This window comes from Lucilia cuprina, chromosome 4 (genome assembly GCF_022045245.1).
Source record: "Lucilia cuprina isolate Lc7/37 chromosome 4, ASM2204524v1, whole genome shotgun sequence".
NCBI classification, from domain to species: Eukaryota; Metazoa; Arthropoda; class Insecta; order Diptera; family Calliphoridae; genus Lucilia; species Lucilia cuprina.
The window spans coordinates 2,246,561-2,315,136 of NC_060952.1; the positions used below are offsets into that span (position 1 = coordinate 2,246,561).

General features: G+C 28.4%; 14 protein-coding genes across 15 annotated transcripts; 7 read left to right on the forward strand and 7 right to left on the reverse strand.

Annotated features, from left to right (window-relative positions):
* The first annotated feature begins 7,798 nt into the window (after positions 1–7,798).
* Positions 7,799–13,743, forward strand: LOC111690614. The gene is made up of 2 exons (XM_046950582.1): positions 7,799–7,867; positions 13,376–13,743. The coding sequence occupies exons 1-2, from the start codon at positions 7,826–7,828 to the stop codon at positions 13,727–13,729; spliced, it is 396 nt and encodes a 131-aa protein (XP_046806538.1). The 5' UTR covers positions 7,799–7,825; the 3' UTR covers positions 13,730–13,743.
* A 2,350-nt stretch (positions 13,744–16,093) lies between these two features.
* On the forward strand, positions 16,094–16,704 carry LOC111690613. Its single transcript, XM_023453119.2, has 2 exons — positions 16,094–16,142; positions 16,211–16,704. Exons 1-2 carry the CDS (start codon positions 16,101–16,103, stop codon positions 16,577–16,579), a joined length of 411 nt encoding a protein of 136 aa, XP_023308887.2. The 5' UTR covers positions 16,094–16,100; the 3' UTR covers positions 16,580–16,704.
* A 1,014-nt stretch (positions 16,705–17,718) lies between these two features.
* Positions 17,719–18,407, reverse strand: LOC111690597. The gene is made up of 2 exons (XM_023453101.2): positions 18,330–18,407; positions 17,719–18,263 (listed from the first exon to the last, which is right to left on the reverse strand). Exons 1-2 carry the CDS (start codon positions 18,369–18,371, stop codon positions 17,874–17,876), a joined length of 432 nt encoding a protein of 143 aa, XP_023308869.2. The 5' UTR covers positions 18,372–18,407; the 3' UTR covers positions 17,719–17,873.
* Positions 18,408–19,681: 1,274 nt separating this feature from the next.
* On the forward strand, positions 19,682–20,315 carry LOC111690591. Its single transcript, XM_023453096.2, has 2 exons — positions 19,682–19,788; positions 19,850–20,315. Exons 1-2 carry the CDS (start codon positions 19,747–19,749, stop codon positions 20,243–20,245), a joined length of 438 nt encoding a protein of 145 aa, XP_023308864.2. The 5' UTR covers positions 19,682–19,746; the 3' UTR covers positions 20,246–20,315.
* Positions 20,316–20,617: 302 nt separating this feature from the next.
* Positions 20,618–21,593, forward strand: LOC111690579. The gene is made up of 2 exons (XM_046949778.1): positions 20,618–20,669; positions 21,276–21,593. The coding sequence occupies exons 1-2, from the start codon at positions 20,618–20,620 to the stop codon at positions 21,548–21,550; spliced, it is 327 nt and encodes a 108-aa protein (XP_046805734.1). The 3' UTR covers positions 21,551–21,593.
* Positions 21,594–22,335: 742 nt separating this feature from the next.
* On the forward strand, positions 22,336–24,557 carry LOC111690490. 2 transcript variants are annotated; one of them, XR_006940625.1, is made up of 3 exons: positions 22,336–22,495; positions 22,570–24,008; positions 24,075–24,114. XR_006940625.1 is itself a non-coding variant. In XM_023452977.2 (2 exons), the coding sequence occupies exons 1-2, from the start codon at positions 23,970–23,972 to the stop codon at positions 24,495–24,497; spliced, it is 462 nt and encodes a 153-aa protein (XP_023308745.2). In that variant the 5' UTR covers positions 23,849–23,969; the 3' UTR covers positions 24,498–24,557. The 2 variants fall into 2 exon arrangements, 1 of the variants encoding a protein (XP_023308745.2); XM_023452977.2 differs by lacking the exon at positions 22,336–22,495 and having other exon boundaries at positions 23,849–24,008; positions 24,075–24,557.
* Positions 24,558–24,700: 143 nt separating this feature from the next.
* Positions 24,701–27,058, forward strand: LOC111690488. Its single transcript, XM_023452975.2, has 5 exons — positions 24,701–26,025; positions 26,088–26,255; positions 26,317–26,514; positions 26,585–26,767; positions 26,843–27,058. The coding sequence occupies exons 1-5, from the start codon at positions 25,936–25,938 to the stop codon at positions 27,053–27,055; spliced, it is 852 nt and encodes a 283-aa protein (XP_023308743.2). The 5' UTR covers positions 24,701–25,935; the 3' UTR covers positions 27,056–27,058.
* A 47-nt stretch (positions 27,059–27,105) lies between these two features.
* On the reverse strand, positions 27,106–31,613 carry LOC111690487 (head-specific guanylate cyclase). Its single transcript, XM_023452974.2, has 8 exons — positions 31,479–31,613; positions 30,658–30,901; positions 30,527–30,600; positions 29,129–29,369; positions 28,702–29,068; positions 28,454–28,638; positions 27,608–28,392; positions 27,106–27,530 (listed from the first exon to the last, which is right to left on the reverse strand). Exons 2-8 carry the CDS (start codon positions 30,817–30,819, stop codon positions 27,341–27,343), a joined length of 2,004 nt encoding a protein of 667 aa, XP_023308742.1. The 5' UTR covers positions 30,820–30,901; positions 31,479–31,613; the 3' UTR covers positions 27,106–27,340.
* Positions 31,614–32,260: 647 nt separating this feature from the next.
* On the forward strand, positions 32,261–34,962 carry LOC111690489 (lysoplasmalogenase-like protein TMEM86A). Its single transcript, XM_023452976.2, has 6 exons — positions 32,261–32,315; positions 32,398–32,488; positions 33,765–33,931; positions 33,993–34,183; positions 34,242–34,459; positions 34,524–34,962. Exons 2-6 carry the CDS (start codon positions 32,468–32,470, stop codon positions 34,659–34,661), a joined length of 735 nt encoding a protein of 244 aa, XP_023308744.1. The 5' UTR covers positions 32,261–32,315; positions 32,398–32,467; the 3' UTR covers positions 34,662–34,962.
* A 1,004-nt stretch (positions 34,963–35,966) lies between these two features.
* Positions 35,967–37,918, reverse strand: LOC111690595 (pickpocket protein 19). The gene is made up of 7 exons (XM_023453099.2): positions 37,196–37,918; positions 37,018–37,140; positions 36,803–36,955; positions 36,601–36,733; positions 36,491–36,541; positions 36,297–36,432; positions 35,967–36,237 (listed from the first exon to the last, which is right to left on the reverse strand). The coding sequence occupies exons 1-7, from the start codon at positions 37,916–37,918 to the stop codon at positions 35,967–35,969; spliced, it is 1,590 nt and encodes a 529-aa protein (XP_023308867.2).
* A 1,931-nt stretch (positions 37,919–39,849) lies between these two features.
* LOC111690570 (general odorant-binding protein 99a) lies at positions 39,850–41,088 on the reverse strand. The gene is made up of 2 exons (XM_023453075.2): positions 40,972–41,088; positions 39,850–40,905 (listed from the first exon to the last, which is right to left on the reverse strand). The coding sequence occupies exons 1-2, from the start codon at positions 41,008–41,010 to the stop codon at positions 40,513–40,515; spliced, it is 432 nt and encodes a 143-aa protein (XP_023308843.1). The 5' UTR covers positions 41,011–41,088; the 3' UTR covers positions 39,850–40,512.
* A 596-nt stretch (positions 41,089–41,684) lies between these two features.
* On the reverse strand, positions 41,685–44,682 carry LOC111690593 (pickpocket protein 19). The gene is made up of 7 exons (XM_023453098.2): positions 44,413–44,682; positions 43,699–44,308; positions 43,507–43,614; positions 43,197–43,346; positions 42,953–43,133; positions 42,147–42,383; positions 41,685–42,070 (listed from the first exon to the last, which is right to left on the reverse strand). The coding sequence occupies exons 1-7, from the start codon at positions 44,619–44,621 to the stop codon at positions 41,862–41,864; spliced, it is 1,704 nt and encodes a 567-aa protein (XP_023308866.2). The 5' UTR covers positions 44,622–44,682; the 3' UTR covers positions 41,685–41,861.
* A 2,184-nt stretch (positions 44,683–46,866) lies between these two features.
* Positions 46,867–49,559, reverse strand: LOC111690592 (pickpocket protein 19). Its single transcript, XM_023453097.2, has 8 exons — positions 49,336–49,559; positions 48,719–49,241; positions 48,534–48,662; positions 48,174–48,468; positions 48,036–48,083; positions 47,785–47,926; positions 47,351–47,457; positions 46,867–47,152 (listed from the first exon to the last, which is right to left on the reverse strand). The coding sequence occupies exons 1-8, from the start codon at positions 49,557–49,559 to the stop codon at positions 46,890–46,892; spliced, it is 1,731 nt and encodes a 576-aa protein (XP_023308865.2). The 3' UTR covers positions 46,867–46,889.
* Positions 49,560–50,671: 1,112 nt separating this feature from the next.
* LOC111690590 (pickpocket protein 19) lies at positions 50,672–53,575 on the reverse strand. The gene is made up of 9 exons (XM_046949796.1): positions 53,307–53,575; positions 52,690–53,224; positions 52,503–52,625; positions 52,231–52,380; positions 52,007–52,148; positions 51,566–51,619; positions 51,268–51,406; positions 51,036–51,145; positions 50,672–50,939 (listed from the first exon to the last, which is right to left on the reverse strand). The coding sequence occupies exons 1-9, from the start codon at positions 53,573–53,575 to the stop codon at positions 50,725–50,727; spliced, it is 1,737 nt and encodes a 578-aa protein (XP_046805752.1). The 3' UTR covers positions 50,672–50,724.
* Between the last annotated feature and the right edge of the window lie 15,001 nt (positions 53,576–68,576).

The following is a 68,576-nucleotide window of genomic DNA, read 5'->3' on the forward strand; positions in this document are numbered from 1 at the left end:
CATTTTCTCATATAAATTCGAGTTTTAGGTTATATTAAGACGCAGTTATTATAAAAAGTAGAGGATTTTGGCATAAATATCTATTATGACCTATAGTAGCATCTTTAGGTCCAAAAACAAAGTATTTCTCGCACAATCTGCGTAAATATGACAAAAGCGAACATCCATAATATTGATGTATACTTGAGTTACCCTACAAGAGGTCGATATTTTATAAAATAGCTTAATCGATTTTGATAAAGACAAAATAAGAAACATTTTAATTGCCAACAACAATTTGTTCTTCCACAAACATAAAATACAATTTTTAAATTTCGGGACCAATAAAATAAGAATTTCGGAATTAAAATAAGATTTAAGCAAAACCATACAATAAAATTAGTGATATTTTTTTAAACTATTATTTTACTCATATTATGTATAATGCTCAATAGTCGTCGATTTCTTCATTTTACCAAAATAAAATCATTCTACTCTGGTTTTATTTATTCATTTATATATTGTACACATTTTCTTTTTGTTTCTTAAACAAAAAAAAAAAAAAAAAATAAGAAATCCGACAATGTACTTGAATATTTTTAAACGTGTTTTTTTTTCATTTGTTGATTTTTACTGTATTTTTTTTAAATTGTTTATTTCTTCTTTAGCTGTGTATAAGTGTTAGAGTGCGTGTCTTTTAAAAATTGTCGTTTTTTTCATAAAAATAATTTACCGCCCATTTCATTAGTTGTTGTTATTTTTAAAATATCAAAAATAAACAATTAATAAATGAAATAACGTACTTTCTTGTTTAAAGAATTGATTGACTGACTGGACCACCATATACTTCTCGTTGTATCTGAGTCGAATAGTATTCAATACAAATAAAAACAAAACCAAACTATACTTTTTTCATGTTTTTTTAATGATTTATTGACTTATAGTCAATATTGGTTAAGGGAAAAAGTAATTTGTTGGATTTAGTATGAAGCAAATTGCTGGCTTTAAAGTATTTAAAATTTTGTCATTTAGACGGAAATGTCATTTTCCCTTCACCAATATTAATTGACTATTATTTACTTCTTGTTTGTTGCTTATAGTCGTCAGTCATCACATAAACATTGAATATTTTTTCAAAGTTAAATTGTCACTTTAACTAATTTGCATAAATTGCTACCATGTTGCAGCAAGAATTTACTCTAAGTACATGTGTGCGTGAGTTTATAAATTTTTTACTTACTTTAAGTGGGTATGTTGTTTCCTAGTGCTTAATGGTGGCGTGGCTACTTGTTTACACACACTCCAACGATATAGTATGAAAGGAGCCACTAAACATTGTTCCGAAAAAAAATTCTGTTGTTTTCTTATGGTTTCTCAAGTGGTTGACTGTGTGTTCAGTAGTATTGATTAGTAGTTTTGGGTTTTAGTACAAGACCACCAAGCTAGAATCTTGATCAGTTATACATGACAATTATTTCTACATATTGTTAGACTTTGCAAGAGTTTCATCACATTAAAATATTACAAAAATTGAACTAAGTAATTATTATGAAATTGATTTGAAAGTAATTTTTTTAAAGCAGAAATTTAAAACTCGTATATTTCTGACACAAAATTCTATTTTTTTATTTATGGATTTATAGCTGATATCAAATTGACACCAAAGTGTATATAATTTTTTAATAACATCCGTTGTCAAAGTAAACATGGAATATATGAGTTATTTTCTTAATATCTCTGTTATTTAAAAAACTATAGTAGATTTTAAGTTGAAATGAGGTTGAATCAAATCCGAAAACATCTTGGTACTGTTAGGTTAATTTTAATTTAAAATATTGGTGGCAAATTCTTTCTTTTTGATTTATAAAGAAAATTATTACCTAATTTTCAGAAACTCAATTTCATGGATGTAATATTTCCTTAAAAATTTCCTATTTGTGCTTCTGACATTAGACTTATTTAATCTAGTCATATCTTGTGTTGCCAAACTTCTTGTAAATCTGTTTCGTTTTCATGCCATGGGTGGCCGCAAAATAGAAGTAACATCCAATTACGATTTGATAAACACGATTGATTCTTCGGACTATATCAGAAATTTAAAAATATATAATAATTGTAATACTTACCATAATCAAATTTGACATTTTATTTAAATACAAATGTGTAAGTATGTTGATTATTTTATCATTATTCGAAACTATTCCTTAAGATTGTTATATTTGGCTGTATATATGTTTTCATGTATGTATGTTTATATATATTTGTTTTAGAATATTTAGTCCTTAAATAAACAGAATAAAGTCAAATGATTCCCACGGTACTAGAATTGTGTAAAAACACTAGCTGTGAAAACAACGCAACAACTATAGAAACAACATAATACACAATTCTGATGCGATATTTTCTGTTTCTGATTGTAAAATCAGAGGGTTTTGCTAATGACGATGTTGAAGCAGGTTTCGTAAAGAAAAGGAGCAAATAAACCAACAAATAAGCAGGTGGTTTTGCTGCAACTCAATGGTTTGATTATTAATAAAACAATCACACACAGCTAAATAGACAAATACACAAATAGATCGACAGCGCCGCCAAATGTTGAAAGTACATTTGATATTTATCTTTGAACCGCAGAAAAATAAACAAATTTTATTAAACCTTAAAAATAGAAGAGAGCTAAGCAGAATTCGACTGCAAAGAAAACAAACACTGTGCAAATAAAAAGTAATTTTTAATTTTATTGTCTTCATTTAGAAAAACTCCACATAAAATAGAAAAGAAGAAGAGAAGCCACTTCAATCTCTAAATAAATAAAATCATTCATCATTATACTTATCATTCTCAGCAAGGTTCAACCTGTACGATGATTACAATGGTAACAGATACTTGTAATTTTTATTACAAAATTGAAATAAAAAAAAACAACAAAAAAAGTATCAATTACGCGTTGTTGCAAATAATGAAAAAATCAAAAAATAAAAAGCAATGCCTGAGAAAGTCTTTGTGTGGCGGATTTTTTTGGTTGTTTTCTTTTTTTTTTCATGAAACAATAAAAATGATATTGCAACATGGGAGTTATGACGCAATAAAATAATAAGTAATACAGAAAAGGTATCTAAACCAACTAGTCAACAAGTGCGTTGCCATTATTATATTATTGGATTGATTGCGGTGGACTTTGTTTTAGAAATTTCCCACGATTCCTGGGTTATTTTTAGTGGCAATAGCGAAATTTTGGTTAAGAATGTTTCCTCAGTAAAATCGTTATACCCGATCATTCCAGGGTGGGCTTGATTTCATTAAATCAAAATTACTAAATTAAAATCATGAAAAATTTTATTAAAATCGGTCTTGAACATTTTGAAATTAAAATCCATTTCCCTCTTTTAGGAAATTCTCTTTTTAATAGGTTGGAATTTGAAACACAAAATTTATACTTATTTACTTATCTTATTGAAACCATTACTTAAGTCATAATAATTAACATTTACTTAGCTATGGCTACTTTGCTTTTTTTTAACCTTGATTCAAATAAACATATTTTGGTTCCTACCTACAAATGAATAATATTAATAGAAATTAAAAACAAAATGGCTTCATTTAATTAAATGAAAAAAAGCCAAAAATAAAATTTAAATTTTTTTATTATGTTATCAGCAGTCTTCCTCTTATGATGTCTACCCAAACTCTGCAACCCTTAGTTGCAAATAATAAAAAACTAATAAAAATCAAATAAAATTCACAGCTGGATCATGGTTGGAATCATTATGAATGTATTTAATATAAATGAATACAAATACACATAAATAATAAGTGAAGGTATGAAATTTGTGTGTGTGTTCGTGTTTGTGTTATTTCGAAAGCCTTTAGGCTAAAGGTCAACAATTTACTTTTTCAGCCATATGGAATTAACAACAGAGTAAATAAGTACAAAATTATATAATTTTTTAACTCTACACGTTTATTTGCTTTTCTTCCACATCTCACTGTCAAATGACACAAATGTGGAAAATATCAACTGTTTGTTTGTAATTGTACCCCAATATTATTATTTTTTTTGCTTTTGTTATAAAATTATATTAAACTATATAACTGTAACCTCCTTATAGTGGAAATATATAATAACATTTTGTCTTGACGCCTAATGAAATAGTGTATTCAATATGAACCCAATTCTCATAACAGCGATACATGGATGATAGAAAGATAGAAAGATAGATAGATAGATAGATAGATAGATAGATAGATAGATAGATAGATAGATAGATAGATAGATAGATAGATAGATAGATAGAAAAAAAGATAGATAGACATATAGAGAGATAGATAGATAGATAGATAGATAGATAGATAGATAGATAGATAGATAAATAGATAGATAGATAGATAGATAGATAGATAGATAGATAGATAGATAGATAGATAGATAGATAGATAGATAGATAGATAGATAAATAGATAGATAAATAGATAGATACATAGATAGATAGATAGATAGATAGATAGATAGATAGATAGATAGATAGACAGATAGATAGATAGATAGATAGATAGATAGATAGATAGATAGATAGATAGATAGATAGATAGATAGATAGATAGATAGATAGATAGATAGATAGATAGATAAATAGATAGATAGATAGATAGATAGATAGATAGATAGATAGATAGATAGATAGATAGATAGATAGATAGATAGATAGATAGATAGATAGATAGATAGATAGATAGATAGATAGATAGATAGATAGATACTAGACTAAGTTTTTGGCCAATATTTTTAAACAGTTTTCAAAAACATGTAAAATATCCCCACCGTATTCCACAACTTTTCTGCTTGATGGGTTATTGCATTAATTGGATCCTTTATACTTCCTCCTTTTCACACTCTTGACAAGCATCAAAAAAATTATAATATTTATCGGAAACAATGTTTATACTTAAGCAGCAACAACAATAACACAAGATGTACAATAACAAAAAAAAAAAAACATATTTTGTTCTTTTATTACAAATTTGAATTTGTATATAATTAACAAAACATCTCAATTGCAACAAACAAAAAAAACTACTAATAATATTACAATGAATAAGTACTACTTCAGCTCACTTCACGTACTACATTGTAATTGGAAACTGTTATTTGCCAAAATTTTTGACACTCTTATTTATTCATAATGAAAAAAAACTAAACTATATTTGTTATAAATAACAGAAATTATGACATAAGTACCCGATAATATGTTCAAAAGAGGCAAATTACAAAGAAATTACACCCCTCTTTTTTTTAAAAATGGAACAGGAGCAAAAAATAAAAAAAAAAACAAATCACTTGGTCACATTGTTGTTTTGTACTTTATCCTTTTTTTTGTTTGTAGCCTTAAAAAAAAACACATTCCGTATCCTGGTTGTGTTTGTATACATCGCTTTGTGGGTTTCATATTACAACAGCAGAGAAATGCATACATATTTTGCCGATTATGTTGCCAAAGTTTTTTTTTTCTTTTTTTTACACACACTGTTGACTTGTTTCAAGAGTTTTAGTTTAAATACTGTAATTTTTAATAACGTATTCACTTTTCAAGAAGGCGTTTGTAATATGAGTTTCTTTCTTTTTGTTGTATCTAGAGTCTTTTAATTTGTTTTTGAAGTTATGTACAATATATCTTAAAGGATTTTATTTAGAGTACTAATACTAATATTAATCTGATATTGGAATCAATAATTGATACAATTTTGTTTTCTTGTTTCAGTTATTTCGTTTTTATTAAAGTCTCAACTTTCTTAATTTTATTTGCAGGTGTTTTACGTTTTCTAAAGCATCCTGGTTGTTATAGGTAAGCGATTTTTTTTTTCATAAATTTTTAAAACATAAACATTACCTACACTTATTACAGTTTCAAATTATAAAAACAAATTCGTGATGTTAATTTATTAACTTTAATTACAAAAATTAACTAAAATTAGAAATTATTAAAATTTATTATTTATAGTTTATATTTAACAAAATTAAGATTTTTGAAACCAATCATTTTTAAAACCAATTCAAAAGATTTAAATGTATTTTTGCTGCTGAAACCGAATGTGATATCTGTTTTTTCTATCATTTACCATTTTCTTGCGAAATAGTAGACAATTTTTAATTTAAAATGAGAAGATGACCTTTTCTTTTCAGTGTATTTTTTTATTTTTTTAAATTTTGTTGAAGACTTTATTGACTACTCATAAATCGTTACCGTTGCCTTCAAACCGTTATGATTTTTTGTTAAATTTCATAAATAGTCAACATATTGTTTGGCAATTCCAACTCAATTTAGCAAATACAACAACCTATTATTAGGAATTCATAGCTTCACAACCAGATGTCGCCATAAAAAATGAACGCTTTTTTTACATTTTTAAATAAATGTCCGATTTTAATGAGACTTCGTATATATATTATATTTTCTGGGCTATAATACTCGCCAAATACTTAATTTAAAATGTACGACAATAAAGAATTAATTTTCCCGAAATCCTCTGAGTTCATATCGCAGGTACAGCTAATCTGTAACAAAGTTTCAATAAAACTGAAATTGAAGATTTGAAACGGCCATTGAAAAAATTCAAATTCAAAACCATAGCTTAGAAAAAGTTTGTGTTATCTTATAAAGACAAAAACTAATATAGATATATTTTAAGTAACAAAATGTTTTTTAGAATATATCCGAAAAAATGTAAATTTTTTAAGTTAATGGTCTGGGGAATTTGCAAAAACTTTTAAAATTTTCAAGCAATTTTTATGTTTTATATCTTTCTGAAATGCTTATTCTGTACACAATACAAAAAGACATTGAAAAATTTAATACTAAATTGCAAGATTTTAGCAAAAACTGAAAAAATAGGTATTTTTCCCATGTAAATGCACTTGGAAACTTCAGAGCCTTTGCGGAACCTGTTAACGTTATCCTTTCAGCTTAATTTTTTGCATGACATAGTACACTCCAATGTACATATCAAATAGAACTTTAAAAATATACACTATTTTAATTACATTTGTACTAAATCAATTTATTATTATGAAGCAAAACTATCTGAAACCGTCTATATTAGTCAGTAAACTAATCAATAGATAAACTGTTAGGATTTTTAAAATTGTTTGATCCCATTTAAAAGTACCCAATTTCATCCTTAGATAATTTTTTTTGGAAAGTGGAGTTAGAGTAATCTATAAACTACACAATATTATATTCTATAGAAAACAGTAATCTGATGACTTATCTAGACAATATACATAAATATATACAATGAGCTAAAATTAAGCCCAGTTTATGATCAATTTAACTTTTGCATTCTTAAATCATTCTTATTTTCATCTCAAATCATATAGATTTTGCAAACCTAAAATTCTCAAAATCGATCTATTATAAAGCTGTATCATATCACATTTTCGGAAATACCCGAATTTTTTACATGATTTTAATTTCCTTGATTTTGTTTTTTTTTTAAATGTAATATTAATCTTATACAACATAAATCGTAAGCAATGGTTAAAGCGTTTGTATCTTTGCAATAGTTCGTCAATTTACGTATTTCACTTTTTAGCGTTTGTTTCGGTTCGACAGTATAAATTTTATTTAGAAAATTTAACAACGGGACATAGGACTCATAGGAATTATCGTAGTATATATTTTCTTTAGAAAATACATATAAATTTCTTATCAGCTAATTCAAATTTTAGTTTTTCCATTATAAAATAGAAACCTATTTATTGAGTTTTTTTTACCATGGTAAATAGTTTAATTTAGTTTAAGACTGTGTTCAGTTTACAGTAAAAATTTTGAAATTTTTATTTAAATTTAAAATCATGAATAAATTAATATTCTTAATTCTTTGTTCGGCTGCGGTGGTAAGTTAAATTAATATTAAAACATAATGATAGATGTTTTCTAATTTAATTGAAACTACTTACAGATTACTATCATTCCCACGACAATTGGATCTTCGCTCCGGAACGAGCGAAGATCCAAATATTCCCGATTTTCGCCATTTCTTTTTTTATTCGCTTAACAACAAGTCTATATATCAAGCAGTGAAAGAATTATGTAAAAATCATGACTGAGTCCAAAGTTATAGGCATTTTAATTTAAAAAATTAAAAAAAGGCGATTTTTTGCCATTTTTTGGGGAAAAAGTATCTTTTTCTTTTTAAGTTATCTAAAAAGTTTCTAAGAAGATGTATATAGAATTTATACTTTTTGAAAAGCTGACTTTACATAAAATACGATAAATGAAACAAAACCTAAAAATTTTTGATACCGAGGGGACCAGATCCATCCAAAAAAACCCTATTTTTTATATAAAATTCAATTTTGAGCAAAAATTCTCAAATAGCATAGTCGATATCAAATTATAGTGACCTGTTTTATATGACCCAATATGTTCTTAATCATTTTGTAACGGGTTTCGATAACCCCGCCCCTGGTATGGATATAATAGGCAAAAAACCAAAAAATCCCATTTTTGGGATTTTTTAAAACTTTTTTGGGAATTCCGGGATTTCTAATAAGAAAATTCGAAATTTTTATTTAATTTTGGATTTTGAGTAAAAAAAATCTACCTAACTGTAAAATTTCATCAAAAAATATTCATAAATAAAATTTTTATTGCAATTTGAAAAATTTGTATCTTCGCAAAAACTGAATAAAAAACATTTTTTAATTTTTTTAAAAAAAAGTATTCCGCGAATTTTTAATTTTCAAAAATTATATACAGTTTTGAAAAATAGACAAAATTACCTTTCCATTGATATATAACATGCCTACCTAATGTTTTTTAAGTGACAAATTAATTAGGGAAAACTCAACATCTTTTAGAGAATTTACCTAGTACTATTATTTTCATCCATACATTTGTTAGGCATGTTTTACTACCTAAATTTTTATGAATTTTTACAGCCACTTTTTATGATTAATCTTTTATTCTTTATCCCTAAAAAAAATTAACAAGTATTTATTTTATATAAAAATAGTCTTTATTTATTTTTTTTTATAAATTAATATAATTTTGTAAAATAATCGGATTTACATATCTAAAAGATAAAGTAAATCTTTAAATTCATGAATATTTTCAAATGCTAACGTTTTGTAGCAAATCCTTATAGTAGATAAAACAGGATCAGAAGATAGAATCAGATTATTAAAAATATCTTCATTTTGAGACTGCCTAGAACACTTCCTTCAGCTAAACTGATGAATATGCTTAAAGTCTCTATTCCTCGATTCTTGGGGTTCTTCTGTAAGCTCTCCTAAAGGCAGAATATTATGTTCTATGATGACCTTTCCAGGACATAATATCTTGTGAACTGTAGGTGTCATTTCTTTCCAGGGATATAATTCCAAAAGTAATTTAGAAACTTTTGTAGAATACTCTCCAAATTTTGTTGCGTTCACTTTATGCTTGCTATTTATCGCCATTAGAATAATATTGACCTTTTGCAGTAAATCCATACTAATTCCGGTTATTTCGGAAGTAGTTTCAAAATGTTTAAAAAAACGTCTAGCGGTATTACCATCGTTTGTGCTTCCATATCCTGTGAGTGGTTTATCAATATTTAATCCCATCCGCTTTTTAAATTCCTCTTGAATTCTTCGTTTCTCACTGGCTCTCATTTCCATTAACTCCTTATTGTTATTTGCACTTTTGTTTGCATTTTCCGGTATTAAATCATATGCTAAATGTAGAAAATGTTCCAGAAATCGTATGCGTGCATGTAGGGGGGATATTCCAAATTGTAATGTTTCCTCATTTATTGATCTTTGCTTGGAAATATTCGAAAATTCTGATTTTTTATCACCACATATGTAGCAGTACCAAGTAGATGATGTTCCTGTAATGGCATTTCCAACTTTCCCATCAATCATTGTAAGTTTTAAATCATAGGACATGTTAAACGAATAATTTTCTATTTCGATTGTTATACACAGAAAAAACTGAAAATGAGTTTTAATTATCAAAATAATTGTATCAAGCAAGTTTTGCACCTATAACCAAAATGATGATATCAATTACCAAATTTGTAAAAAAGTAAAAATATATATTTTTTTTTCCAAATAATGAATTAATCAGAACAATTAATGTCAATAATTGAGACAAGATTTAAAATTGATTAATTCATTAATTGTATAAATTAAATATTTAATAAATATAAAATTGATTTTTTATTAAATTATTAATCAAATAAATTAAACTGTTTGATAGAGAATTTTTTATAAATCAATTAAGATGGTGATTCAAACAATCAAATTATTAATCGATTACACACAACGTTAAAGGAATACTAGACCTTTAACAATGCGTTCAGCATTTTCAAAAATTATCACTTTATTGACACAATTTAACATATAAAGTGTTTCATAAATTGTAAAGAAACTTGAATATTATATGCCTAAAATTTTATGGACTATTTAAGAATTATAAATATTGCTAGCACAAAAATTAAAAATAAAATATTTAAAAAAAATCTAAAATGGAAAAGAAGGCCAGAAAAAATTTTTCAATCAATTAAAAAATTAATTGAATTAATTAAAAATTTAATCAAAATTTTACACTTTAGTTTCAAACAGTTTCAAAAAACGAGATAATTAAGACAAATAAAAATTTGTTTAAATAAAAAATAAAGAAAATTAAAACATGTTTATTGAAAATAAACTACCGATAATTTTTTCTGTGTAGGTTCCAAGTTTTTAATTTCTGCTTCAATACGATTTATCAAATCTTGCGTTGTTGTTTTGGATTCCTTTATATACTCAAAGCTTATTGGCCTACAAAAAGCTTTGGATCCTGGAGTCGAATTCTTCCAAATATCATCGAAACTGGTTGATGGAGAATCGCTGTCAGCATACTTTCGAATTCTTAATGGAACTAGCGATGCCATAAATACACTTTTATACTCGGAAGATGATTCACTTGTGTTGATTTGTTTATATTCCGAGAGTGCTGATAATCCATCACATCCCCACTTACAAATGAGTTGAAGATCACAAGAATTTATTTTTTTTAGTTGGTCTGAAGAAAAGTCAGAAGCAATCCTTAAAGCAGTATTTTCGAGTAGAGCGCCGAGTCTAATAACAGCCTTCCGATCAGTTATTTCAATAGGAGGTGGTATAATGCTTTTCTTCTTTTCATTTATTTTGTCATATGATGGTAAAACATCCACTCCTTTTTCAGATAGCGCCTTTCTTAACGTTATGTAGTTATCACGACTTAATCCCAGCTGCAACATAAGCGCAATAGCTTCTTCCTCAGTGAACGTTGTATCAGATGATGGTGTGGGTATACTCTTTACAATTCTTTTCAGTCGTCTTGGTGATGCGGTTGGAAGAATATTTGCAATTTTTATGGCATCCAAAGGCTGTTTTTCTTTTCTTAACATTGCTTTAAAAGTGTCCGAAACTTCTTCGTTAGATAAGGTTTCTAGTGAAGTTGATAACCTTTTCCTCTTAGATTTTGAGCTCAAATCCTCATACTGCTTACAGGGAGCACCAACAGTTGATACGCAAATAGCAACTTCTACACATTCATCCAGCCAATCAGAAAATTTCGATCGAAATTTAGCAATGGAATACCGAACACTCTTCAGTTTTATATCAACTGATTTTATAAAATTTTCAATTTTACATATATCAGTTTTATCCACTTTATTTTTATGTGCAGTTTCAATATATTTCAATAAGAAGTTCACTTTATCTTGAAAAGGAGCTGAAGAGTGTTCAAATAAAATGGAGCACAAATCATTTTTTTTAGTACGATTAGAAAATTACAAATAATTACAAACAGATATAAACCTGTCTTATATATTAATTACAGGTACTTAAATTAAATTATTTTTTAAAGGGTTATGATATTCTACCTAATATGTCTAACGTATCCTTATGTAATGAATTTTTCCTCAATAGGTCACTTTAATAAGCTACCTATTAAAGTGACCTATAGGGGTAAAAATCATTACAGTTTAAAAAATAATACCTGAAAATTTTTTAATATATGTAACAAATTTAAGAGTTAACGTTATGGATGAAAATAATAGTACTAGGTAAATTTTCTAAAAGATGTTGAGTTTTCCCTAATTAATTTGTCACTTAAAAAACATTAGGTAGGCATGTTATATATCAATGGAAAGGTAATTTTGTCTATTTTTCAAAACTGTATATAATTTTTGAAAATTAAAAAATTCGCGCAATACTTTTTTTAAAAAAATTAAAAAATGTTTTTTATTCAGTTTTTGCGAAGATACAAATTTTTCAAATTGCAATAAAAATTTTATTTATGAATATTTTTTGATGAAATTTTACAGTTAGGTAGATTTTTTTACTCAAAATCTAAAATTAAATAAAAAGTTCGAATTTTCTTATTAGAAATCCCGGAATTCCCAAAAAAGTTTTAAAAAATCCCAAAAATGGGATTTTTTGGTTTTTTGCCTATTATATCCATACCAGGGGCGGGGTTATCGAAACCCGTTACAAAATGATTAAGAACATATTGGGTCATATAAAACAGGTCACTATAATTTGACATCAACTATGCGATTTGAGAATTTTTGCTCAAAATTGAATTTTCTATAAAAAAATAGGGTTTTTTGGATGGACCTGGTCCCCTCGGTATCAAAAATTTTTAGGTTTTGTTTCATTTATCGTATTTTATGTAAAGTCAGCTTTTCAAAAAGTATAAATTCTATATACATCTTCTTAGAAACTTTTTAGATAACTTAAAAAGAAAAAGATACTTTTTTCCCAAAAAAATGGCAAAAAATCGCCTTTTTTTAATTTTTTAAATTAAAATGCCTATAACTTTGGACTCAGTCATGATTTTTACATAATTCTTTCACTGCTTGATATATAGACTTGTTGTTAAGCGAATAAAAAAAGAAATGGCGAAAATCGGGAATATTTGGACCCGCTATTATCAAAAAACTAAAGTAAGAACGGTAAAAATTTTAAAATTTTAATTTTCAAATGCGAATATCTCCTAAACTATAAGAGATAATTTACTGCTATGACGACATTTTTTATAGTGCTCGATGAGGAAATTCTATATACGAAATTTTTTTTAAATCGGAACTCAAATGAAGAAATAGGATCGTTTTAAAAATTTAACATAGCCGAGGTGTCCTAATTTGAGGACCCCCCGCCGGGCCCCTGGTTGGCCTATAAGGCCCAAATTCAAAACCTAAACTCGACAACACCTCCTCTTTGTGCATACCAAATTTAATTAAAATCGGATTAACCGTTTAGAAGTTACCGAATTATTTCCCTCTTTTTTTTTTCCTATACCACTGTGCGACAGCGGTATCAACCGAAAGTTTTTTCCCCAGGATAGAACTATCGGCCACAGTCGAGCTGTTACAACAACAACAACAGATTACTATTGCTGAAAATCTCAGTTGGTATCCCGATAATTATGAAGAGATAATTAAAAAATGTATGAAAGATAGCAATTATACACCAGGTCTTTCGCTAATTGATAGCCCTGAATTACATGCTTTTTATCTGTGCTCTGCCAAAGGTCTAAATATTTACAGTGAGGAATTGGGTTTAAATATAGAGCGATTGTCTTATACATTTTTTCCATCAACCTATAAAATGTATTGCAAGAAAACTTTGGTTCAGAATTGTGCTGAAGAAAACAAGGATTTAACCTCTAAGGGAGAATTGATTTTTAAAGTGGCCAAATGCATATCGAATAAGAAAAATGAACACAATGACAATTGTTAAGGTCGATATGAGTTAGTGTTAATATGGATTCAATGTGTATAACTAAAACTCTTTCCAAAAAAAATATTATTTCTTGCTTAAGACTAGAAAAGTAATTGAATAATTATTTATTAAAATAAAAACAATAAATGACAATACCTGGTAAAATAGAAAATTAGAAATATTTTGCTTAAAATGTGTAGATAAAATAAAATTTTGTTTTGCAAACTAATCCAAAAATCATTTATATTCATAATGGATTTCCAAAGTTGCTAATATAAGTACAGTGGACGTCCATTAGTACGAATTATATAATGTCAGGCCCTTTCGTAGTACCGAAAAATTCGTATTATTGAACAAGACATTTTGTATGTTTAAATTCAAATAATACACATAAAATATTGGATTATATTTATTTTTGTTTTATTTTTCATTAAAAATTACATAACGAAACAAAATATAATAAATGTGTATTATTTCAAATAAATTTCTTGTACATAAACAGGCATAAAAGGGACATATTTACGTATATTTTGTTAATTTTGAGTCAAATGGTTGAAGTGAGATATAGAAGGTTTTAAAAATTTGTGTGCCAATGACAATTTGCATGTACATATCTGTTCTAAAATGTATTAAACATGTTCAGATTACATAAAACTTTTAAAATAAACTTGAATGGAATATACCACTTTCAAAAACAATTCTCTAAATTATAATTTTCTCTTAAAAACTTGGAATAGTTAAAGGATCACATATAGTTATGATTAAACCCATTTGAATGTAGAGTCATACTACTTTCAAAATTGACAGTTCATACATATATATCAATAACATTTTACTTATTAGAAAATCCATAACTTAACATTGATGTTTATTACTTTGTGAAATGATTCCTACGGACTTTTCAATAACATCGCTTTTGAGGCTCCAATATTGTTATCATCCAATTTAATTTCTTCTCTTGGGTCATCGAAATTCCAAGAAAATAAATTAATAACACATAATTACTGAAGGTGAATGATACCGAAATAATAAAATAAAAACTTCATTCATAAATAAAACCAAAATTCCCATAAAAATAAGTTATTCGTACTATCGAACTGAAAAATTGGGACTTTATTCGTACTATAGAGTAGACAATGCAACAACTTTGCAATATCAGTGATAACCCATTAACGGAATGATTTTATTTGTTCGCCATATTTCAGCAATATTTAAATGGATTTTGTTAATTTTAGTAACAAACATTCACAAATTTATGTGAGTGATATTGGTCTAAGGTTTGGGTCTTTAGGAAACTGAGATTTTCAATGAAAGTGTCCACTTTGACTTTATTATTTTTATACCCTACACCACTTTAGTGGGAAAAGTACATTGGGTTTGTGCAGATGTATGTAACTCATTGAAATATTGATTAAAGTAACCCAATCGGCTCAGAATCATTTTCTAAATCGACTGGATTTGACCGTAGACCCCATACAAAGTCCCCTTCAGAAAATTATTTGAAAATCAATAAACACAAGTATGAATAAGAGCAAAAAACTATTTAAAGGCATTATTATTAAAAAAATAACCTACTGATGTAGGGTATCATATGGTCGGCCAGGCACGACTATATATTCTTACTTGTTTTGTTTTGGTAAATTTTAAGAAATAGCTAAAGCATTGGGAAAATTTTGCTAGCACTATTAGGTAAAAAGTTTCGCTCATAACAGAAAACTAATGTATGACCTACTATACAAAAGTACTAACATTGGAAAATCCTGAGACTGATTAAATATATTTTATATATATATCGATATATTAAAATCGATGTTTTCCGATTTGCATAAAGTTTATAGCAATGTTAGTACTGTTAGTTAGTAGACCAGAAACAAAATTTTTAGCTCTATAGGGCAAGAACTACCGGACTTAAAGGTAAGAAATAACTATCTGAACTCCTTTGGACAATTTTAGCTAGGACGAATAGTTAAAAAGTTTCACTCATTTGAATGAAGTATGTACCTCTAAATCTGGCAGTTCTTGACCGATAGAGCTGAACATTTGTGTCTGGCCTATTATCCAACCTTGGTGCAAATTTTATCCTAATCGATTTTTTTGGATGAAATTGCCCATATGTATATGATTTTTATTTAACTTTTTTTAATGGAATGAAAACTATTAGAAGTGATTACTTAAATCAAATCAGAATCAAAAAACCAATTGATAGGGTTTTTTTGTTTTTCCCCTGACGTTATATTATTTAATACATATTTGTATTTACTTTTAATCTTTAAATCTGTTGTCGTTTAAAATCTATTATAGATTTAATTTCCTCTATAAATTGTTAAAACCCTTTATTATAGTGATCAGTCTACAGTAAAAAGTTGATAGATAAACATTTATAATTAAAATGCACAAAATAATTTTGCTTATATTTTGCGGCATATATATGGTAAGTAAATAAACCCAATTACTTAAACCCATATTCTCATTTTAAATTAATTTATTTTTTAAAACAAGGCCAAATGTGCTGAGCACCCAAGCTGGTATCCCGAAAACGTCAATGAAATAAAAAAACAGTGCGCTGAAGAAAATAATTTAACACCCGACTTTGGAAATATTTTAACATATGAACAGTTAGCAAATAATACTAATGTACATGCAGCTTACTTGTGTGCAGCCAAAGGTTTCCATTTTTATAGCGATGACGAGGGTTTAAATGTGGATCGAATGATTTATTTTTTCTTTAAAACAAGTACGAAATGTATTAGACGCAAGGCAAAGGAATGTGTGGAAACACATAAAGAAGTGATCTCAACCGGTGAAATGATCTTTAAATTACATTATTGCATTTTAGAACTTTTCAAAGCACCGGAAACCGAAAATTAAAAAAAGTTAAAAATTTGTTAAAATATGTTAAAATATTATGCATACAAAATTTCCAATGTTGGATAATGCCTTATTAATAAAATATTTTTATAAGTTTTTTATAATTCACATTGTTGCTTATTTTATTAATTATTAAAATTCCCAAATACCTGTATGTATACATTAGAAATCTGGTCAAACAACAATTACTAAAATATGGGGACTGTCACAGAATTCCATTCTTATCTAAAGAGTAATAATTTCTCAAAAAGGAAAATAACAACTTCGGAATAAAAGCACATACTATTTTCGAAGTGAGTTTGAAATTTATTTGAAGTTATTGTTTTTATACCCATCGTCAAAATATTGATTTTGTCATTCCGTTTGTATAATCCGTTTATAAAATTCATGTCCATAGGTCTGTATGTTGAAAGCACAATAGAGTCCGAACGAACAAATATTTTCTATTGCTGCAGTTTGCTTGGTTTTGACATCGGCCGATGTTTTCACCTAGCCCCCATACTGATTAAGCAGACATAACTCATTTAAAAGTATGAATATAGCAACGAAATTCGACATAAATATCTCAGCGCTGTTAAAATCTCTCTGCATAATTTTATGAGGATCGGTTTATAATTGACCTTTTTCCCCATATAAAGTCCCTTCTGAAAAAATAACTTGTTAACAAATAAGAGTATATCGATGAAATCCTATATAAGTAGGTTTCTTGAGATCTAAAGTCTTTCTGATTATTCACAATCGGTGTTGTACGGTTGTATCGTAGTATGTCGTAATTTTTCTATTATTGATTTGTTTATGTTTCAAAAAGTTGTATTTGAAAAGTGTTTGTGACATACAGCGCTACAACGATACGACATATATTGTGAATTGGACAGTTATTTTATGAGTTTCGTTCAATAATTGACCCTGGTTTACAAATTGGGCATTTTGTTAATTCGAAAGACCTGATGTTTACAGTGTAGTATTCCTTTTACGACATACGACTTAATGGTAGGTATATAAGATTCGGCGTATCCGATTATAACAGTCTTACTTGATTAACGTTTTAATTAATCTATTTACTAACTAATAAGTACGATTCGGGCATTATGTGTAAATTTGTAATAGATTGGAATCATTTATTTTTAGCACTCAATGAATTTATCTCTTATTACTCTTGCAATTTATTATCAAAATATAGTTTTACTGAAAAATAAAATAAAAATGTTTTTATATATATTTTTCTATAAAAAGAACAATAATAAATTATTTATTTTTTTCCAAATTAGAATTAATTTACAAAGTACAAAAAGTACTAACAATCATCAGTATTAACATGAACACTCTTTTTATACTCCGATATCTTGTCCCAAGTGCAATGGCTTACTTTTAAAATCATTTCCCCTGCTGATGCTACTGCTTTGTGTGTGTCAACACAATCTTGCACAAAGGATTTTACACAATTTATTTCATTTAAGCCAAAAGCATAAGGAAATCGATCAACATTTAATCCAGTGTCTTCGCTATAAATATTAAAAGCTTTAAGCTGACACAGAAGAACATTGTGTAGTTTTGTATTATTCACTAATTGATCATATGGCAGATCTTTATCAAAGAAAGTTTTTAGTTGATTTTCTTCATAGCATTTTGTTGGTATATCGTCGGCATTTTCGGGCAACCAGCTTGGTTTTTCCGCACTAATAGACTGGGGTGTATGAAGAAAAGTTTGAGTAAAATGAAAGTATATACTTTTTATGATCATTTAATTTACCATTAAGGACCAGCTAAGAATAAGTAAAATTATTTTTACCATTATTAATTGTAAATGCACTTCTAGTTTAACCAAATTTCAAATGTAAACTAACAAATACTCAAAATTAATGTAATAATTTATAGACACATATATTATTTACATATATTGGAAAAATTTACTAAACAATATGACTTGGACAACTAAAAGCACTAAATTTGGCTATGCCGTATCATAGATACCCTTCACCATAATATATTTAAAATATTTTATTTCCATTTATTATTTTTGTTTAAATTTTTTAAATATATTTTTAAAAATATATTTTTTTATTTTATAAATTTTTTACAAAATTTAAATTTATTTTAAAACGAGGTTGCAAAAATTTTTGGGTTCCATTGCAAACATTTTTGGGATCCATTTAAGTAAACCCAAAACGACTTCCTTGTGAACATTTTTGTAGTACATGATCCCTTTTATGTAATGCAGGAATGGATCATAGTTTTGTTTTTGTAATTTTGTGATTACTCCTATGTAATGGATTACGTGGTTCTCTCCTAGGACATTACAATATTAAATGAAGTAAGTTTTCATTTAAAGAGTACTTTTTACATGCGTGTGCTATGTACTTATTAAGGGAATATCCAAAAATTCTAAGTACGACCAATTTTACAGATTTTCCCTGGAACACTTCTCGAAAGCATGTCTGATATATTTGGGAAAATTGGATTCCATAGATATCTAGTGTCCTCAGAAAATTATTTTAAACAAACACATATTGAGATGGATAGACAGTGGTTATTGCTAAATCGATTGCGCCAAATATAAGGACCTCGAATATATATACTTTATAGGGTGATAAAACGTTACAAACAGGATGACAAATTTAACATTTTTACGAAGTTAAATGTTATATATGACCTATAACAATATTTTATTGATAAGAAATTTTACAATCGCTAATCTTTTTATGGAATAAGTAGATTTGTTTTCAGTTAACGTAAATCCAATATTATGTTCGCATATTTTCTTTGTTTTTGGATGAGATCTCAAAAGAAAATTGAGTTTTCGAGATACGGAGGCAACTATCATCCTTTTAGGTCCTATTATATTTTTGATTTTTGACCTTAAACAACTGTAAAACCCAAACTTAAGTAGCATAGTTTAGAAAACAAAATATTTACTGGATTTTGTAGGAAAAACAAAAAGTTTTTTGAAACTAAATGGTTTTACCATTAATGATGGCGATAATTTCTTATCAGTTAATAAGCTATAGATTTTCCTATTAATCACACTATTAAATAAATTGTTTGATTTTTGCCTTCTATAAATTAATTAGTATTTAAATTTATTTTGTGTTCTCTATAAATTGCTAAACTAGTCCGTGAAATTTGTCAGTTTACTTTAGAATCTACAATTTATATATTTAAAAATTAAAATGATTAAAATATTTTTACCAATTGTTTGCTTAATATTAACGGTAAGATTTATAATCGAATAACAACATTTGTATTACTTTATGGTTTTTCCGCATACTCCAGGCAACTTATGCTGAAAAACCAAACTGGTATCCCAATAATCTTGATGAAATTGCAAAAAAATGTCTTGAAGAAAATCAACTAAAAAGCGACTATGATAAAGATTTAAAATATCATCAGTTCGAGGATAATACACAAGTACACAATCTTTTCCTGTGCAAGGCTAAGGGTATGAATATTTACAACGAGGACACTGGACTAAATGTAGATCGATTGATTTATACTTTTTATAAAAAAGAAATGGATTGTATGAAACCCTCGGTGCAAGATTGTGTTAACAAATACAAAGATTTATCATCAGCTGGAAAAATGATATATAAAGTGATCTTTTGTATTGTGGAAAAGGAAGATCAGTTATCGACAAGTGATAAGTTTAATAAAACTGATTGTTCATTTTAAACAAAAATAACTGCTTATTAAAAGTAACATTTTAATCTATGTTAAAAAAAAAACATACGATCAGTGAAAATATCCCTTTCTTTTTGATTTTATTTAATAACTGACTTATAAATACTAGAACTAAATTGACACAGAAAAGTTTATCACTCGAGGTTATTAATAATTATATCTATCTCCCTTTTTCCTTCGTATCTATATCGCTTATTCAGTACAAGATCGAAAAAAGCTACTTTGACATTTTCCTTTTTCTTAAATGACTTTTGGAAACATTTATTTTAGGAAATAATTTGATACTTTTGGAACTGTAAGATATATCCTAACGAGGTGCTTTCGAGTTGATTAAAGTTATATACTATACATTTTTTAACCGACATGTTTTGGTTGTTGTTGGAGAAAAAATTTTGGTTGATACAGCTGTCGCTGGGTTGAGAATCTTTGGCCGAGTATGATTTGCGTCGTCCCAAGTTTTGGTTATGTCTTTTGCTTCAAGAGATGTTTTTAGGTTTAATAATTTGTATGAATTTTAAATTTTCTAAACTTTTTTTTAGTATTTTAGATATAGCGATTTTTCAAAAAAGTTTCCCAATGTGAACTAAACCACTGTGCAATGTAGTTTTCAAGTGCAAGTCTTACTGATTAGAAGCTTAAATATGTACTTAAATTTAAAAGAGCTTAACAAATAAAAAAAATTTGGGACCCATAAACATAGTTAATAAAAATTGGTCGTCTGTCGTGTTGCCGTCAAAACATGAATAAGTTCTTCTCAAAACCTGCATAGAAAGAAAGTCGTGCTTAGTTTAAGCACGTGTTTCGGTTAAATCTTATCGTTATCATGGTCTGATGGTAAAGAGATTTATTAGTGGACAATAAATAACAATTTGTTGGTTAACTCAATACAAATAAAATAATAATGTTTCACATCCTTATAACATCATACGTAAAAGAAAAAGTAATAGTGATTAATTTTATCAATTTATTTTTGTAGACCATATATAAAAACTATTATCAGTAAATAAGGAAAAGTATTGAGATTGGTTAGTAAACATTTTGGAAAAAATTCCCAATGAAGAGCCAGTTCGCCAATATATCCTCTGTTTTGCTATAAAATCGGGTCTATTCTGTCCCCATCAGGGTTATCATACCGATCGTATTGCTCAACAATTCAAAATGAACATGGGCGAAGAACAGGTTAAGTCAGCGGCCGATGCTTGTTTAGCAAAAATCCCCAGGGACAATAAGCCAAATGATGTTTATACTTTTGAGATGCATAAATGTTTTTTAAACAGTATTAAGCAACGTAGTTAAATTGAGGTGTTTGACTTGAGAAATAAAAATTGTTTAGTAAAAATTTTAAAGTTTATTGGTTGTTTATCTATTTAATTTTAAGATAGATTGTAGATCTATGATCGAGCAATGCTCAATTCTAATCTGTTTATCTATTACATCAAGTTTTCTATCATAGAAGAAGATAAAACAGTGGTTAAACTTTTATTCTAAATCAACAGATTGGATTTATAGTTTTAATAACTAAACATATTTTCACGCTGTTATAGCGTTTCCAAAAAGATCAAACCATTTTAAAATGTCATGAGACCTGACACTGTTTTTTGAAAATGAATTTTGGACTAGATTCGAACTCAGCACTTGATCCTTTCCATAATTTTTTTTGAATGTTTATAATTTCATAATATGACTCTTACTTATATCGGTAATAAATTTTGATTTTTTTATATAATGATAAAAATTTGATGTTTAGCATAACAAATTTTTACCAAATCAAGTCATTCGACCTAAAGTACTTAGGAGTCGTAAAATCAAATTAATATTAAAAAAGGTCTGTTACTACTGTGTAAGCAAAGTTTTTGATAGGTTATACCGCATTTGCAGATTTCTGATTTTGTGATTGTTAAATCGAATCTCAAAACGAATAAGTAACCTCAGCTTTAGTTGTTTTATGAATTTTAGCTCAGTTTACTACCTCTGCCTATTTTGAGCAGATATTTGCTGCTCAAATGAATCGTAAACATACAGATGTGTATTTAAAATTAAATTATCAAAACTATTATCAGCAAGCATTGGACGGACATATGTATAAGGGTTAATTAAAAATTTCTAAAAAACTGCTATATAAAACATCAACTAGAATGGACTTAATCAGTCAACGGGTTATTTTGCTTCTAAAAGGTTGTACATTTTTTTCATAAAACAAAAATGAAAATATTTATTGCAATTTTAGCTTTAGTGGCCTGTGTAAGTAAAACTATTATTTTTCATGGTAAAAATTAAAAATAAATTAAATTAAAAAAAAAAAAATACCATTAAAGGTTTTCGCCGAAGAATGGACCGTTAAAACTGGCGCACAACTTAAGGAAATTCGCAATGAATGCCTAAAAGAACATCCTCTTACCACTGAACAAATGAACAAAATGTCAAATTTCGAATTCCCCAATGAGGAAGGTGTTCGCCAATATCTTCTCTGTTCTGCCGTGAAAATTGGCATCTACTGTACTCATATGGGCTATCATACCGATCGTATTGCTAAACAATTTAAAATGGACTTGGATGAGGAAGAAGTAAAAAAATTGGCCGATGATTGTGTAGCCAAACACCCCAAGGGTGATAAACCCCACGATGTTGTCGCTTTTGAAAATCATACTTGTTTCATGAGCACTATTGTTGGTGATAAAATCAAGGACTATTTGAAGAAACGTCATGAAAGTGCTTAAAATTATTAAAAAATTCATTTTTTTATGTAGAAATAAAAAATTAAAAAATAAACGTATTTTAGTTAATAGTATCAAAAAGATTTTTTTTATTTAGTTGCCGACACTACAAGACTACAAGTTAATTTTGAATTATTTGTCTAACTCTTAAGAGCAATTACATAAAAAACATACATTTCTAGAGCAAAATCTCATTGATACTCTAACGATTGCATTTTAATTTTTTCCGCAAATAAAATTGACAACTCATTCTATATGTTTATTGCTTTGATTAGAAGAAACAAAGAAACATATGGAAAAATTATTATTGTAATATTTTCAAACAATTAATTATTTACAGAAGCCGGCTAGATCTTTAGTCGTTCTGTCGTCAAAACATAAACAAAACATTTCTTATCAAAATCAACTTAGAAAAACTTAAAGTGAGTGCACGGTTTTATATACACACATGTCTATAGATTTGTGTTAGAATATTTGTATATTTATTGAATAGAAAACGTTTAAGCACCCCTTTAAATCTTTGCGTTATCGGTTGTGACCCACCGAATAAAATAAGAAGAAAATAAACAAAAATACTTTTAAAATTATACTTCCACATAATAATTTTAGAAGTATTTTGTGGGAAATCATCACTGGTGTTTAGTTTAAATATTAAGCGATCTTCTATTGAATATAGTATTCGGCGCTACTCTTCTTATCAATATTATTAGCTCGTATTACCTCTGTCCATTTTAAGCTGGCATTTGGACCTAAAGTATGTTTGTATAAGTAAACCACACGTATGTATACATCCATATGTATGTATACATATAGTATTATCAGTAACTAATATATGGACAGACGTGTCTATTATGTTTTTAAAACTTAGAATAAAAGCATATGTATATAAAATATCGCTCAAAGCAGATTTTAATCACTCAAGTAGAAATCGTTGTTGGCAAAGGTTGTTTGTGTTCTTAAAGTGCAGTTTAAAATTAAAAAAAAAAAAAAAAAAATCCAAAATGAAAGTATTTGTTGCAATTTTAGCTTTAGTGGCTTGTGTAAGTAAAAAACAATTTAAAATTATCTTAATAAACATATTAATAGCAAAAATTAAATTTGCACAGGTTTGTGCCGAAGAATGGACCATGAAAAATAGCGAACAACTCAAAGTTATACGTCACGAATGCTTAAGTGAACATCCTCTCACACCTGAACAAATGAACAAAATGAAAAGTTTTGAATTTCCCAATGAAGAACCCGTTCGCCAATATCTTCTTTGTACCGCCGAAAAAATGGGCATTTTCTGTTCTCATCAGGGTTATCATGCCGATCGTATTGCCAAGCAATTCAAAATGGACATGGATGAAGAGGAAGTTAAGAAATTGGCCGAAGATTGTATTGCCAAATATCCCAAGGGTGATAAGGCCAATGATGTGGCTGCTTTTGAAGTTCATGGTTGTTTGATGAGCAGTGTTATTGGTGATAAAGTTAAAAATTATATTAAACAACGTCATGAAGCTGCCCAACAACAACAACAACAAGCATAAAATTTGAAAATAAAATATTTATAAAATTAAAACAATAAATAAATTATTTTCTAGTTAATAGTCTATAAGAAATGTTAAATTATTTTATTTGTTTCTTTGATTATAGTATCTTATTTATAAGATGTGAGTATTTTTTAACAAATACGATATTATAGAAATGTTGAAATTATTTTCAACCAGTTTTTTGAGAAACTAAGATTCTAAAGGTTAAGGTTTAAAAGGTTGGCTAGACGAAAACTTTGTTTATAAAATGTGTTATATCATCGACTCAGAATGACTTTCTGAGTCAATTAGACTATGTGCTTATGCTACATATAGCAAGATAATGATTACAAAAATCCACAAATTTTAGTTTTATATAAGTTAAAATGATACCGCCGATTTTCATAAGGATGGGGCCTCGTTTGACCCTAGCACCCTTCAGAAAATAACTTGAAGGTGTAAATTCTTCACTAGTATCACGAAGAAATTCGTCCTTTTATTGTTTGGCAACAAATTGTTTAAATATTTTACAATTATGGTAAAATGCTTTATTATTAGAAAAATAATTCACATTTTTTATATACACACTAGTATAGGGTATCTTATGGCCGGTAATGACTGACTTTATATTGCTACTTGTTACTTTTTGAATTGTTTAAAAACTATTGTATTTGCTGAGATGTCGTCTATTAAAGTTTTTTGGTAAAATAATTTGCTGAAGGAGCAGATATCGTAAAGATTATAAAACAAGCCTTATAAATGTACAAAAGTATATTTGCGCCGTTGTAACGTATTTGGGATTTTAAGATTTTATAAAACAATACTTTTTCTTCGGAGCTATTTACAAAGTGATTATTTATTATAGTTATTTTGAGAGTACTTAATTTCTATATTTTACGAAAAAAAGGGTATTCGGTATTTCACACATAACGCACCAATTTTTGTTCACTATCTTTATCTATCTTATCTGAGTCACAATAGTAACTCACTTTTGAAATACAACTAATATCTAAGGGAAACATTCTCAAGAGAATCGTAGGTTCTTACTCATTGTTCAATTGCTCGTAAATTGATATCAATGTTGGCGTTAAAAGAGATCCATATGTACGTTGTTGTTCGTTTCTCCATTTGATTAAGGCCAATAAAAAATGTTTTGTTTTGTTCTGAAATGCAAACGTAAGTACCAGACATACGCAATCAACAACGCCAGTTCTTATCAAACCAAAAAAAGTACAGAACAGAAACGGTAACTGAATATAAACAACCATTAGATAGATAGATAAAACTCTAGAATGCTAACATATAAATTAGATCAGCAAAGTAATTGAAGTTAAAAAAAGTTACAAAATAAAATAAATAAATAAATAAATAAATAAATAAATAAAAAAATAAATAAATAAATAAATAAATAAATAAATAAAGAAATAAATAAATAAATGACGCATTAAAGTGCAATATGGCTTATAAAAACGTGTTTAACATATTGGTCATCTTCTTAGCAACAAGCGTGGACATCAATTACTGTCAAGAATCTGGAGAACTAAGGGTAATTTAATGCCATATGATATTATTCTTAAAACTTTGTTATAAACATATTGCAAATTATAGAATTCTAATTTAAGCGATGCCCTTATACGTCATGCTCGTCTCAGGTGTTTGCAGCAGTATCCTCAGGCTGATACAATCAATTATTCGAACTCTCCCGAGACTCAATGTTTTTTGCATTGTTTTCTGTATAGAATGGGTTTAATGGATTTAAATACTAGAGGTTTAAATGTGAGTTTATAGTTTTTTAACTACAAACTTTAAATCTAATTATTATTTACATATAAAATAGAGCAGAAAGTTTATTGATATTTGGGAGAAAATTGAAGAGGCCTTTGAGGAAGACATTTGTTTGGATAGATTTGATTTTAGTGAACCACTAAGTGGTAAATGTATTGATACGTATCGCAAATTAATGGAATTTCGCAATAATTGTTTAGAATTATTTGAATACACTTTTACTACAAATAGTACTTGGAAAAAGGAGGATGTAAGTACATAAACATATATGTGTAATACTTTCTATAGATCAGTTAAATTAATATGAATTTAATTTCAAGCCTAAGCTAAGTAAAAAAATTGGTCAGTCAGCTACGGAATTTTGTGATTTTATTAATGCAGAAAATATTATGGCTAAAGAAACATCTCAAGACGAAGAGGTTTCCCTGTTAACGGAATACAAAGAAAAATTGCAGTGTATTTTTGAAAATATTCACTATTTGGATGCTTATGGCAGAATTGATGTAAGTTTTAAGTTTTTGGCTGGAGGTTTCAAAATGGTGATAATGAACGCTAATGAAAAACAACTTTGTTTTTAGGAGTCTGAAATCAACTTGAGTTACCAAGAAGCTCTTGAAGATTCTATAGAATCCCGTGATGTAGTACGAAACTGTAGCCGTCGTGCTAATGCCAAATATGATAAATACTACTTTGGTAATATGGTGTGGGAACTGCAAAAGTGTTTAAAGGCTCAAAGTCCAGTCTACGATAAAGTTTACAAATTGAGAGATAAAATTTCCAGAAATTACTGACATTTAATTTATCGTGATTTATTGAATAAATTAGTATTAATATTTTTTTATTTTAAATTAACAAACATTTGGTTTTAATTTGAATACATGCAAGTTCTTGTCACTAAAATACATGCTGAAGTTAAGTGTGAACTTAAATGAAATTAACCAGAAAGTGGTATAAGTGAGCAAGGTTTAATTGATTGATTCAATACCAATTCCATTACATTAAGTACTTAAATAAAGCTAATTTTTGAGATTTTTTCTTAATTAAAATAAATTATGAACGCTTTAATAGTCGTTTGCTTAAGTTGTTATAGATTTCATGGCCGCGGTAATATGATCGTCCAGTGGTAGGCTCTCATCCATAGAAGGATGACGATATTTTTCCAAAAAGTAACATGTGCCATTGCCGGCATTGAAAAATTCCTTTGGTAGGCAAGAGGGATCTCGGGGTTGTAAGTTGAAATCAAATCCAGGATGCTTAATAAGCCATCTATTATAAGTAGTAAGAAGTAAAACAAAATAGAAGTTTAATTTAACCCTCTCGGGCGATTAATATCAACAACTTACTCTCTTGTGGTGGGACTAACATTAATTTTACAAGCCTCACTGCCCGATTCAAACTTATTGGCAATAGTAACATTATGACCAAACAAACAGTAACGTGGCATTTTACGTCCTACAACTCCTGCCAAAACAGTGCCAGTATGTAAACCAATGCGCATTTTGATTTGCTCACCATCATGGGTTATTTGTCTGGAACAAGCATCTACCATTTTCAATGCCATCCAAGCCACTTTGTGAGCATCATAGATTGAAGCTCGATGTAGACCACTGGCCACACAATAGGCATCGCCTATAGTCTCCACTTTGTAAACATCGAACATGTCACAAAACTCATCGAAATCTTTGTATAAACTTTCCAGCATACTGATGACCATAAAGGGTGTAGCTCTAGAACAAATGCTGGTAAAGCCTACAATGTCACTGAAGAGTATGGTGACATCGGGATAGGTCTTGGCATCAATACTAGCACCCAACCATAAACGTTCAGCAATTTCGGCTGGGAAAATCAAATGCAAAAGACTGACATTCTTTTTACGTTCTTTGGTTACAGCCGCATTTGCCTCTTCTATAGAACTTTTAAGTTTATCCATACGCCTGCGTAAACCATCTTGAGCTCTGGCCTGTTCTCCCACTAAAATCACTTCGCGTGTAGCATCATGTAATGGTATATCGGAGATGAAAAGACCATTACAGGTCAAGCCATCTAAACCATCCAAAAACGGAGAACCCATGAAGAGTAAGGAATTCGATTCGGGACAGTGTACCATTTGGCCTTTGATTTCCAGACCCTTTAAGTAAATAATAAAGGGTAGTAAAAAGAAATTATTTTTAATTAAAAATTACACTTACTTTAGCTGTAAATTCCTGTACATCAGGGGGATTTTTTAAAGCAATTAAAAAGGGTGTATAAGTACGGCGTACAATATCTCTAAACTTCATGTTTAAACCCTTGGGACGTTTAAAATCAAAATAGGTGGTAGCCAAACAGCCATAATCTGCTAAAAAGGGTTTATACAATTTGCTAAAACCACGACCTGTGGAAATATTTTTTAAATTATAAACGAATACATATCTTTGTTTTTGATTTCTTGACATACCCAATTGTACCAGTTCCAAGTCTTCATTCATTATAAAATGCCAAGGAAAAGCTTTGCAAAATGAGCTGGAATTCATTGATAAATCGGCAGCGCTAGTAGAATTGCTACGTTGCATGGGCAGTTCTTCGGCTTTCAATACCTGTGACTCTCTAGCATGACCGTCTTTAGCCAAAGAAAACAAATAACGATAACGACGACAATCTCCCTCTACAGGCTCTATTTTTATATTGACCTGTAGATTAAACAGTATACGAGTCAAGGCCTTTAAAGAACCCAATAACAACCAAGCAATTACAGGACGTTCGGAAGTGAAAATTAGTTCACCATCACCAGCACAAACAAAGCCAGTGTCGCTGCAGTCCTCTTCCTGTGAATGAAATAAAATGTGATTGATTGCCTTCTTTGATTTTTGTGTGCAATTGCGTACCTCTTGAAATTTCAAAACATCGTATACTCCATCCAAGGAACCCAAAAACTCTTGCAATTCAGTACCCAAACAGCGAAAAGCTCTTTCTATGATTCCCGTACAGCAAGATATTATTAGCTCTTCCCCCAACAGTACTAATATCTCACTAGCACTCGATTCATCCATTTCCAAAAGAATGTCTTGTATATCACCCAGATAATCATAATTGGGTATATTTTTCAAAGTATCCAAATCAATGCGTCTGAAAGTATATATTTTTATAAATTTTGATAATTTAAGGAATATTTTTGATAAAGGAGTTAATCAAAATGGTGCAAGAATATTTAATCCTGGATTTATAAAGTTATCAATGATTTGTTTTTGGTTTATTAAACAGTTTTTCCATTAAAAGATTACTGTCATAGAGCATTAGTTTTTATTAATTTGAGAATTAGTGTTTATGATACTAAATTCGATATATTTTACACCTTTTTTTATATCTTTAATATATACTACATACTTTAATAACTGAAATAAGTTAAACTTGAGCAAATCATAACGCTGTTATACACTGAAAATAATCCTATTCCATGCCTAATATGTACGAAAAATTTCATACTTTGTGCGAAATGTTTCATTGTTTCACTCCACAAAATTGCACGCAATATTTTAGTATTATAAAAAGGAAGAAAAATTCGTTAATGTTGTTACGAAAAAAGTTTTTTACATTCGTTAAATATTGCATACTTTAAAAATATATTACAAAAGGTTTTCATATTTTTGCATTGACAAAATATTTCGGATTATGTATACAATTTTCGTAAATATAACGAAAAAGTGGTTACGAAATATTATTCTTCTCAGTGTACTATTTCTTTTATAGTTTCGTTAATGTTACAGGTACAAGTGATGACATTTAATCACGCAATTTGTGTATGAAATTATTTAACAAGTGCCATTTAAATTAAGTATTTTGTTTGTAACTAAAAAGCGTGAAAGGCGAAAAGCTGTAAACCCCTGCTTATGACACCTTTATTGAATAAATGGAGAAAGTAATCCGGTGAGATAAACGAATTTATTTTAAGGACAAACGTTATCCTCGTTTTGGTTGAACTTATTGGCTTAAAGTAGTTATAGATAAATGCATATTTCGGCTCTTGGTCTTTTGCTACTAGTTTCGATGTTTGTATAACGCAAGAATTTTGTCCTTTCCTGTTAGAAACTATAATTTTTCCTACACCTCCTAAATTTATAAACTGTTAGGGATTTATAACACAATGTGTGTATGAAAGTATTGAAAGATGAGTCAATACATGATGAAGATATTTGTATATAATAAATATTATGAAACGATTATCTTGACTAAACGATTAAATCTGCACGAGTAGAATAAGTAGCTTTTGAGCTACTTGAACTTACAATTTTGAAATATTTGGCCAGCTTTGATTGTATTTCGAAATTAAAGATGTAACAGCAGTATTTAAGTCCTCGTTCTAAAAAAAAAAAACACTTTATTATTAAGTAAAATTTAAAATTAAGATTAACCATACCGAAGGAGCTGTCAATAGCTGTATGGCCATTTGCAAATGGGTTAATGTAAGAGCATCATCTGGTTGTTCATCATCTTCCAAGGTCCAATTGGCAGAAGGTTCCGCCACCACTGAGGGTTGACGTGGCAATGAATCAGTGCGACGAAAATAAGGACAAGCCATTGTAAATGTCAACAAGAGCCTCTTCAAAAGCCAGTCAGTCAGTCAAACAAACAGGCAGCAGCTGCAGTAGGCAATGACAAATCTAAAAGGAATGCATAAGGAAAAAAGATAGTAATTGAAGTACAAAGAAAAAAGACTAAAATGAAATACATACACAAAAGAATCTAACTAAAGAGCAATTCAAATGTATACTAAGTATTGAATGAATAGTTTGAACTAAAATTCGTGATATAATAGGGGGTAGAATAAGGGTAAGGGGTTAACGGAATACTATTTGATAAAAGTGCCTTCTAATTACCTTTTCAAGTTCAATGTTAAGAATTAAATCAAATGATTTTGAATAACTGAATTTTAAACAAGGTTTTTCTATTTAAATACATTTGAACGCAAATTTTATTTCCTTAAAAACACACACACATGGACATAAATGTTAAATAGATTTACACATACATAGATTAACCGAAATGTAGTGCAGTAGGGTCATGTATGTATATTAAAATATAAAATTAAGGATACACACACAATAAATAAGAGATATATTTTCTTTTTATTATTATTACTTTTGTGAAAAACGGAAGTTTATTTGAGATTACTTAACAAATAAGGAACGTTACTCTTTTAATACATTTTATTTTTTATTGTTTTAAAAATCTACTTACTTTTTAATAAAAATGTTTCTTCAATTCTTTATTAAATTGTAATTCACCTTAAATTTTTTATTTTTTTTTTTGTTTAAGACATTTTCTTTGGTTTTCTTTTTCCTTGAAATGTCAACTTATTTACTTGCCAGAAGTACAGGAACTAAAAGGACATTTGTGTCAGTGGGTTTTTATTCCAATTATAACACAGTAGAACAAAAGCTTTTTTATTGTAAGCTTTATAACTGTAAATAATAGAGTACGGTATTGCGCATACGCCATATTTTCAAGTTTATGTTAATGCTTTTAGATGAAGCTTTAATTAAAAGCTTTTGTTATAAAAAGTTTCAGGTTTGTTTACTTTTAGAAAGTGAAATCTAAGCGTATATTCATAATAAACACCTGTTGAATTGTTTATTTACTTAATTTTTTCTCATTCTACCTCTCTCTTTTTGTTTCAGCTCTTTCAATTCGCTCTCATTTCATTATTTAATTCTCTGTTATTTTTCTACAAAGTAGCTTTTAAAGAGCTAAACGCAAGAGTAAATATTTAAAGTCCATACTCTGATAATAGTTTGATAATAAAATTTTTGTTGTACTACTGTTCAAGAGGCAATGTATTTGGGGGTCTGGGCAGCGGTAATGTTTGAAAGCTAAACAAACTACAATTGAGTTTTATTTGTTGTTGATAAAAATTGAAACTGCTCTGTCTCTGGCAACAAGAAAAAAGAACTCATACACCATACAGATTATTGCTATTTTTATTTAGAGAAATATTTTGTTCAATACATCAACTAATTACCACCACTCAGTTGTTTGTAGTCAATTAAGCGAATCGGTCGGTTGTCTGCTTTTAAGGTGTGATTAAATTGGAAAAAGTTTAAACTATTTAACAAATTGTTAAAATCATATATTAAACAACATATTTTTTTGTTTTTAGTGTTACTTTTTATTTGCTTTGCACGCATTGCTTTTCAATTCTAAAAGAGGCTGTCCAGAGAAACTTTAAAATGACGGATGTCAAACAATTTGTAAGTCATCATTTATTTTACCTCTCATCGCCCTCAATAACAAGACGTCAAAGTTCAAAATTTAGTTTTGTATGTTTGAGTATAATTTTTATCAAAATTTGATTTAGTTTATTTCTTTATGCAATTTATTCACTTCCTATTTATCATTAAATAACATTTTTTATTGTTATCACTTGTGGTTTGTACATCCGGCAACCTTTGCATTTACGTGCATTAAGTCCTTGCGCGCCCTTTATGCGTTTATAAGTAAAAAGCTTATTTAATGAAACCAATCGTTTGTTGTTTTCGCAAGTGTCCTTGACCTTGTCCATCTTGTGTTATCTGTTTTCTATGTATAAATAGAAAAAAAGCTTTTGAAGGATTTAAGTTGTAGAGGCAAAAAGCTTAAATTTGCTATTTATAACTAAATTTTCTTTTCAAAAGTATTCCTTTGATGGATTTAGCAACAAAATTTTGTTTGCTTTTATTAATGGGATTTGTTATCGTAGCAATTGAAAACTTTTTTAATCTTATCGACATTAAGCGATTTAGTTTGTATATTTTTGAGTACTTAATATTGTCCATTATTAATTTAAATAAGCAATATTATCGTTTAGGAATATGTTTCCGTTAGTTTGCATTCAAAATTTATCACTTTAATCATTAAAGTTTTAAATAATGACCTTTGTTTACAAATTATATTGAACTACATTTTTAATTCTTTAATACATGCTTCTAGAACTTAAAAAAGCTTTTTGTCCTAAAAACTTTTTTTACGAAAAAGTTTCAAAGAATCTATTTTAAGATAGGTTTTTGTATTAGATCTTCTTAATACTTTTTGTATTACCTGTAAAAAAGCTTTATTTGTCAAAAAGTTAAAAAAAGTTATTAGATAACAGCTTTTGTGCCTTAATCTTAATTTAAGCGAAGAAAAACAAAGAAAATTATAACTATTTTTATTTTAAAAAAAGTTTTTATAATAAATCGCTTTTTCCATGACATTCTCTCATAAATATTCTTTTAATAACTTTGAACATTCTTATAAAATTGTCACATACCGAATAATTTGCTTTTAAATATTTTCACGTTCCGTTGATATAATTGTTGTCACCTCTAAAATGGAATTACTAAAAAAAGTTTTTGGAAAATAATACTTATTCATAAGCAACATTTTATTTTATAAAAAGTTTATAAAACAAAATATCCATACGAAATTCGATTTATAAATCGTCATTCATTTTTGCATATTTCGAAATCATTCCTCGTCATAAAATTAACTGAAATATTTACATTACAGTTAAAAAGCCAAGGTCCAAAATTGCTACCATTTTTTGTATTTGTAATTATATATTTTGCTTGTGTACGAGATCCACATGGTGAATTATGGACAACTCTATTGAAATGTGCACCAATTTTCTGCTTAATGTTGTACATTATTTTGAAGGGAATAAATTTAACGAAAGAGTAAGTTTCAAATCAAAATGTCTTTAAGAAACAATACTAAATCCCCATTACTTCGATTTAGCTGTAGATATTCCCAGATAATTTTATTAGGCTTAATATTTTCGAGTGGTGGCGATGCTCTTTTAAACATAGATCTCTTCCCCCATGGCATGGGTTCATTTGCCTTGGCTCAAATCTGCTATATATTTGCTTTTGGTTTTAAACCATTGAAATGGTTGATAGCGGTTCCATTGTATTTGGCAGGCGCAGCTTGTAAGTATTACTATAGTTTCAAAGTTTAAGTTGTTAATTTGCGAAATTATTTTTTCAGTGGTCGCCATTGTTTTTAAGGATCTAGATGAAATTTTAGTTATTGGTCTTCCTGTTTATGTTTTCCTCTTATTGACAATGTGCTGGCGTTCTTTGGCCCGTGCTGTAGACAGTAAATGTTACCTTCACATTTTCTGTGCCGTTGGCAGTGTGTTTTTTGTCATCTCTGATGGTTTGATTGGTGTCGATATGTTCCTAATTAAAGTGCCACATGCTAGGGTAAGTTTTGTTTCTCCCGTAAAAATTTAGTAATAAGTTTCATAACTTTTTTCGTTTCTTTTAGATTTGGATTATGTCTACTTATTATTTGGCTCAGTTTGCCATTGCTTTGAGTACCGCCACTGAGTTAACCAAAAAGAAATCACCAAAAAACTTGAAGGGGCGCCAGATGAGCGCCCGCCAACATGTGAAAACTAAATAAAGACTGAATATGTTTATGAACACATATCTACACAACTTCTTCCTACTAGTAAACACAAACCAAATTGTTCAATGTCTTATCCACCAGTTGTAACCGACGTACTTCCATTTGTTAGAAATTCCCACGTTTTTTTAAGTATTTGACTCTCTTGTTAACTAGTTATAGCAGAAGAATATTAAGTTTCTTATTTAAATGCATTTATTGAAGTATTAATTGTAATTCTATAACTAAACTTTAATGTTTATCCTATATATAGTTAATTAAATAAAAAACGATGAAGGAAAGACCTTTTATAAAAAAACTTTTTATTTACCCTTTTACTGTAAAAACATATTTTGCACTTTAAAATATTTTTATACCAATAATAAAAAGATTAAAAAGTACTTATATTCACGACAAACATAATTAATAAAATACTCTAATAATTTATAAAGAAAACTCATTCATTTACATTTCTGCAAAGTAACGTTAAGTTAGTTCAACTACTTGTCACTGCATATAAAGTGGCGCCACTATATATGCGTTACTGCTGTAGTATTTTCAATGAACAATTTTAACAGTTTTATTATTTAACATTCCTATTAAACTGTAACTGGTAGTGTTTGCATGTACAGTGAATCAATTAAGTTTTCTACTTCGCTTATTAAGTGCATTTAGGTTTATAAATAAATTAAAAAAATAAATAGAGAGTAAATTTTTCAATTATTGAATAAACAAGAGCATTATGTTTATATATTGATAGATTTTGACTAATTTAAATTCATTTATACATACAAATTATACTTAAATCTAAACACTTTTGCTTTTAAAGGAATCTAATTCAATTTTAGATTTGAAAATTCGATACACATAGACCAAAGCAAATATAGAGTATGATTTGAATATGGCCTCAGAGTTTCCCCAATATATTATGTTTGAATACGGCTCCTAGGTATTCAGAAATTATAATATCAACAAATTAGTGGTAAAAATTTTAAATATGTACTCCGTTCGTATTTCTGATTACAACTGAATACGTACATTACTTTTATAACCAAAATTTGGCCCTATGACTATCTGGCAGCCTGTGGGGTTCTGATAATGAAAACCTTTTTCTCGGTATATTGCAGCATTGCTTTTACTTCATGTATTATTAAAATTTAGTTCAAAGTATATATTGAAAACTTTAAAGCATTTACCGCGGAATCTTTTTTAACGCTCTCAAGAAAGTGATATTTTTTATATTCTATGTGGAATGAGTTCGGCCGATATGAAATTAATAAAAAAAAGTTTTAACACTAATGTTCATATTTTTTCATATTGAACTCATTTATTATGTATTTTAGCTTTATGTTTTTTGGGTTTGATTTTTCTTGCCTGTGAACGTTTTGATATAAATAAAATTACTAATATTTTGATGCCAGCATAAACCACTTCAGCCAGACTTAGTATTGATGCACCCAATGATAGACCTAAGATACCGCCAAACTGAGCTATCAAATCAAATACTGTATAATCCAAACGAGCTTCATATTTTGTCACCACTCCCTGACCTATATAAATGTCACCTTGTATTTGAGGATAACTGGCATTAATACTATAAAACAATGTAACATTTTAAAAGTTACACAATTAAAATTATAAATTACTACTCACTTTGGCAACATATTGGAATTTAAACTAATTAAGTAAACCAAGGAATAACAATTATCCACACAATCACAGAGAAGACCTCGACGGGAATCCATTATATATTGATCTTGAAAAGGCTTTTTAATATAAGTAAATATATCTGTAAATTCAAATATAAATAAAATGTAAGTTAAAACCACTATTTAAAGAATACCCACCTCTATTTTCATAAATACATTGAAAATCCGATACGGTGCATTCCTTTATGTCTAAGTAAAAATTTGGATTAAAACTATTTAAATATTTTACAACAAAAGACAATACTTACTAGCTTTCGGAAAGAACCAGGTTAAAGTACAGTTGCAAATTTTAATTAAATTTTTTTGTTGACATTTAACATAACAGTTTAATTGATTAAACGGTAAACGTTCTATTCGATCATAACGATTTGATTTTTCATCCTTGAGAATAGACAAGAAAACGTAACTATAAATAAGAATTAAAAAAAAAACAAGTAAAACTATACTTACAGCAAAAATACATCTTCTTCTATGTGGAGGCAAACGTCTAGTATTTGTGGAAGTTTCAGTTATTGTGGGTGTTATGGCTAAATAGCTTTTGGTATTGGGTAGAAAGAAATGTGTAAGCGATTCACTCCATTCATCGGACTCTTTAATCATGACCTTATTTTTAGTAATAGTGTTGATTAAAATTGTTTATTGCATTTAATATGAGTGATACTTACATCGATGCCAAATTGTGTTGTAGCTTGTTGCCTTTCATATGTTTTATTAAAGCGTAGAGTAAATTTTAAACCAGAACCTTCACCTGCTTTGCGTATTTTCCAAGGATAGAAAGCATCCGTTATCTGCATTAAAACTAAGTTATTGACTGCACTATTAAATCAAATACTATTAAAATACCTTTTTCTTTCTTGACTCCTCCGACACCATTGAATTGAACACCATGCAAATGCCCTTTTCGGTGCGTTCTGCCACAAAAATTTTACAACAATCATAAACTGTGTCATCATAGACACACTCCACAAACAATTCATCACAACGAAAAGCCATAAAATTGGCCAAATCGTATAGAGGTATTTCATCTATAATTTTGGGTATTGTTTGATTCTTTAACAATGCCAAACGATCTAGTCTAGACAGATTCATATCATCCAAACACTGTAATACATCATAAAATATATCCCTCAAGTTCTTATCGGGATAAGGTGGTAGAAATTTTTCTTCTGCAGCCTTATAACGCAACCAATTGACATGATCCCAGGGACATAAGGCTACCGCCGGAAAGTTAATCTTATAAATGGGCATTTGTGAAGTCTCCACTACTGTTTTAATCTGCTGCTTATTATGACGACTAGCCAGAGACATGTACATGATAATGCAAGTGATAACGGCAGCAATTACCACAAACAGCCAAAATAAACGCTCCTTCCAGCGGAAGTCCTTCTCCCAAATGTAACAAACACCATGAATACTATTGGTAAAGTATTTAATTTGTTGTATCATGCGATCATGTAGCCTCACTTGCTGCTGTTCCTTGGTCGTTGGTGGCTGAAAGGTTATCAAACCTTTGGGATGGCGAAAGTTTGTGTTTTTATAGCGCACCAATTCCTTATCATAAATCATTTTGTTGTCTTTGTCTGCTGTTACTGGCCCTAGTGACTTTAGCCTTCTGGCTAAAACTATAAAACTAAATCAAAGTGTTGATGAAATACAGACATTTTATGGTTGCAAATTGAATATATTCCTTTTTTTGGCTTGGTGTATGATAAAATAATTTCAATGGGGTTGAACATTAAACTTCAATTAACAGTTAATATAGTAATTTGTATTAATTTAGGGGTAACATAAAATTGACAAAAGTGTTGAGTGAAATTATTACTTTTTTATGAATATATTTTATTGCTTTTTTCTGTTCTACTGTTATTTCCTCAAACTGAATTTAGAATGATAATTTAGAATGGTCACATTAAATGTCAATTGCTATAACAAAATAAAGTCTAAGAAATGATTTTAAAAATGTATATGTTTTTTATTAAGGCATTAAAATAGTGTTTGTCATATCCAAATTCGAAATCAATTTCTAAAATATCATTAAATAATATTCCTGTAGTAATTTTTACACATATCCTTAAGCTCAATTTCAATATAGACCACATAAATTGCGTTTGCTTTCAGTCAAGAGTTTGTAGTGTGTATATGGAGTTTCTTCATAAATTTGCCACCTACTGATAGACGTCATTTCGAATACATATTTATATTATAATTTTCCATGTTAAAGTCCCTCGAGCATACATGTTGGAAATAAAGTTATATGACAGCAACATGCAACATTACACCTCACATGCATTTCACTGCAACTTAAAATCACTCTTGGCTATATAAGTATTTGAATATTTTCTAGGGTATTCAATAATTCTGGGTTTTCTTTAAAGCGAATCGAGCAAAACAATTCTAAAGTGCTTTTATATGAAGCAAGTACTTGCCACAATTGCTGACAAGTAATTAGAAATAGTCCATGTACAGATGTACATTGTATGTACATTGAAACACTTATAACTAGTTTTACAGCGAAGATGACTAATAAATTAGAAAGTTGTCATATAACACATTTCCAAGATTTTGAGTTATTGAGTTTTTTTTAATATTTTCCATTAATATTTTAAATTTTGTTAATTCGAATCTGCAATAAATATTTGGAAATTCAAACCCTATCTCACAAATGTGAAGGGTAAAAATAAAAATTTTTCGAAAACTTAAAAACGCGCGTAAAATCAAAAATCTACTTAAGTATAAAATTAATCAGTCTCATTTCAATTCAAAAAATTTCGAGCAATTTATCGATTAAATTTATTCGGTTAATCAAATAAATCCTTAACGTTTAAATGCTCTAATATTTACTATGGCCACACTTCTATAGATTTACATTTGTATAACTTCTTCTTATGCTGCATTTATATTTGGAGACCAAATAATGTTGACATTTTAACGCATTCACACTCGCCAGAGTCCATTGTACTGAATGTGTACACATCAAATGTTACATCAAATTGCTTTTTACTACAATGACAAATAATTCCGGCCTTTTTCATGTTTAAAATTCAGATGTTATTAAGCTGATTCGCAAAATTGTGTAAGTAAATATATCGTCGGGAGAAAAGCATTAATATTATTTTGTAGTCTTGCATATTACTTCAGTTCAGTTATATTGGAGCTAAAAGTTTTCTAGTATAACATAGAGCAACAAAATTTCAGATCCAGAGAATAAATTGTACATTTCTTATGGACAGAGCAGTGCTAAGTCCTTAGAATTTTAAAAAGTTTTTGAAATATAGTGTCGTAAATACTGGTCATATAAGTCTAGAATCATCTTGACTTTTAGATGACATAACAGTGTCTTCACGCTGTTATTATAACTCAACATCAACTATGTCCAAAATGTGATATATAAATGCTGAAATCAAAATCTGATTAAGCAATACTAAAAATCCTTTATAAAAGTTATTGCATTGTTAAGTCCATTTTCATTTTAATTGTCCATATATAAGAATAAACCGATATGTGCATGCAACAAATCCTTTATCAGGTAGCAAATGTTTTAAATATGAAATATTTCAATCAACTTAATCTTTTGTTAACATCTTTTATTATTTTCTGATTTAAAAGAATCACAAACCTAAGCGAATTAAATTGTCACTCACGTTCAGTTGGAAATAAGGAAGTGTTATGATTGGGCTACTAACTATCAGGCCTGGTAAATGAAGTATTATAGCACACGTCACATGACATGTTAAGGATTACATATGTGTAAAATAATAAATCTAAATAAACAGACTTTAACTTTTATACAAATCTTCCCCAATTTTTCCACCAAAAAATTAATAATTTTTGTCTAAACTTTATTTAGAATTCATAACGATTGCGATAAAAATTATTTTCCCATTATGTATGCATTTTGTAAATCCCTGCAACTCATTTTAAATGCAAATTTGAATATATACTAAAATATATTTTAAAAATAAGCTACAAATAAGCTTTACCAAATAACCCCTCTAGCCTTTTTTTTTAATTTTTGTCTAAATTTATTTAGAATTTGTAATTATTATAAAAATTTTTTCCCATTATTTTGTAAATCTCCACAACTCCTTTCTATTTTCAAAATGAGCTTTAGTGTTTTACAAAATGTCCCCCCTTAATTCTTACGCACTTAAGTTATATCACTAAGCTTGGGCAACACTTTGTTTCACCAACTGCAAATTGTTCTTAATGAAGCAAGTGGCACCACGATAAGCCCATTCACAGGCGTTGGAACCCTGTTCATTCTTATCAACACAGGAAGCAATCTTGGCATGAAGAACATCATCATGATTGGCTTCGGCATGACTGCCCAATAACTGTTGGTGAATATTTTCGACATTGAAACCCGAGGTGGTATCGAACAAACCAAATTTGGAGAAAACACACTTCAAGTAGCACTGGGTAGTGGCATCATTGGGATATTGCCATTTTTTGTACTGCTCCACTTGAGCCTCAGGAATTTGAAGTTCAGTAACGCATTCATTGCGATATTGCAAGAGATTCTCACGAGTTTTCACCACATATTCGGCAGAGGTCTAAGGAGGGAAAATATAATTAATATTTTTATATAATTAAACTATTTTTGAAATTTTACAACTTACCAAGGCGAAGAATAAACAAATGGCTGCGTAAACTTTCATTTTTAATGTCTCTGTTACCGTTGCTCAAAATAAACTGATGGTTTGGTGTTTCTTAGTGCCACTATTTATACTGTTATCCCCTTTGTGGTTTAGAACTATAAATTCATTACCTGATTTGGGTATGTTAGAAGGGTATTACCTGCTGGTCTTTGTATTTTTAAATGATCCTTTTTATCTCCCTTTATTTAAATAAAAGATTAGGGCACTCAGTTTACACTATACTCCGCAGAATTATATTAAATGCATTTTAAATTCCGTATAAATGTTCTACTAATCTCTTAGTTTTACAGCTATATTCCTTAAGGTTTTTATAAATAAGGATGTCTGAAATTTGTTTAACAACATCTACCAACCCGGGATTGAGTCTGAACAAAACCAAACAAAAAATTATCTGAACCCACAGGAATTAACTGAATTATATTAATTTTTGCAACATTTTATCGTATTTAAATAATTTCAAAAATTTTACTGTGTTAAAAACACTTTCCTCGGATTTCCAATTAGCAGATTATACTTCGATATTTAATATTAGTGTTAGAATTGAAAATTTTGCAAAATGGACTTACGTACGTACCGTTACTAAATTACCGGCACTGTAATGTTCATTAAACTGAAATCAATATTTTTTCTCATTCAATTGTACTTAATAAATATTAATTTTTGTTGTTTTATTTCATTTTACTGGTAATTTTCCACTTACAACTGCAGCAGGTAAAAATTGAATTAAAACTAAACCTAAATGACATGAATACTACGAAACCACTTTAACTAAATCACTACACAATTGTTGGTGTTTGAATTGAAATCTTTGGTATTGACATTTTTTTGTAGTTATCTTCTTTTCTTTACATTTAGTTTGTTGAATTTACATCCCTTTTCTGAGTTTCATCGTCTTCGCTGTTATTGTTATTCTTGTTCTTGTTATCATATTGCTGCACATGTGTTTGGAGACGTTTAATTTCTTTTCGTCTTTTCCAGCAAACAATGAAATCATGCAACAGCTCAATAATGCCAACCAGTGAAAGACCCAGAAATAGACCAGCAATGCCTCCATATGAAACTGTGAAACATATTTAAAACAGATTTTTAGATTTAAAATTTCTTATTTTCGAAAACTTTTTAATTATTTCAGTTACCTATCAAGTCCAGTAAATTGAAACATAACGTTGAACGATACGAAAATAATGTGTCTTGTTGATATTGGACCTGCAGATCGATATAATTTTTACCATGTGTTTCTCCTGTATTGTCGGTATTCACCATAGTCCTGTATTGTATGTAGTTACAGTTTGGATAGCATTTACAGTCCATTGTATTAAACTCAACATCATCTATGTTTTCGCCCAAAAAGTTACCCGTGGTTAATAGTGCACCTGGAAAATTTATATAGGAACATACATACATTAAATTTTACGCCTGATATAGATATATATATATATATTATATATATATATATATATATATATATATATTATATATATATATATATATATATATATATATATATATATATTATATATATATATATATATATATATATATTATATATATATATATTATATATATATATATATATATATATATATAGATAGGTAGATAGAATAGATGGATGGATAGATAAATAAATAAATAGATAGATGGATAGATAGATATATAGATAGCTAGATAGATAGATAGGTAGATAGATTGATGTTTAGATTTTTAAACAAGTTTTTATTTTATTAACGATTTATAAATCAAATTTCGTATGGAAATTTTGTTGTATAAACCTTTTATAAAATAAAGTGCTGTTTATAAATAAGGGGATTTGAATTTAAGAACTAAGTTAGAATGTATTAAGCCATCTAAAATTTCTGAAGAATCTATTATATTTCTATATTGTTTATATGTAAACCCAAACCTTATATAACAGAGTGAAATCAAAGATTTCGTTTCTACTTACTGCGATGTTTATAGATACATTTCAAATGTGAAACCCCGCACATCGGCAAAGATTTTCGGTTGCTGGAACTTCGCACAGCCATTGGTAATAAGTACGTGCAATTACAATTACTTTCAATATACAACAAACGACAATTTCGCATACATATTGAGCGACTTTTACCCAATAATTTTAGTTCATGCTAGTATATAGGTACAATATATTAATTATTCAAAATATATATTTCACTTCAAATTCATCTTACCGTAAAGTAGCAATGTCTGAGTTCCGGTTTCACGGAATGTATGTCATAATCAGCTGTAAAACGTAGAGGATTTACAGAGATTACTACACTTTCGCTATTTAAGTATATTATATCCGAGGTTCCAATTTCCTCTGGATCATGGACCATGGCCTGGTAAAAATTCACAAATTTTTATTAAATAATATTCAATTTTGAAAACTAAACATTAAGAATGTATAATGTAGTACAGAATATAAGGGTTAAATTCGGTTGTTGTAACCCACGTATTCATAAAAATAATAATATTGCATCATCCACAAAAATAACTTACCGCAACTTTTTCATAATAATTTGCAATAGCGCCACGTTTTATTAAAACCCGAAGTCCTGTCTGTAAGCCAGAATCAGACACCACCCAAGGCCATGTCGGAATTGGTTCCTGATTGCGTCAAAGATTCCAAAAACTTTTTAGTTGTTTTTTTTTTCAAAAATTGTTCTTGGTTTTTACTTGAACATTAATTACCTGAACATGCATTGAATTGAAAGAGTAACAAATTCCTTTATATGTTTCTATTTTACGAAATATATTGCAACAGGAGATTTTTGACCTCCGCCATGTGCATTCGGCAAATACATCCTCACATTCGAATGTTACATAAAACAACAAACTGCCCAAATCAAATAAAGAAAATGGATGAGGTTCTTCCTTCGCAGACAAATACTCCAAAAACTTTGCTTTTTTTAAACTTCTGTTGTCATCGTGACGTTGGGCTTGAATATGATGATGACTCTTATTGTGCTTTAAATCGAAAACATCAAACTCATTATCGTAATCCACTAGAGGTGACCACAAAACATCATTGAAAGCATGCAATAACAAGCGAAACTCTTGTATTTCCTTTTTGCTGCGTAGGGATGGTGTATCAAATGATCTGGTATTGTTTTGCATTCGCATTAGATTTATACCTCTCACAGGGCAAATGGTAACAGCTGGAAAGGGAATTTCTGACACATGAACATCAGTACGTTCAATAACGGTCTGTACCCAACTATTGAAATAACGACGTGAAGATAGAAGACAAACATAAATGGTGCAAATGGTGGCGAAGGCTACTATTAGCACACGCAGCAATCTGGCATTAAAATGGGTGATAAGTGGAATCGTCATTAATGGTGTTTGTTCACCGTCGTGGTATTACACATAATTGCAATAAAAGGAGTAGATTGTGGGACTTACTTGGCCTTTGGAGAATTATTGTTGGTCAGATAATAGTTCACACCTTTGTCTTTGCAGCGATTGCAATGAGGTGTTGTTGCTATACTTTCTTGTTGTGGTAGAACAGTCTCTGGACAGGCTGCTATTGTTGATGATGATGATGCTATAGTTGTTATAACTTCACATTTGTCCTGCATTTTGAAGTTGTTGTAAGTTTGCTTAAATTCCATTTGTTGTAGTGTTTTTTGATCTTTGTACTGAAAAGTTTCCTTATTATCTTGCTGCTGCTGCTTTTCGTTACTTTACCATTGAGTTCCAGTTGACAAATAGTTAAATATTTATTTCATTCTGACCTCTTTATATTAGTCTAATTACTCAAAAGCATATCAATTGACCTACTCTGTGGTGTGTTGGTATAATTAGTTTGTTGATTGATATTACTTATTTCCCACAAAATAATAGTTCCTTTCAAATTTTCTGAAATCACTTAAGTTTTGGCAGATATTCTGTTTTTAGAAATGTATGTATTTAATATTTCATGCGAGAACTTTTCCCCCATATATTGAGCAAATTTTCAAACCAAATAAATTTATTTGAATTTTAAGCTGTGTTAACGAGTATATTAATAATTTGTCTATTTTTGTATTTTTATATATCGGCCGAAACGAAATACTGTTTGTTCAGGTCTAAACATTTTTGATAATGTTTTTCTTCTTAATCAAACTATAGTAGTAACCATAATATTCGGATTAACTTTTTTAATACATCTAATTATTTCGTTATCAAAAACATGTTGATAAAAAGATTATCACCATAACACACACACGTTTAAACTACAACAGTAGTCCATTAAATAACTCTTCCTTCGTGTTCCGTTAGTATCAGTTTCAACAGGAAATATGTAAAGGTTGGAAAATATATTGTAAAAAGTTACTATACCATCATGGGAGGTACAAAGTAATACTTATGTTCATAGTTTGTGAGATTTTTTTTCATATACTTAGGTGATGGCGGCACGGCTTTGAAGGGGAAAATGCTAGACAATTTTATTCAAATATATTCCAAACTAATTATTTCTGTTTAGATAAGTTAATTTTAAATCATAGAAATCTAGAACTTGTTAACCTTGAACTGAATTTAATAATTCATTGAAAATCTGTGCAAATAGATGTTTAAAAGCAACACCATTTTCGAAGAAATAATTTTCCTTCAACATTGAATTTTTCATAAAATTTAAATTAATAAACTTTAACTACTTATTCCTTTTCATTTAAAAACTCATTTTTTATTTTCGTCTTATAAACTTAAATTAAATTTAGTTATTTCCTTTACATTTATCCATTTTCAATTGCATATGAAAACAACAACGTTTTGAGTACACATTTAACTGACATTTTCTTTTACAAACTATTTTTTACAATGTCTTTTATACATAATTTTACTAACTTAACTGTTGATGTTACTTAAAACAGGTAAAATAAAATGTAGTTCTTTTACTTGAAAAATATATTATGCATGACATTTTTATAATTAATTGCAAATTAGTGTGCTATATTAGTCCAAATAAGTATGATAACCTAGCTAGCAAATCATTGCTTACTATACTACACAGAGGGAAAAAGAAATATACACTTATGGTACCAAATTGACACCAAAGTGTTTATCATTTTTCAATAACATACGTTGTTAAAGTATACACATACGTTCGATAACACCATGTTGATAACGTTGCATTGCAATAATTCGTTGTTGAAATCGAAATTTTATACACATCCGTTATCTTAATGCTAACAAACGTGGTAAGTTTACTATTGACAAACAATTCCTTGTAATCCAATGAAATTGAAAAATTATAAATAATTTGGTGTCAATTTGGTACCAGACGTATGTATTTCTTTTCCTCTCTATATACTAGAACTTCTATTTTAATGCGTTACTTTGTAAGTGATGTGCATTGTTGTGGGGAATAAAACCAACATCGCTGGTTCGGATTTTGTATGACTTCTTTCTTATGTGATTAATTTTAATAACAAATCAATTTAGTTCCTGTCAAACCAAAAAATAATGCATTACTTCCGGAAAAACTTGATAAGTACTTTTCCTAGAATAATAAGACTTCCTTAGATGAGTTCTAGTGAATTTTCTTGTAAAATATTTGCTGGGTATATACATACATAAATTCTGATTAGATATTTTTGATAGAAATTCAAATAAGAAAATTGACTTACATACATAATGTATGTAGCACACTCTGGTGGTGATTATTAGTAGTAAATTGTGAATGTTGAGAAAACAATTTTCCTTAATTTAAAAGGGTTTTCTAAAGAATCGACTGTTTTTTCTTATTTAATTATTGTACTTTTCTTTATTATAAACTACAAAGCAAGAAATATATGAATTTTTAATAAAGCTATAACTTTTCTCTTTTATTTTTCTTGTTAAATACTTTTTTAAGAAAAACATTTTTAGTTTGCATTTACTATTAATCATTTAAGTTATTACCAACGATTATTCTTGTGCTGTGGATGTTTTGGTGGGAAAGCTGTTTTTTCCGTACTGCTTTGGTCATACTCATCCTTAAAGGAATTCTTAAAACCAATTGTCCATATTTGCCGTAAATTTCTTAGATTTTGTTTTAAAATCGTAAAATAGTTGTTGTCATACAAATACAAACCGAAACCGAATGTGGCATAATATAAAAGTTCAACAGCACTTACAAGTGAAGCACCCAAACATAGACCAAAAATACCACCAAAATTGGCTGAAATGAAAAACGAAAGAAAGACAGAACAAAGTGAAATTAAATAGCAGAAGAAAATTTAATCTTTTGGAAAATATTTTCTTTAAATAAAATGGTTATAGTTTAAAGTGGTTATATAAAGCATAAAATAAAAAAATATTTGAAAGAAATTTTTTTAAATAAAATTTTTCACATAAAATTCGAAAATAAATATTTTACCTATCAAATCGATACTTGTAAATTCCATACTTGTTCGATACTGTATAAGAACCTCAGATTGATAATGAACATCTACTTTGTAAACTTTCACACTTGTATCGTTAGTACTAAAAGAAAGAACAACGTGAAAAGTTGAAAAGATTTTGTTAAGTAAAATACATATAAAGTTTTTTTTTTATAAAACTACAGTGAAACATAAATATGAGGAAAAACATTAGATTTACACCTACTAAAATCTTGTAATTTTATTTTATTGTAAAAGTACAGATAATTTCGGAATAAAAGTCGAAAATCGATAATTAATTGAAAACTACACAATAAATTGTTCCCCTCTTTAAAATTAATTTTAATTATTTTAAGTGTAAGTCATATCATTGTTTCACTGTTAATAATACTCTGGCATTAACAACTGTTGCTTGTATTTTTGTACTCACATTTCATCGCTCAAAGGTAACGTCGTTATAGATGTAAAATATTCTACTGAGTTGCAGGGTATCAAACATGAACATGTCATGCCTGGTTTAGCTGCACTAAAATAAGCATCCTCTTCCTTGCGCTTATCGTAACTGAAAATATCTAAAGTGGATTTTTTCATGTTATTGCTTCGATTACGAATGCGAATCAAATCAAAATCAATAAATTCTTAAATTGATGATGATGATGATTTTCAACTACACGCACTTACCATTATTCTTGGCTAGACAACGGAAATGGGAAGGACGACATTGTTCATCTAAGAATAGAAATAATATAAAAATGCATCAAATGAAATAAAATAAAATGTTCAAACTATTTTATTTTTCCCAAAAAGTATTTTATTTACCTGTATCGTCGGCAAATAGAAAAAATAAGGATAAAGTGCAGTTGCAATATTTTCTTACATGTTCTTCGTGGCAACGATTCAAACAATTGTTTAACATCCATTTACTTGACATATTTGTTTTATATTTCAGCAGAAAGTTTTCATCATCAAAGTAACATTTTCTTTTTAGAGGTGATATTGCGTGTAAATCCTCATCACTATCGGTAATTTCAGGACGTACTATGAAATAGGTTTCCGTTTCTGGGGTAATTGTGTAACCGGTATTTGATAATTGATCGGGTCTTTTAATGAGAATCTGTTTGATTTGTTTTTTAAATAATTATGTGGCCTTCAATTTTACTATTTAATATGTGTATTTACCGTTATTGTGTCACTCGCTTTGGAGGCGGGTCTTTTATGTTTCGAATTTATTTTAAGTCGAAAATTAAGTCCAGTATTTTGACCAGCTCTTGAGGTGTGGTAGGGATAAAATTGTTTACCTAAATATTTCTGAAAGTAACATAATAGTTGTCATTCATTTCATTCCATTATACTGTTCAAAATACCTGAATAACTTCCGATTCCTTTGACAATTCCGAATTAAATACCAGACACATACCATATTCAGTACGCTCCATTATAAATCGTGAACAACACTGAAATCTCATTTTCCTCCAATAACAAGTTTCATTAACCATAATGTCTTCACAGCGTATGGCTAGAAATTTTGCCAACTTCGTTACATCAATGCTATCTAATGCCTCCAAATTAATGTCTTGCATATCTTCGAATGTATTAAATTTACCAAAACGAAGAGTCTCCATGCGTTCTACGAAATTCGTAAACACCTCCACCAACGCCTTGTCAGCAGAAGGTGGCAAAAATTCAGCTTTTGCTGCCTCAAATTTTTCCCAGTTTACGCGATTGTGAGTGCAAATAGCGACAGCAGGAAACGGTATTTGAAATACCGGAAATTGTGAATTTTTCACAACTGTCTGCAGTTTCTGAGCAGAGTAGCGTTCGGCAAGTATTAAATAAGATATACAAGCCAGCGTTACACATGTGATAACCAAAGCACTCCATATAAGTCTTCATGTATGTGTGTGTACGAGTGTTAGTGTGAAAATAAACGGATATTGAAAATAAATTTAATTGGGTCATTAATCTCAATCAACTCACTCACCTCTCAATGCCACGCATTGTGGGATCATAAATGTAGCGTACCCCATGTATGGTTGATTTCTCACAGTACTTTTGCCAATATGCCTTTAACAAATCTTTAAATTTTTTATTTTCCTGCTGCAACTTTTGGTTTCGTTTCTCAGGTGCTGCAAGTTGTGGCGGTTTTTTCAATGAAGAACTATTTTTGTGTGATACACTTGCTTTGAAATCCGTGTGCCAAATCATTTCTCCTATAAATTTCCCAAGGAACTAAATGTTGAATATTGGAAAAGTTTTTGTGGCAGCTTGTATTTACCCAGCAACATGTACATGTGAATTTGTGGTATTTTTTTTTTGTTTGTGCAGAGCAATGTCTTAATTTCAAAATAATTGCAGTTTAGTTTTTAGTTGAAAAATAAAGAAAAGTATTTGTAATAAAAATTATACTTATTTCTGTTCAATTTCCTAAAGTTTTCGTCATGCTTGATGATGGGGTTAAGTTAAAAACAAATGGAATTACCAATTATTTACTTTATTTTTGGTATTTGAAGTATATTTTGGTTTAGAGTGTAATAAATTCATTTAATGTTAGTTCAGTTTTGTTAACTGTTCAAATAAACCAGAAATGTAGCCATTACTAAGTAATGTTAGCTTTTTTTAGAAAGTGATATGAAAGTTTTGTTTTAAGGTAAAAAATTTTGTTAAATTTGTGTTTTATCAATATCATTCTTCGATTGACAATTGACTATGGAGTTTTTATATGATAGGGGAAATAACTGGTCTCAGAGGTACAGTGTGGAAAAATAAATAACTTGAAATACTAAATTAGCATCCAGAACAAAACTATTTAACGATTTTAATGAAATTTCGCACTATTGACTTTATTAGATCCTGATCGGTTTCCACGCTCTTTTTAACATCTTTTGTAAAAGCTTTAAATTCAAGAAATTGTAGAGCATGTGGAAAAACTCTGAACATTAACATTGCCATTGCCAGGCATCATGCATTAACTTGATATTGATATAATTCCAGATATATACAAGTAACATCCCTCATGTATTGGAAAATTCTTAGGAAAATTGGCCGGAAATTGAATATCGGACGATAAGACTATTTAAGGTTTTAACTAGCAACATTCTCCATATAAAAGAAGCTAAAACACCCTCAAGGCCCTGGTAAAATTTCCCGGATTTGATTATTTTATTGACCTAACCAATATAATTCCCATTTTCAATTTACAACAAAAACAGCTAAAATGAATTACATTAAATTTGGTATACCGACAGGTCTAATAATGTATGGATGCCACGCCCCTTTTTCCTATACTGAATATAAACAGCAAATTTTTAGGACTTACATTGGTTTATTTCACATTTTGTTACAAAAATTATTTAAGAATTTATATATTTTATTAGTATTTATAGAAACCGCTTGGTTCTATAGTGGAAATTTTGACCATTTTAGGTTTTACAGGACGTTTATGAGAATTTGAAGGTTTTTTGCTTAATTTTGGCTTGAATTTTTTGTGGTGTCGAATATACAAACCCAAAGTAAAATGGTAAACCAACTCAATGGCACTCAAAAGTGAAGCACCCAAAAACAAACCAATTATGCCACCGAAATTAGCTGAAATGAAATTAAAAACTTATATTAACAAACTCATATGTACATAAAACAAAATTACTAAATTGAAGCTATAAAAAAATAAAAATATCAACGCACCTAACAATTCAACAAATGTATAACGCATGGCAGTGCGATACTTTAAAAGGTATGCCGCTTGAAAATGTATATCCAAATGAACCACTTTAATGGGATCTGATGCATCAACTCTAAGGAAATCATAGAAAAAGTTATAGTAAATTAATTAATTAACATATAACAAAAAAAAAAAATAAATATTAGACACGTTAGTAAGATATGCACATACATATGTACGTATAAAGGAACTTACCCCTCTAGAGGAAAACTGCTGTAAAAAGCATGATACAACAATTGAGTACAACTTTTCAAACAGTTACATTTCATACTTTCATTATCCACATCATCAATGTATTTGTTTTCAAATATATGAGTTTCTCTACTAAATATATCTAATAAAATTTATTGTCATCATCAGTAGGTATCAGCATCAACATCAACACCATTGTCGTTATTAAATTCATTGCAAATGTGAAAGAAAACAAGCGAAAATGTCAGTTTTCAAGTTGTTACAGGTTCTTAACTTAACACTAACTACACTTTTAACTTACTTGCATGTTCATAGATACATTTAAAATCCGATGGCTTACAACTGGTGAAGTTATCTAAAGGAACATTCGTTCGTTCACATAGACATCCACAGGCCAAACAAGAGAAGCAATAGTAAAAGGACACAAATAGGAATGAAAAATAAAATGGATAGAAATTGCATTAACATTGAAATGACATTTTTAGTATACGTGTTTGAGGGTATGTGTACACAATCACTACAACAAATTGACACATTCTGGATACACCCAAACAAGGTGGGTCAATTTATCGATCAACAAAAAAAGTAAAAAATTATTTTTTTTTATGGATTCGAAAATTTTGTTCATTGTTATTTTAGATAAAAAAATCTTAACTCGTTTTATTTTGTAGCAAACCGATATAAAATTTTAAATCTTCTACGCTTAAAAAGTCTTCTTCTTAAATAAATTTAAAATACTTACCCGATTTGTCATCAGGAAAAAGTATATTCAAATTACATTTACAGTATTTAAGCACATACTCCTGGTGACATCTGCTGTGACAATTGCCACGCCAATACACTAGACCGGGTATTTTTTTGTATAAATAATGTGTATCTTCATCCTACAAAACAATGGGAAAAATAATGAAAAGTATATAGAATCTAAGAATCTTCTGAAATATACATACATTTGTATGTACTTACATCAAATAAACATCCTCTTTCAACAGGTGTTATTTGTCGGACACGATTATCGAGTTCCGTTAATTGAGAAGTTAAGCCCAATTTGGTGAATGTATTGTAGTTTATGAATTTCACATCTGAATGCCATTGTTCAGGATGTTTAATCATAACCTTTTTAATTAAATGTAATAAAATGAAAGTATTTGCATATTAAGCAATCGTTCTGGCTATATGTTTTCAAAGACATACGATTAAACCCGATTGATCCTATTAATCTAAATCGAAATACTTACATAAATCCCATTAATCGTACGAGATCTGGGCTTAGTTTTCGCTCCATCCAGTAGTACTTCCATATCTAAACCGGTTCCTTCTCCAGAATAGGAATTGTGATAAGGATAAAATGGATTCGTTTTCTGCAAAAATAATGAAAACAAATAAAAGCGATTCTAAATATTTACCTCAGTTTATACTATTTACCGCCTTCTCCTTAGATTTTGGACTAATGACCGAATTGAAAACATAACAGAAACCCAACTCGGTGCGTTCCAAAGTAAATAACTCACAACAATTGTAAGGTTTGAGACGCCACAAACAAGTGGTGCTAAATACTTGGGAGCAAGGAAACGTCAAGTATTTCAAAACCTCTAAAACATTTATGCCATCAATAAGCGATAGATTAACATTTGCAGATGGTTGAAATAAAGTTGAAAAGCGCGAAAAATAATAAAACTTGACATCATTTAAACTTTCAAAAAATCTGTAAAACGTATGTAATGTATCATTGTCGACATTTGGCGGTAGAAAACGTTTTGCGGCTTGATTATGTAAACGCGTCCAATCAATGCGATTTCTTAAACAGATGCCTACCGAAGGAAAGGGTACCACAAAAATAGGATGTACAGAATCCGCCACTGTTGTCTGCATACGTTGGGTGTAGTACAACTCTGCCAAATCGAAATAGACAACGGTACAGCAAACACTAGTGGCAATCATTATGAGAATCCAGATGGCTCTGTAAAACACGAGACGGAAATGTAAATGAAATACTTACACTAATTCAAAAATATATGTATGTATATCATAATAAAAAGTACTTTTCATAGTATTTTAATCTACTGTCGGTGAAATAATGAAAACAATGTATTGAAGAAATATTACAATATTCCTTAAAATATGGCTTCAATATGTTCCACCAGGAATTGTTCTTTGTTGCTTGTTGTTGTGCTGCTATAGCTGTTTGGAATGTTGGCGGAGGTGCTGTTGTATTGTTATATAATGGTCTACAAGTTGTGGTCTTAAATGTTTGTAGATAAGAATTCCTTGGTTTAAAATATTGAAATTCTTTTGTATTGTTGTAAACCATAATTTTGTCCCGTTGATGTTTCTAACGCAATTATAAATGCCTTAAAAAGTTTAATTGTCGCAGTCTTATATAAAGCTTTCCTGGTAACCTCTACCTTCTAACCCATCCTTTACTTATGTAGGTGTTTTGTTTCCTTTTTCATAACTTGTTGTCGGTTTAAATCTGTGCCTTCTGATACTTTGCTTTGTTGTTGTTTCTGTGTGTGAGTGTGTTTTCTTAACTAAGTTAATATTTGTTAATTTGCCTTATGTTGCTTGCGCCATTGAGGGGCATCAATCATTCGTTGCTGCTTTTGTTGTTATTATAACGACACCAAGTTAATTAAGGGCCGTTTTTCCTTTTTGTTTTTTAAATAAAACTTTAGATTTATATTTGTATGAGTTTATGTGTTTCTAAGTATACCCGAGGATATGTCCTGAAGGTTTCCATTTAAACTGTTTTAAAATAAAGACTTCTTTATATGTGTTTGCATTTCGTGTTGCAAAGGGTGAGCGCGTGTCTGTGTTTATTTTATCAAGTGTAAATTTGATTGTTTATTTACTTACGTAAGACATTAAACAAATTGTGTAAACACTTAATACTTTTATTCTTTTATTTTATTCCTAAACACAATATAGAAGTGATTAAACTTTACTGGTTCCTTTTTTGTTTGAACTTTCAGAGAGTTCTATAGAAATTTTGCTTATGTTATCTTAAGAAATTTTGTGTGGGTTTATATTCCGGTCAGTCTTTACTACTAGTAATAGTAATATTATAAATCTATTTTTATTTTAATTATCTTTGATTTTAATGAACGAAAATTGAATTTCTCAGTGTTTGTAATAGAAATAAACCAGATTTGTGAAAAGTTTTACATACATAAATACATATATTAAAAATATAAGTAATATCTACATACATACATATGTTTGAAAACTAATTTAAATTGTAAATTTTCATTTAAGTCACTTTTGTTCTTTTTACATAAACTTTATAATAAGTTTGGATCTTGCCATTTTTATTTATGTAAATAAAATTATTAAACGAAAATAAAAATGAATTGGAACTGAACTAGAACTGAGCTAGAACTGAACTAAAACTAAACTAGAACTGAACTAGAACTGAACTAGAACTGAACTAGAACTGAGCTAGAACTGAACTAAAACTAAACTAGAACTGAACTAGAACTGAACTAGAACTGAACTAGAACTGAACTAGAACTGAACTAGAACTGAACTAGAACTGAACTAGAACTGAACTAGAACTGAACTAGAACTGAACTAGAACTGAACTAGAACTGAACTAGAACTGAACTAGAACTGAACTAGAACTGAACTAGAACTGAACTAGAACTGAACTAGAACTGAACTAGAAGTGAACTAGAACTGAACTAGGACTGAACTAGAACTCAACTAGAACTGAAATAGAACTGAACTTTTGGTTTTGCTTTTCGATAAATAAATGTATATTCAAACAGAAAAAACTTAAAGAGCAAGCAATAAAAATAAATACAGATCAATATACAAGTTAACAATAATTATGTTATAAATGAATTAGAATAATCCGCATTAAAAACATTTATAGGAAATTTTTGTTAATAGATTGTTATAGAAAATGCCATTCGCATTGAAAGTAGCTTTAATCTTTAATCTTCTTGTAAAACAGAATTCGAAAAAGTTTTAGTAGACAAATCAATAAGACTTTATTGACTTTTAGTTCACAATCGTAATAAGTGTTACAATTTAACAAACAAATCAGAGAAGGCAGCGATAACGACCATCCAAGAAAGGCAAATAAATACTAATACAAATCCCATAATGTCTCCCAAAAGAGCAAAATAAAGGTTAAACAGTAAAATAACACATGTATAATAACCGAACATGACATCATTGCTTTTTTATAGCCAAAATATCACAAATAGTTTGTCCATTAAACAACATCATAAATCTTTAATAAATATTTGTTTGATTTGTACCATTGAGAAAAGTAGAAATAAAAAGGCCATAGATCTTTTAATTATTCCAGTCCTGACTAAGGTCAGCAAAAAGAAAAAACATTAAATTAACTATCATCATTTTATTTAGTTGTTTTTTTGCTTTTATCTTTGGTTAAGTCCATAAATTTCCCATTCCCCGACGTTTTGATATTTGGGGTCACATGTAGCTGGATCTGTTGTAATTTAAGAAATATTAACAGGATAAAGTAGCAACCTACAAACATTTGTCAAATGGACAATATTAATGTTGTCATCGCTTTAACACAATCACAATTCTATAGCTTCATTATTATTGTGTGAAACATCGTTATCGATATTAGCATTTTTTCATTTCAAGGTGATTGACATAAATGAGACAGTATTGGCATTTTATTACAAATTAACAAAATAAATTACTTTAATTTATATTAATGTAATTGATATACTTGCATAAGCCTGTCGTCGTTGTTGATTGAGGTCATTACTTTTGAATGGATTTTTATTTAATATTTAAGTGGGGAATTCTTTGGGTGATTTCTTAACACTTGTTGTTTTGCTTCATTTTAATTTCTACGCACCTTTTTGGGAAAATTTTATTAACAAATACTTATCTAAAGTTGGTGAAAGCAAGGTATACTAAAATTTAATATAATTGATCGATATTTTTATTTATTAAGTGGGTTTCGAACATTTTTATGAGCTGCTTGAGTGAGATAACAAAAGTAAGGACGTCATGTAATGGACTCGGAAAATTGTTATGCGTCGATTGGTGATTGAGGCAGATTAGCCTAATGCTATTCTAAATAAATTCTATAAGTTCAAAGCCTCAATTTAAATAGGATATGTATATATGTTTAGGTATTTATAATTTGTTTTGTTTGGAAAAATTGTTAGCATCTTACGTGGCATCCTCTTTATAGTATTCTTTAAGTAGATATTACAATTTAAAACTAAAAAGCTGAATAAGCATTTTAGCTGCACTTTGTAATAAACGACATAATTTCAACATTCGTTTAAACTTCAAAAACATAAAATGTTCAAAAATAAAAATATATGTATAAGAAAGCATTAAAAAAATTAATACTTATCATCACTTATCATTCTAAAAAACAACTTGAATCAGCGTTTTACATTTTTTTCTTTCAATAAAACTTTTTTCTGCAATTACAGGCTCAAGAAAAAAAATGAATTTGATTGTTGTGTTATTGTTTGTCCTGTGGCAATCACAATTTGCATTTTTTTCATTCATTTATTACAATGTGCTGTAGTTGCCACACATTTGCCCTAGAAGGGAAAAAGGAAACGTAAGGAAGAGTATAGGAAGACTGCTCAAGTTGTTACAATAAAAAATTGTTTCTTATGGAAACGCAAAAAAAAAGAAAAATAAAAATATAATAAAATTCAATTAAATGCAAACGCAATAATGATTTACGTTGAATTAAATGAATTTCCTTTAAGCTAAAATCGTTTTTTATACATCTTTTTTTTCATTGTTTTATTATACATACATATATACAAAATTTTTTTTCTTAACAGATTTGCATTTATTTAAATACAAATTAATGTTATCGTTTCTTAGATTCGTTTATGCAATTTATTGATTCCTTTCAATATACATAAAATGGATTGCTGTTTGGCATTTAGTTGGAAATAATTTTAAATATGATTTATGTGGAATTTTTTTTTTTTAGTAAATTGAAAATTACAAAGGGTGTAAAACTTTTCATTTCATTATGTGTAATAAGTTTTTAAATTATTTCAAAACATTTATAAAACGCCTAAATGTATGTGCTGACTATAATGTGCGTGGCATTATGATGAGATTTCAATGTGTTGCAATTGAAATTTGTCACTGCTTGCAGTCATTTTGATTACAAGCAACCAAATCATTCGTTTAACATTTCAGCTGCAATTTAAATTCAATTATTTTCGCAAACATCAAACTGTGCTGTAGTTTTTAATTAAATAGTAAAATTAAATTCACTCACATCAATGGAACGCTTAAAGTTAATCGATTTTTTTATTGAATTGTATTTTTTTAAGCGTCATCATTGACTTTACCGCAATAGTGATGCTTGGCATTTTTAGTTTTTTTTTTGTGAAATAAGCATCAACTTGTTGCAAGTGGCACTTAAGCACCATCAATATTATCGATTTCAATGAGTTTTTCAATTACATTTTTTCTTTCAATAATAATAAAAAAATTTCATTAAAAATATTTTCACATGAGAATACCATGAGATAACACTTGTGGCAGACAATAATACAACAACAACTAAATATCATATAAACCTTAAATATTGTCCTTTAAATAAAATATAAAACACCTACACCCAGTCTCACACATTTTCTTTTATGATAAATGTTTATGTATATGTGACTGCGTATATTTTTATGTAAATTGACTTTATTTAGTTACAACAAGTGAGAAAAATCTTATATTGATTTTTTTTTCGTCGGTTGTTGTGACGTTGAATTTTAGATTTTGAATTTATTTTACCAGAAACGACAACAATGTGTTGCTTGCCTCGACATTATCGAACATACATAATATGAACATACATTCAATCATCAGCATTACCAACCAAATAAAGTGCTGGTGGGTTGAAAACTGCTGACACTTTATTTGGTTGTCAATGATATTACCAAATTTTCAGCCAGACAACCCAAATCTTATTGATTTCATATAAATGTTATGTTATTATATGTATGTGTTCTAAGGGGAAGTTGCTACCAAAAGGTGAACACGAAGTTTATGTGTAATAGACATTTTAAAATTTAAACATCCGCAGTTTTTTTCTTGGTTGCCCTAATGAATTGTTTTCAAGGTGTGGGCTTTTTTTTTATTATTTTTATGTTTCGACAGACCATTTAGATGTTCTCAAAGTTTTTTGTGCTGATTGAGTTATGAAAGAAGTTATTCATTGAAATATTTCTCCAGGTCTAGAGTAACTAAAACTAGTCTGGTAACCGGTTTTTGTCGCCTGAGTTCTAACATGGCTATTTATACCATTCACCAATAGTGGAAAGGGAATTATGTGTTGATTCTGCATTCACCTAAAAGTCTCAGAATGACTTTATAAGAGAATAAATCAAATTTAAACGAAACCTCCAGTTGGAACGTACAACTGGAATTATTGGAATTTGTGTTCGATAAATTTCGCACTTCGTAGCGGTGTCAACAGTAAAATAAGTATGGTTATACTGAAGTCAGAAATACTTGATTTAAGAACCGTTCTTACATGAAGGAAAGCTTAATTTTTTAGATCGAAGTAATCTTAGTAGTAACATCCTTGTTACAAAGTTTTTTCATTTTAGCTTTAAAGCCTACTAGCTAGTCGTTTAAATAATATAGATTTAAGTATGTCTACCAAAAATAAGCTTGATTTAATTAAGATTTATACATGAAACTAGAATACAGAAAACTTTTGCAAAGTTTAAAATGTTTACAGTCTTTTACAGTTTGATCTCTTAAATAAATCCCTTATCCAATACGATTTTGTCTAATGATGTTATTTTTCTTATTTTAGGATTTTATTTTTTTCACTTCCTGTTGAACCGTGATTTCTTTTTTTTTTTTTTAAAGCACAACACAATGAATGCTTTAATGTTGATAAATATTTTCACTGATTTCCTATTTATTTATACACAAACAAAAAAATATATCCAAACATATACATACATACCTACTTATGTAATGTAAGAAAGCCAACGTTCTTTAAAGCAACACAAAATACAATAATGATGTAAATATATGTAAATATTTTCATAAGATGGACCCAACAATTTAGATAACAAATACGGTTTATAGTTTTAAAATTTTATTAACTAAATGAGAATTATATTCTACACGTGATAATTTACCCTTTTTTCTGTATGCATTTGTGTATGTATGTGTTAAAGCAAATTTCAAGTAAATATTAAATTATAATTAAACTTTTCTGAAAAAGTATCTATGTTCCTCTGTAATATAAAGTTTTTGATGGTAGTTTACATTTTTTTTGTAGCGCCCTCTTAATGTACATTATGTGGAAAGTATGAAGTAAGTAAGTGTGTCGATAAATTGAGAAGAAAACATTTTTTTCAAAGTATTTTAGCGCTTTTACACAATAAATTTTTCTTGTTTTTATTGTGTTCTTTTCGTACATTCCGTTTCCTTAGAAATAGACATTTTTTTTCTTTACAGCTCCCCTAAAGATTTACAATTTTGTGTTAATATACATACATATGTATGTATGTGTTTCGGTAGCTGTGATTTTATTTTTTGTATTGTTAAACTGACTTTCAGCCAGTCCAATATGGTTAAATTAAATTTATGCAAAATTAGCAAATATACATATAAAATTCAAAGGACTTTTTTTCTAAGCAAGTTTTCATTATTACTATTTACTTTTGTCGTTGTAACTTTTTATTTGTGAGTTTTATAGAGAAAAACTTAAAAGCTCCCGCTCATGCTCGTGTAACTGATGTAATGATATACTAGATTAATTTTGCATACTTATACAACATTAGACCTTAAAGTGGTTTATAAAGAGAAAATAGAAAAAATAAAATTTTCTTTATTTTGTAAAAAGAGTTTATCTTTGGGAGAAAAAATTACGACCTTGAAACTTCTGATTGAAGTCAGATTGTGCTTTTTCTAAACTATTATTGTTATTTCTTATTAAATAAGATTTTTCTTTTATTTAAGATTTTTATCTTTAACTTAAATTAAAAAAAAATCGTATAAAATGTAATTATTTTTATTTGTTATGTCCACTGAATCATTTAAACAAATTACTGTTGCAAAAACACAATAAATATGAATAAATGACATTTTCTAAACTGTAACTAATTTAAAATTAACGTTAAAATATAAAATGTATTTCAATTATTTCATTACCACTTTACGAACAACATCTAGCCGTCCATTTCCGGTTGACGAGAAAAATAAAAACCATTTTGATTGTATATTCCGTCAAGCCGAGTTCTGAATACCTGTCATATTATTAATATAATGGATATTTAAGATTTTTATTTTTATAATAATATCTTCGTACAGGATCTTACGTTTTGTCATAAAATCTGGTAATGACATACATACTTAAAAATATACTTTTTAATTACAACTACTTACTGATCAATTTAATCAATGTAATCAATTTAATGATCTGCAGCCGTTTTAAGAATGAATCATTAGATAAATCATTTTACTTTGGAAAATTAAAGTGATATTTGCTATTTTCTCTGAATTGAAATCTAACACAGGTGATCATAATCAGTCGACTGCAAGATCTGTAGTCGACTTTCTTACTGGACGTTAAATTGTCTAACATGACAAACATAACAGAAATATTGTCATCAGTTTGATTGTCTTTAATGAGTCGTCTCAAGCTTAGCAGAACCATAAACCAAATGATACCGAGCTATAATATTAATGTAAAATTTTTGTGGGTGAAAAGTTTTGTCAAAAAATCTTCATTTTCATTTTACAGATATGTAGATAAAACTAGCAGCAAATGTTAGTTCTATAACAGAGTGTATAATATAAGTGTTATATGTTATATTATTAACATTAAGATAAGAGTTTAAGTATAAAAATATTAAATTCTGAACTTTTTCACAAATAATGCTAGCAAATATTTGCTTTTCATTTGACCTCTTCTGTTTTGAACAAATACAAATCTTACATTCAACTCACTGTTCAAGTACTTCAAATGGTTGTTTTATGACACATAAAATACAAAGTTAATGAGAAAGAGAATTTAACACTCTTCCCCCTCCACTTCTCGCTTTGTTTCTCTTACTCGGTGAAACAATATAACTAAGAATAAAAACCAAATAATAAGAAGAAAACAAATAAAAAATATGTTGTAATTTTAACTTAAATGGTCATAAAATACAACAACAATAAAGGGAAAAGAAGAAACCAAATGGGTGGAAAACATGGGAGAAGTAACAAGCAAAACAATTGGATTTTGGTTGAAAAAAAAATTAAGGAAATGTTTGCAATTAATCAAACCAACAAAACACTTAAAAGACAAACAAACAAACACATAAAAAGTAAAATAGGTGGTAGATAGATACACATACATACATACATACCAACACTTTAAATATGTCAGTTGTAATTTGAAATTTCCCTTTCGTTGCTGGATTTCAAATTTGAAGGATTTTAATTGAGTTTCAAGTATGAGATCATTTCGCATAAAAATGTAAATTACGTGGTTACAAATAAATGTTGAGGACAGGAAATAAGGGAAGGAAGCAGAAACAATACACCCACCAACTTAATTTATTTAGTTTGCAGCCTTTATTTTGTTTAATTCTTAACTCCGCTTTTTTCTGCATCATAATAAACCAATTACAACAGTTAATTCTTTTTATATTCCTTTGTTTTAAAACACACACAAAATAAATAAGTTTAAAAACACAAAACTAAGCAATTAATATGCAAACTGAGTAAAAAATAGAGACATTTTTTTGATTAAATTTCCATGACTGAGACTGTGTCCTTGTACTTGCTGTTTACAGTTATATGTATTGGAATGTTGCTATTTTTGCAAGAGCAAGAACAACAATATAATTTTTTCGTTTTGTCAAACACAAAAATATTTTTCACACTTTCTCCGATGACACTGACATTCTTGTATTAGTTTCGATGACTCCTTACTGCCTTTATTTTCGAAACAAAAATTCCTTTTAAGTTTGAATAAGAAATGAGATGTGTCGCGCTCTTCCATGTTAGACAGACATGTCATATTGTCACAATTGTATTCACACATTTATATGAACACATACTCAAACTCAAGCAACCTTTTAACGACAGGCCTTGTATATTTAATAGGAAAAGAGCAAATCATTTGACAGTTGTCACGTTTTTCAACTGTCATAAAGTCAAGATTGACTTGGTTTTCTTATTTTTTGTATGTTTCCCTAAAAATAAGAAAAAAATCGTAAAATATGTTGGTGGATATTTTTCTTATTATTATCACTGTTTAGTAGACTGAGGAATATGCGTGGATAAAAAGGTGTGAGCACATTTGTAGACCGGGGATATTTTGCTCCTATCCAGTGTAAACAATAATATGCATTAAAAAAATTGTTTATACTCATTACAAAATATATATTTTTAAGTTTAAATTATGCACAAAGACAATTTTGTCTCTGTTAATATTTAAGAATTTTAAAAAAAAATTAATCTTCAAAAACGCATTTATTTTGAGTCACTTTTAAACTCGATGTGCGATATGTGATGGTTTTCCCAACATGTTCGGCAATTCAAGAATATGTAATGAGTCAGTTTTTTCTTGATTTGTATTCAACAACTAAAAACATATTTTTACCTGTATTTATTGTTGTTTTTACGGTTTTATCTGATTTCAGCACGTGTTTTTTCTGAGATTGAGTTTTATGAACTCGACTGTTTTCTGTACAATGGTATGGTAGTCATATAAGACAATTGTTCCGAGATTTTAAAAGCAAGAATATAAAAAATGACTTATTCTTAATAATCTTAATTAATAATTTAACTAAATGGAAGTAAAAAAGTTGTAAAATAATAAATTTTTAAGAAATCATCAGCTACATTGTTTGTTGTGTAATTTTTTAAATATAAATTTTGTTTTTTATCTACTGATGTAAAAATTCCTTAATTTAAGAATCATTTGTTACATTTGTCAAAAAAATAATAAAAGATTTAAAAACACCTGCTTTTAGTACCTCAAAGCCAATATTCTACAAAATTGAAATATTCGATGCATCATTGTCTAAATTAAATTAGACAATTAAATAAAGTAGAAAAACAAAATAAATTTTAAGACAATGAAATAAAGTAAAAAAAATGATAAATAAAAATCTTTGCTTCTTTGATTCATTTATCTTCAACAATTCTCTAATTACATATTTTTCTTACTTAAATAGAAAATCTAAAATAAATTTATTAAGGGTATGTGTGATTGTCTTTATATAAATGGCAATGTATGTATGTGTGTATGAACAATATATGAAAATGAAATCTAAGAATTTAAACTGCAAATGAACAGATTTACAAGAGATAAATGTTTATACGTTTTTATACATTCATTCATACATATGTATTTATTTGAGATTGCATGTATTGTATGCACACATACATACATAAATACAATATTATTTTTATAAACATACAGACATTAAATATAATTTAGTATTTGAAAGGAGTACAGTTGTGTTCCATTTAAATTTACATGTGCATTTAGACTCCTTCATTATTACATACATACATAATGATTTAGTCAGCAGTAAGTATAAATATTTAAACATTATAGATACATATACATTTGTACATACATATATACGGATCTAAAATTTTACACTGAAATTGGAGTTGGCTGTTTTTATGTAACATTTAGTGGATACTCCAGATAATTAGACTTTATTTATTTATTTCCCGTTCTAGTTTCAGTACAGATAAATGTCACTTTACAGATTGCTGTTGACAACTTTATTTTTATTGAATAGTTTACATACCTATTTAATATTGTTTTGACTATTTAGCCCATTAGTCGATGGGCTAGTCTATAAACGAGTCTCTTGATTAGTCTATGGTTAATTGTCTTATATTGATTGACTAAACTTGAAACTTTTTTATAAACAATTTGTATGGAATACTCTGTTACTTAATATTTAAAATAGTATACGATGTAGGCTATAGGCTAGTCTGTTACTGCAGTATTAAATTTTCAATACCTGAAAGTTTAAAAGGATTCATATGCTAACTGCAATATTGTTGGGTTAAATTTCAGTTACACTTGCAAATATTTGAGTGCATTAGTGTGTAGGTTGTATGTGTATGTTTTTACCCGATTCTCTTTTTATTGTTTTTTTATGAATGAAAATATAAAAAACAACATCTATTTGATATAAAATAATCTCGTTTAATTTTATGTAAATATATAAAAAATAAGGATTGGAAAACGAATGATATGAGTCTGTTAGTCTGTATGCATATACATATTCTTGGAACTACTTATAAAATGAAATTCATAAGAATTTCTTTAGTGTTTTATGTAATAGTTTCTGAAGTGATAGTTAAATAAATTGTATTTATATACATACATTTCTTTTAATATTTTATTTTTCTTTATTTGTGACATTAAAAAAAAATTACTTTGCTTTTACTTTTCTAAATTTCTATGTAAAATTTAACAAATATTAATTTAATTGCTACATTGCTTTTCAAAATATTGGTGAGTTAAGCCGAAATACTGGCAAAGATTTTTTTGCATTAATTTTTTGTTGAATACATTTTTACTTGGCCTTTGGACCCTAAATTTTATTTATTACAAACAATAAAATAAAATTAAAGATTGAGATTTATTTTAAAGATGAAAAAATATTTTTTTTACAACATAAGTTATGTTGAAGTGAAAAAATGTTCTAAAGATGACATTGAGCTAATTTTACATGATTTTTAAACATTATATACATGTAAGTACACACACAATTTCTGGAAAACTTTAGATATTGACGGGATCTAAATCTTAAATAACTTATTAATGATATCGGTGTAAAATATTGTATATGCTTTGTATAGTATATAAAAATCATTTAGAACATTTTTCTCCGTATCTGAATACAATAGGGTATATCTTCCACACAAAGTTCACTTTGAAAAATTAAGCGTATATAATTCTTTAACATTATTAGAATAAAATTTTACACAAATATATTTTGTATATTTATATGCAAATGAGATCTTAACACTCATATAAACTCCTACAATTATTCATACATTCAAATTAATGTTAACTAATAAACTCCAAGAGATTTTAATTAATTATAGTTTTACAGCCTCTAAGTATAAAATATTTAAAAATGCTACTAAGTATGTTTATAAAGAGTCAACAGTGTCAAAACAGCAAACAGAAAAATAAAAATATCATAGTAAAATTTTCATTTTGAAACATTTGTATTCGCATATGCTAAATATGTATGATGTAAAAAAGTAAAATGTTAAAAGTAACAGAAACCAAAAAACAGTATGAGTGCATTTGTTCATTTGTTTGGGTTTGCCATATGTGATAAATAAACCATCTTCATACACTAAATACAAACGAATCTTAAGTACAAAAAATCAAGATTATAGAAATAAACAAATCCACAACAACAACTAGAACGTAGAAAATGTTGAACCTGATTTTGTATGCACATGGTGTTCTAACAGTTTTTCTATTTGTATACACATTTCCATAATGTGCTTTTATTTGTTTGGATGAATCTGCATGTTTCAGAGAGAGAGAGAGAGAGAGAGAGTATGCATATATATATGTAAGAGTGTTTTTATTTCCTGCTTACTAACTATAACGTACTCTCGTCTATGTTTGCAAGCTATCACAATCACCCACTACACCTTCTTGCTTTATTTCATGTAAATCACACATATACTTACGTAGTACTTATTCTGGAACAGGTTTGCTAGAAAATTTAGTGCAATTTCATGATGATTCTTTAAGAATATCCTTTAACAAGGACTTCTATATATTTTGCCTCTGTTGTAGGAATACATTAACATACAGATTTTTTTCTGACATTTTTCTTTACTTTTCGACTATATTCTATAGAAAAGATATAAAATAGTTTTTGTATTTGAAAATCATAAAAAATAACGAATACAGAATATTTTTATTTATTTTATTTTTTTGATGCATTTACTGCTGCTGTATGCAACCATGCATATTTTTATGAGTATCTGTGTGCCTAGTATTTTCAGTTTTCTCTGGTAAATAAAATACAAAATTCGTATGTTAATGTTTGTGTGTATATGTTTTTAGAGTTTTACAAATTGTTTCTTTTGAATTTACACTTGAATCTGAATCGCTTTTTTATATGTATAATACTAGTTTACCCTGTGTGCTCCGCTACACCAATTGTTCATATGGATGTCAAAGATATCCATGCAAAATTTGAGAACTCTTGATGTAGCAGTTTCTAAAATAAACTACTAATAATACATACTTTGTATGTGGGTGCCACATACATACATACGTCCTGCCGTTTAGAAGTCTATAGACTTTAAACAAACAAACAAACCCATAAAAAAACAAACAATTATTCATTTTTATATACTTTTTAATATAAATATTAAGCGGGTCCAAAATTTTTTATATATTTTTGAGATGTTAAAAAGTGTATTATACTCATTATTCTAATGAGGCTTTCCAGAAGCATTGACTTTTTTATGTTACTGAGTATATATGTATGCATGAAGAATATGATCTATTCCGCCTTCATTATTCGAATTCATCGTTATTGTTTTGTCTGTCGATGCCTGTTAGATCCTTTTTGTCGGCATATTATAGCAGAAAATTTTTGGTCATATCCTATATGTATGTAAGTCAAATGTATATTTATATCCTTCTTCTATACTTATGTGTGTTATTGCATCTGTACATTTACCCCATATATTTTTGAATTTATTTGTATGTATATGTATTTGCATAATTATTTAAAAATTTCCATATGAATTATGCAATCGTCTAAGCGTTTTTTTTTATTTTAATTTTATGCATACATTTTTGACTTTTCACTTTCGATGGTTTTACTGTAGATTATCAAAAGTTTAGTTTTATGTTTTATTAATGTATTTTTGTAAACATTTATTTACTAATAGAATAAAGGAAATAATTTAGTTTATTTTAAATAAAATTACTAATTTTCAGAAGTTTTGCTAACATTTAACTAGGTTATAATTTATAATTAAATAGTTAAATATAATTAAATAGTTTGTTTAATTTACCAGCAATAAATTGATATTATTTAACTTATACTTTATTAAAGAAAATACAATGCGTATAAGCAATTTTTTTATAACAATAATAACAATCATACGTTCTGATAAACTCTGCTAGATCGTTTTTATACCCTCCACCAACATCAGTGGTGATAGATTGTATATATAAGTTTGCCATTTCGTCTGTAACACCAAGAAATATTCATTTTAGTCCCAACAAAGTGTATTTATTCTGGGTCATTGTGAAATTCTGTGTGGATTTAGCTATGTCCGTCTGCCTGCCTAACACACGCTCACATTAAAACTAAGAAATTGAAATCTGCCAAATTCATTGAAATCATTTACTATTGTCCTAAGCAGATATGGTATTGAAAATCAGTAAAATCGGTTGACGACGTAAAAATTTATGAGTAAAAATTTCGAAAAAAAATTCGGTTCATTACGCTTTAATTTTTTTCATAAACTAGAAATGATAATTCGATGAATTTTTTGTCACACATTATTTTTTTCCAGAGATCCAAAATTGATTCAAAATTTCCCATAGCCCCCATACAAATTTATATATTCGGATATTAGTTTATCGTTAATAACACCCTCAAATATATAGGTATCAACACAAAACTGTACATGTAAAATTAATATGAACGAAAATCATACGACCAACGTAGACCCACAATTTGTCATAGCACCTAATAAGGTCCAGTTCCGAAAAACATTTAAACGCACATATTTCGTTGAATAATAAAGTTATGGGGATAAAATTCGACTTAAATATGTTTTTAATTTTTTAAAGGTTTTAATTTAATTATTTTAGAAAAATTTCACATATTGTTTTCTAAAACTTTTTTTGTTTCTTTTCTGTATATACTTGCTACCAAGTTTCTGTTTGTACGTTTTCTGCTTGTCAATTAAATTAAGATTTTGCGGTAAATCAATTTCAATCAATCGATGTACCATGCATGAACGTTTATAGATAATAATAAAAATATTTATATTCAAAAGTATAAAGAAAGTGTATAAATAATGTTATAAATAAATTTGTATCGTTTTGCATTCAGAAAATCACTTAAGTTAAATACAAATACACACAAACACATCATGAAAGAGAAATATTAAAGAAAATTAAATTTAAATTCTTCATTTTATTCGGCATTTTTTTTTTGGTAAATTGGATTTTATAAACTGATGAACATGAAATTGCAACAGGCAGACAAAGCAGACAGGTGAAGAAAAACATAGATGAAATACAAACATTGAAAAATACACGTTATAAAGTCAAAAATTCTTATTTTCCA

What these genes read in the sequence shown, in the direction of transcription:
- LOC111690595 (XM_023453099.2), bottom strand. Translation starts at nt 37,918, where the DNA reads ATGATTTATGATAAGGAATTGGTGCGCTATAAAAACACAAACTTTCGC. An exon ending in AGGAGTCAAGAAAGAAAAAG is followed by an intron (nt 37,141 to 37,195) that starts GTATTTTAATAG and finishes GTTTTAATGCAG; the next exon opens with ATAACGGATGCTTTCTATCC. An exon ending in CAACACAATTTGGCATCGAT is followed by an intron (nt 36,956 to 37,017) that starts GTAAGTATCACT and finishes ACTAAAAATAAG; the next exon opens with GTCATGATTAAAGAGTCCGA.
- LOC111690487 (XM_023452974.2), bottom strand. Translation starts at nt 30,819, where the DNA reads ATGGCTTGTCCTTATTTTCGTCGCACTGATTCATTGCCACGTCAACCC. An exon ending in CTTGGAACTGGTACAATTGG is followed by an intron (nt 28,639 to 28,701) that starts GTATGTCAAGAA and finishes ATATTTCCACAG; the next exon opens with GTCGTGGTTTTAGCAAATTG. An exon ending in GTTAGTCCCACCACAAGAGA is followed by an intron (nt 27,531 to 27,607) that starts GTAAGTTGTTGA and finishes TACTTATAATAG; the next exon opens with ATGGCTTATTAAGCATCCTG.
- LOC111690591 (XM_023453096.2), top strand. Translation starts at nt 19,747, where the DNA reads ATGATTAAAATATTTTTACCAATTGTTTGCTTAATATTAACG. An exon ending in TTGTTTGCTTAATATTAACG is followed by an intron (nt 19,789 to 19,849) that starts GTAAGATTTATA and finishes CGCATACTCCAG; the next exon opens with GCAACTTATGCTGAAAAACC.
- LOC111690614 (XM_046950582.1), top strand. Translation starts at nt 7,826, where the DNA reads ATGAATAAATTAATATTCTTAATTCTTTGTTCGGCTGCGGTG. An exon ending in TTCTTTGTTCGGCTGCGGTG is followed by an intron (nt 7,868 to 13,375) that starts GTAAGTTAAATT and finishes CAACAACAACAG; the next exon opens with ATTACTATTGCTGAAAATCT.
- LOC111690570 (XM_023453075.2), bottom strand. Translation starts at nt 41,010, where the DNA reads ATGAAAGTTTACGCAGCCATTTGTTTATTCTTCGCCTTG. An exon ending in TTTGTTTATTCTTCGCCTTG is followed by an intron (nt 40,906 to 40,971) that starts GTAAGTTGTAAA and finishes TTCCCTCCTTAG; the next exon opens with ACCTCTGCCGAATATGTGGT.
- LOC111690590 (XM_046949796.1), bottom strand. Translation starts at nt 53,575, where the DNA reads ATGGTTTACAACAATACAAAAGAATTTCAATATTTTAAACCAAGGAAT. An exon ending in ATGTATCTATGAACATGCAA is followed by an intron (nt 51,407 to 51,565) that starts GTAAGTTAAAAG and finishes AAATTTTATTAG; the next exon opens with ATATATTTAGTAGAGAAACT. An exon ending in TACATTTGTTGAATTGTTAG is followed by an intron (nt 50,940 to 51,035) that starts GTGCGTTGATAT and finishes ATTTCATTTCAG; the next exon opens with CTAATTTCGGTGGCATAATT.
- LOC111690593 (XM_023453098.2), bottom strand. Translation starts at nt 44,621, where the DNA reads ATGGAATTTAAGCAAACTTACAACAACTTCAAAATGCAGGACAAATGT. An exon ending in TCAATTCAATGCATGTTCAG is followed by an intron (nt 43,615 to 43,698) that starts GTAATTAATGTT and finishes TGACGCAATCAG; the next exon opens with GAACCAATTCCGACATGGCC. An exon ending in TCAGACATTGCTACTTTACG is followed by an intron (nt 43,134 to 43,196) that starts GTAAGATGAATT and finishes CCTATATACTAG; the next exon opens with CATGAACTAAAATTATTGGG.
- LOC111690592 (XM_023453097.2), bottom strand. Translation starts at nt 49,559, where the DNA reads ATGATTTGGCACACGGATTTCAAAGCAAGTGTATCACACAAAAATAGT. An exon ending in AGGAATCGGAAGTTATTCAG is followed by an intron (nt 48,663 to 48,718) that starts GTATTTTGAACA and finishes TGTTACTTTCAG; the next exon opens with AAATATTTAGGTAAACAATT. An exon ending in TTACCTTTGAGCGATGAAAT is followed by an intron (nt 47,458 to 47,784) that starts GTGAGTACAAAA and finishes TCTTTCTTTTAG; the next exon opens with TACTAACGATACAAGTGTGA.
- LOC111690597 (XM_023453101.2), bottom strand. Translation starts at nt 18,371, where the DNA reads ATGGTAAAAATAATTTTACTTATTCTTAGCTGGTCCTTAATG. An exon ending in TTCTTAGCTGGTCCTTAATG is followed by an intron (nt 18,264 to 18,329) that starts GTAAATTAAATG and finishes CATACACCCCAG; the next exon opens with TCTATTAGTGCGGAAAAACC.
- LOC111690488 (XM_023452975.2), top strand. Translation starts at nt 25,936, where the DNA reads ATGGCTTATAAAAACGTGTTTAACATATTGGTCATCTTCTTAGCAACA. An exon ending in AAGAATCTGGAGAACTAAGG is followed by an intron (nt 26,026 to 26,087) that starts GTAATTTAATGC and finishes TGCAAATTATAG; the next exon opens with AATTCTAATTTAAGCGATGC. An exon ending in GTACTTGGAAAAAGGAGGAT is followed by an intron (nt 26,515 to 26,584) that starts GTAAGTACATAA and finishes TTTAATTTCAAG; the next exon opens with CCTAAGCTAAGTAAAAAAAT.
- LOC111690613 (XM_023453119.2), top strand. Translation starts at nt 16,101, where the DNA reads ATGCACAAAATAATTTTGCTTATATTTTGCGGCATATATATG. An exon ending in TATTTTGCGGCATATATATG is followed by an intron (nt 16,143 to 16,210) that starts GTAAGTAAATAA and finishes TTTTAAAACAAG; the next exon opens with GCCAAATGTGCTGAGCACCC.
- LOC111690579 (XM_046949778.1), top strand. Translation starts at nt 20,618, where the DNA reads ATGTTTTGGTTGTTGTTGGAGAAAAAATTTTGGTTGATACAGCTGTCG. An exon ending in GTTGATACAGCTGTCGCTGG is followed by an intron (nt 20,670 to 21,275) that starts GTTGAGAATCTT and finishes AAAAGTATTGAG; the next exon opens with ATTGGTTAGTAAACATTTTG.
- LOC111690490 (XM_023452977.2), top strand. Translation starts at nt 23,970, where the DNA reads ATGAAAGTATTTGTTGCAATTTTAGCTTTAGTGGCTTGT. An exon ending in TTTTAGCTTTAGTGGCTTGT is followed by an intron (nt 24,009 to 24,074) that starts GTAAGTAAAAAA and finishes AAATTTGCACAG; the next exon opens with GTTTGTGCCGAAGAATGGAC.
- LOC111690489 (XM_023452976.2), top strand. Translation starts at nt 32,468, where the DNA reads ATGACGGATGTCAAACAATTT. An exon ending in TGACGGATGTCAAACAATTT is followed by an intron (nt 32,489 to 33,764) that starts GTAAGTCATCAT and finishes TTTACATTACAG; the next exon opens with TTAAAAAGCCAAGGTCCAAA. An exon ending in GGAATAAATTTAACGAAAGA is followed by an intron (nt 33,932 to 33,992) that starts GTAAGTTTCAAA and finishes ACTTCGATTTAG; the next exon opens with CTGTAGATATTCCCAGATAA.